Source organism: Martes martes, assembly GCF_963455335.1.
Source record: "Martes martes genome assembly, chromosome: 18".
NCBI classification, from domain to species: Eukaryota; Metazoa; Chordata; class Mammalia; order Carnivora; family Mustelidae; genus Martes; species Martes martes.
Genome location: NC_137906.1, coordinates 13,791,857 through 13,859,554, shown reverse-complemented (window position 1 = coordinate 13,859,554; position 67,698 = coordinate 13,791,857). Strand labels below are relative to the sequence as shown.

General features: G+C 63.2%; 2 protein-coding genes and 1 long non-coding RNA gene across 6 annotated transcripts; 2 read left to right on the top strand and 1 right to left on the bottom strand.

Annotated features, from left to right (window-relative positions):
• Nucleotides 1-11,644: 11,644 nt before the first annotated feature.
• On the top strand, nucleotides 11,645-20,586 carry LFNG (LFNG O-fucosylpeptide 3-beta-N-acetylglucosaminyltransferase; the record flags this gene model as incomplete). The annotated part of the gene is made up of 8 exons (XM_080830773.1): nucleotides 11,645-12,073; nucleotides 16,519-16,567; nucleotides 17,054-17,153; nucleotides 17,251-17,404; nucleotides 17,504-17,589; nucleotides 17,997-18,162; nucleotides 18,568-18,653; nucleotides 19,360-20,586. 8 exons carry the CDS (start codon nucleotides 11,645-11,647, stop codon nucleotides 19,424-19,426), a joined length of 1,137 nt encoding a protein of 378 aa, XP_080686899.1. The 3' UTR covers nucleotides 19,427-20,586.
• On the bottom strand, nucleotides 19,599-55,590 carry TTYH3 (tweety family member 3). Of its 3 annotated transcripts, XR_013968435.1 has the most exons (18): nucleotides 55,263-55,590; nucleotides 41,568-41,737; nucleotides 41,309-41,420; nucleotides 40,954-41,174; nucleotides 40,662-40,757; nucleotides 39,909-39,981; nucleotides 39,582-39,657; nucleotides 37,330-37,385; nucleotides 36,606-36,698; nucleotides 34,364-34,456; nucleotides 33,905-34,041; nucleotides 32,018-32,191; nucleotides 31,553-31,628; nucleotides 25,433-25,519; nucleotides 23,278-23,468; nucleotides 22,580-22,714; nucleotides 21,064-22,018; nucleotides 19,599-20,655 (listed from the first exon to the last, which is right to left on the bottom strand). XR_013968435.1 is itself a non-coding variant. In XM_080830758.1 (15 exons), the coding sequence occupies exons 1-15, from the start codon at nucleotides 55,383-55,385 to the stop codon at nucleotides 29,260-29,262; spliced, it is 1,617 nt and encodes a 538-aa protein (XP_080686884.1). In that variant the 5' UTR covers nucleotides 55,386-55,590; the 3' UTR covers nucleotides 26,260-29,259. The 3 variants fall into 3 exon arrangements, 2 of the variants coding, with proteins under 2 accessions (XP_080686884.1, XP_080686885.1); XM_080830758.1 differs by lacking the exons at nucleotides 19,599-20,655; nucleotides 21,064-22,018; nucleotides 22,580-22,714; nucleotides 23,278-23,468; nucleotides 25,433-25,519 and adding exons at nucleotides 26,260-29,275; nucleotides 30,814-30,914; XM_080830759.1 differs by lacking the exons at nucleotides 19,599-20,655; nucleotides 21,064-22,018; nucleotides 22,580-22,714; nucleotides 23,278-23,468; nucleotides 25,433-25,519 and adding an exon at nucleotides 26,260-29,275.
• Nucleotides 55,591-55,904: 314 nt separating this feature from the next.
• LOC308359693 lies at nucleotides 55,905-67,199 on the top strand. Of its 2 annotated transcripts, XR_013968436.1 has the most exons (8): nucleotides 55,905-56,255; nucleotides 57,605-57,772; nucleotides 58,192-58,737; nucleotides 65,047-65,198; nucleotides 65,411-65,588; nucleotides 65,701-65,764; nucleotides 65,858-66,071; nucleotides 66,355-67,199. It is a non-coding gene; the product is annotated as an uncharacterized lncRNA (long non-coding RNA). The 2 variants fall into 2 exon arrangements; XR_013968437.1 differs by having other exon boundaries at nucleotides 65,701-66,071.
• Nucleotides 67,200-67,698: the final 499 nt, after the last annotated feature.

Below are 67,698 nucleotides of genomic sequence, written 5' to 3'. Positions count from 1 at the left end.
GCCTTCCCCCAGCAACTTCTGGGGACACGAGCCCCACAGACCCCTGCCCCAACCTGGGTCCACAGCCCACTGGCAGGTGAGCTGACAGCAGACCAGGCCTCCTGGGCCCGCAGGACCAGCTGGGCTCTCCGCCCGCAGCCCAGCCAGGGTCCCTCCCCATGGCCACCGTTCCACAGACTGGTCCCCCGATAGGGAGCCTTCTTCCTTCTCCTCTCTCAAGTTCCAGCTCCTCCAGCACAGACATCCTCCTGTGGCTGGCCCAGCCCTCATCCATCCATCCCAGACAGGCCCTCCCCAGTGTGACCTCCCTCTGAGATCCCATCCGCTGCCCACACAGCTCTGGCTCATGGGGTATGTGTCATGAACACCCCTTGATGTATGGGGAAGTGGTCAGGGAACCCTGGTCGACCCCGGTGCCTTTGACCCTGCTCTGTCCTCTGGCGTCTGCCCACATGTCGCCTCCCCCATTCTCTCCTAGACTGTCCAGCCCAGGCATGTTCCCTGGTCAGCTCGATCTCCGTCCCTTCCTCTGTTTTTCCCTGCTGGTCCTGATGGGAGCTACATGTGTTTGCTAACAGTCTGTGCTGGTCCCCAGGGTACCATGAGCTCAGCGGGGAAGCCCGGGTCTGTCTTGCTCCCGTTCTGTCTCCAGGGTCCACCAGAGGGCCTGCGGCATCCATGTGCTGCCAGCTACGTGAAGGGGAGGGCTCGGGGGCTGCTCAGGAGGACCGTGAAGGTGGGGTGACCTGAGGATTCCCCAGCAGGAGCCCCCGGCCGCCCACCCAATGCCTGTCTCTTAGCAACCTCGGTATAGGCTCCCTCTGGGCCCCTCACTTCTCTCTCTGTATCTGGAGGGGTTGCCAGGCCTGGCCCAGCCTGGAGGATGCACCAGCCCCGAGTCCCAGATCCAGCCTCAGCAGGGCCCAGAGTGGCTGCCCAGATAGAAGGATGCTCTGGAATCAGTGGTCCAGGGAGGGTCTGTGGCCATGGAAGTCAGGAGGGCCCCAAACAGGAGAAAAGCTCCCAAGCGTCCAGCCCTCCCTCTCCAGGGCCGGCTGTGTGTCCCTAGGCACACCCTGCCGGCTCGCGGCCCCCAGCCCCTCCTGAGGGCAGTGAGAGCATGGGGACTGTCTCTCTCTCCACCCCAGGGGTCCCGGGGACACCGAGAGGGTCAGGGCGGGTGGAGGGAGGCCGCAGAGCTTCAGCCCACTCTGGGGACAGCAGGAGCAGCGGAGGTCAGGGCAGGCTTGGGAGAAAGAGGTGGGAGAGGACCGGGATACCTTCTGCGGGGAGCTGACTCAGCCTCCACAAGCCCCACTTCTCCGGCAGCGCCTTTTTGGTGGGGCCAACCTTCCATCCACGCTTCTGCCCCCGGCAGGACAGGAAGCACGTGGCGGGGCCGCGCCCTGGCCTCAGCCTCCCACCTTGGCCCGGCTGCCTCTCTGGGGAGCCCGGCTGAGGCCAGCCCAGCTGCCTCCCCGTTTCCAGGTCCGCAGCTGTGCTGGAGGGAAGGAGGCCGCTTGGACTGCGGGGGTGGGTGTGCACTCGTGTGCTCACCCGCATGTCCTCTGCATGCACTCACGTGTGCTCTCTGGCTTGTGCGTACAGCGTCTCACCCCTGCACGCAGGCTCCCTCACCCATAGCCTCACACTGGAGGATCTGTGTCTGGGGTGGCGAGAGAGTGCTTGGGACCCCTCTCTGCTGGGCGAGCCTCAGCCTTGCGACCTTGTACGGGGCCCAGATCGGCTCTGCAGATCCTCGCGCCCCGCAGGTGAGGAAGGGGAGGGTGAGGAGAGGCAGCACCCTCAGGGCTGGCCTCGAGGGTGTCCCACCCACCCTCCAACAGCCCTACTCCTCCCCACCCTTGATTCCTCAGGGAGGAAAGGCCCGCCCCGAGGTCAGCTCCTGAAGATGGCAGCCCGCTCCCCCCTCCCCCTGTCAAGAGCACAGCCTTCCAATCCGAGCTTGGCAAGAGGGACTAGAAGGGGTGGAAGAAAGCCTCCAGAGCAGGGGTGGGGGGGGCCTGCGGGCATGCAGGTGCGGCCCCGCTCAGCCCCTGCTCTGTGCCTTTCCACAAGCAGCGCATGAGGGGCCTGGCAGGGTCTGAGGACCCAGTGTGTGTGCATCCCAGCCCGCCAGGCCAGAGTCCCTGCTTCCCCGAGACCCCATGTGGACGCATGTCCACATGCCTGCACTGGCTCCGGCCAGCGCTCCTGTGGGCCAGGAGGCGCATCCCTGTCTGGCCCAGAATGCCTCCGTTCCCACGCCGAAGTCACAAAGGCCCCCCGGGGGTGGAACCTAATCTCGGGCTATTGAAGACCTGAAAGCCTCAGCCCCTGGCCCTGGCCCGCAGATGGCCCCGCCTGGGACATCTGATCCATCGCCGCCAAGGGGGACACGGTCTCCCCAGGGCCCCCCCGCCCCACTGGCACACACAAGGAGGGAAACTGGGTCACCGGGGTAGAGTGACAGCAGTGGCTGGCAGGGATGACACCAGAGTGGAGACGGCCACGACAGGCATGTCCAGGGATCTGCCCCAGGGCACTCAGCCCTCCCGGGGCCGGGAACTGCCAGAGGGCCTGAAGTTTGGGGGGGGGACAGCGGAGACAGAAACTGTCCGCCTAAGATCAGCACAAGGTGTTGGGGACAGAGCTGAGACTGGGGACCCTCCCTTCCCCCACCTGGAGAGGTGCCTGTAGGCCATCTTGCTCCCCCACCCCTCCAGGAGCAGGCCAGCTGGCCAGCCTCGCTTTCCCCTGAAGATGCCCAGCTCCTGCTTGGTTTCCCAGCCCTCGGAGAGCGCTTCCAGGGCAGCCAGGAGGAGTCAGGCCCGGCCAGGAGCTGCTTCTGGAAGGACAGAGCCAGCCCTTCCCTGGCTGCGGTCTGTTCGGCATCATGAACTACCTCTGAGCGGAGCCCCTCACCCTCCTGCAGACCCCGAGTGGGGGCCCTGGAGCTCAGCGCCACGGGATGGCAGGATTCCCTGTGGTGCTGGAGACCCACAGGAGGAGGTGAGCCTGCAGATTCTCGCTCTCCGTGGTGGCTGGAGACGCACTCTCACCCCTGCGTGGCCTTGGGCAGGACCCGGCCTCCTCCCTGTGAACTGGTCTTTGCCCTTATTGCCCCTTTGTGGGTCTAGCAAGCTCTTAGCTCTGTTCTGGATGGGAAGAGATAAAAAGGCGTGAACCTGGAAAGCTACTCCAAGGAAGTGGCGGCTGGCAGGGGGAGGCCGGGATGGAGGGGCTGAGCCTTCCAGGCAGAGGGGGCAGCAGAGGAAGTGGGGGCGGGTGGCTGGCAGGCAGGGCATGCAGGGGCCGGGGCTAGCCCTCCCAGGCGGGGAGCAGGGAGGCTGGGATGGCGTCAGACCAGGAGCCCATTTCTAGGATTTGGGGGCCAGCCCTCATGTCATCCAAGACCGCAGTGCCCAGTCCTCAGTGAGCCCGCACTTCCGGGCATGGACGGGGCCTGGAATTATGATCCACCTCCCACCTCGGGCAGCCACGGTCTCTGTGGCCTTCAAGATGGTCCAGAGGGCCTGCTGGCTTGAGCGCTGCCTGCTGGACCTTGGCCCCATGGAGTGAGCTGCCTGGGAGGAGAAAGGGGCCCACTGGGCTCTTGCAGGCCTGACATCCCTGTCAGGCCCAGAGACTGCCCGGAATGACCACAGAGCAGCCTGGGGCACTCGTGCCCTGCCCGTCCCTGCAGCTTCCTCTGGCAGTGGGGACATTTACAGCCTGGACAGCCCACGGCCAGGTCCTCCCCACCCTGGGTGCCCCAGGAGGGGGTGCCACACAGGAGGGCACTTGGGAGTCCACTTGGGCCCCTTACTTGTCAGCACCGCCTCTAGCCTGTTCCAGAACTGGGGTAGGGGCACCCGGGGTGGACAACCCCACCCAATGCTGGGTGACCCAGGCCAGCTCACTTCCCTCCCTGAGCCTCAACTTCCTCATTTGCAAAATGAGAGCGGGAGACACGCCCTGCTAAGGCTGTCACCCTGGGCCCCCCCTTCCCCTCCACTTTCCTGCCCCCCCAGCCACCCCTGCTGTTGGCGGAGCCTGGGGGGCGGGGGTGCCGTCTCTCCAAGGTCTGGTCCGCACAGGGTGGCTCAGCCTAGGGGCTGTGGGAGGAGGGGGGCCTGTGTGTTTGAGGGCAGGAGCTGCCGGGTGGCCCCCCAGCGTGGCGGCAGGAGGAGGGGGCCCGGGGAACTCAACCTGGCAGGCGCTCCGGTAGTTCCGTCTCTGCTTCTGTCAATACGAGCCTTCCTGTTTTGAAGATTAAACCTCGGCTGAGCAAACAGCGTTCAAGGAGGCCCCTCCCTGCCACCTTCCCAAACCCGGCCTGGCCTGGGCAAGAACCACCTGGAGGCGGGGGGGCGGGGGTGGGTGGGAGGGGGTGAGAGGGCGCCGCTCAGCCGCCCCTGCCCCTGTCAAGCCCGGGACCACAGCACGGGCGGCTCAGCCCCAGCCCCCACTGAGCTCCGCCAAGGCTACCGCACCCTTCACCCACTGTGTCATCCTTCCGCTCCCGACAGGACCTCTGTCCCAGCAGCCCTGCCCACAGCATCCTCTGCCCTCATGTAACCTCCTTCAGGAACTGGGGAGCTAGCTGTGCCTGGGGCCCGCCTGGTGGGGACCTGGCGTGTGGCCGGATTGCCCCACAGGGGCCTGTGGCTGGGGAGAGAGGCCAGTCACCTCACTGGGCATTCCTCCCCTCGGCTCCCCTGAGGGACGGGCTGCTCAGTTCCTTGTGTGGGGCCTGTCTTGTGCCGTCGGGGGGGTTTAGTAGCAACCCAGGCTCCTAGTGACTCCATGCACTCGTTCTGGCGTACCCCAAATGCCTCCCAGAGCCCCAAGTCACACCGAGGTGGAGAACCCCTGAGCCATTCCCGCAGACCCTACGTATCCAAGAAAACCAGGCTGCAGAGAATGGCCTGGCCTTCCTCAGGTGCAGGCCTCAGCCCCGTCTCTGTCCTTTCCCCCTAGCCTCCCTCATCCCTGCCCACTGGAGCCCACCTGCCTCCGAGGAGCCTGGCCCTGCTGTCCTCCAAAACCCTCCCCAGATGGAGCTTTCCTTCTGTGAGCCACACAAGGAAGGGAGGAGAGAGGGAAGGCCTGGACCCAAGGACACAAGGCCTGGAGGGAGGCTTGGGTGGACTCCTGTCTCAGCCGGGCCTTCTCGAATGCAGCTCGAACCACATCCCTTTGGTTCACAGACCTTTGGGGGCTCCCCATTGCTCCCCAGTCTGACCCTGAGCCAGGACTTGGATGCTCCCGCTCACCTCTCCGGCTTCACGTCTCATGGCTCGTGGAACCACACCCCCATCAAAGTGCACCAGGACTCCAGACCTGCCGCATGCCTTCCCTGCCTTCCCACCCACCTCTGCCTGCTGAGCCTTCGAGCTACTGGTCAGTGGTCACCATCTTTCCCTGGAAGCCTTGCCTGAAACCCTCTACTGCCAGCCCTGGCTGGGGAACAATGGGTTCCCCTTGCCCAGACCCCAGGCACCTTTGGGCTTGACCCACCTTCCAACCCTGACCATGCTCTCTACCTGTTTGGAGGACAGCTGGGAGCCTGAGGAAGACTGTGAGCTCCCCGGGGCCAGGGGCTGTGTCTGAGTCACCCCCTCAACTACGCCAGAGCCAGGCAGACCCGGGGGTGGAGAAAGTGCCCAGGGATACTGTTGAACGCCTGGATGATGTGGACAGATGAATGGACAGACAGGTGGATGGATGGGTCCCATGGTGGTGGCTTATCTCTTTTGGGTGTGATGGCCGCTCCTGGGCACATAACCTCGCCCAGCCCTCACTTCCAGGGCGGCTGGAAATAGGTATCAAGGCCACGTCCTTCTCCATGCCTGTAAGTGAGGGGACTTACTCCTTACCCAATTCCACTCCCGTGGCTGAGAAGGAGCCTGAGGTCAGGGAATTATGGAGATGATGCCAGTGAGCAGGGCGCCCTCGGAGCCAAGACCCTGATCCCCACTACCTCCATCCGGCCAGGGGGCCCTCCTTCCACAGCCCCCAGAGCCTGGTCCCACGGACATGGGCATGGGGTCATGACTGGGGCGAGGGGTTGTGCCTGGGGCCTGGCAGGCACCAGGACAGCCACGCCCCACACTGTGGCCACAGCACAAGCTAGCCATTCTTGGCAAGACAAAAGCTGCCTGGGGTAAAGTGGCTCTGGTGTCTCCCCGGTGGGTGTCTGGCCGCTGTAGGACGTCCGTAATGTGTTCTCATGGCCAGGGTTCCGTTTCCGGGGGCTGCAAATCAGATTAGCGCAGTCCGGCCCCTGCGCGGAGCCACCAGGGAGAGATGCAGCTGCCAACCCTCGGCCTGTCTCCCTCCTCCTGCCCACGGCTCAGAGACTCCCCCTCCCTGACTGGCTGTGGGGTCAGAGGTGCACCTCTTCGCCTCTCTGGACCCCCACGTCCAGTCTGCAGGACCAGCAGTTTGAACGAGACCTTTAGAAGCCTTCAGGCGGTGGTGTTTGGAAACCCTCCCAGTGCAGGGTGGGCACACAGTATGTGGTCACTGAGAACTTCTAGGGACGTCAGCCCCTGCCACCCGCCACAGCTCTGCCCGCAGGCCTCCCTCCTGTGCCAGCCCAGAATGCAGTGGGCAGTCATGCCTCCTTACCCTGAAATCCACACTCCCCGAGGCTGGGTATTTGTGGGAAAGAGGCAGGGGTGCTCCCTTGAGCCTCTGTATGTCTGTGTATCTCCATCTCTCCATCCACCTGGCCATCTGTCCATCCATCCACCCACCCAATCTGTTCATCCATCCACCCACCCACCCACCCATCCATCCATCCATCCACCCATCCCCTCACTGATGGATCCATCGATCCATCCATCCATCCGTCCATCCATCCAACCACCCAGTCTCTTCATCCATCCATCCGTCTATCCATCCATCTATGATCTAACAAATATTTCTCAAGTTCCTAATATATGCCACGTACTGTTCTAAGCACTGGGGCCCAGCCCCAAATGACAGTGTCTCTGCCCTCATGTAGCCAGCATCTAGCAGCTTCCCAGCTATCCACAGACATCTCTATCTTTTTGTCTTTCCATCCATCTATCTGTCCATTCCCTTACTCATCTGTCAGCCAGTGTTCACCGAGCACCTACTTTGGGGCAGGCACTGACGGGAATCCCAACGTGGGCCCTGCCCTCACGGAGCTCCCAGGCTAGCTGGGGAGGCAGGCAGGGAAATGGGAAGTTACAGTCTCACGTGGTCAGTACCAAGATGGGGGCAGATATCACACGGAATGGAGGAGGACTTCCTGGAAGAGGTAGCACTTAGCTGGCTTTGAAGGGTATCCCCTGAAGCCTTCCTCGGCCACCTAGGCCAGGTCCCCTGGCCACTCTGAGCCTGCCAGGCCCTGGGTTCAGGCCAGAGGGCCAGGCCACTGGTGGTCATTGCCGCTCCACACCTGTGGAGAACCAGCCCGGGGTGGGTAGGGCAGGGAGGGCGGCAGCTACACCCTTTTACAAAGTCAAGTAGGATCCTGAGCTCCACAGAGAGAGGGAACTGGCCCAAGACCACACAGTGTGGCCTGGGGATGAGGGGCTCTGGGCAGAGCGGGTGTGCAGGCGGGCCAGCCGGGGGAGGGGGGGGGGGCTCTGCTCACAGCTGTAGTCTGTCTATTCTTCTGGTGGGGACAGCGCCCGCCCCAGCAGCAGTAATGGGAATCAGCTGCCACCACCGGCTGTGCCCTCTCCTCCCCGCCACGGAGCCCACTGCACCCAGCTTCGGAGCCAACCCCTCTTCCTTACGTTGCCTCCTGCCAGCAGGACTCTTTGTCCAGAAGCTTCTGGGCCCCTGTGGCCAGGCAACTCACTGCCTGTGGGGGGCCGGCGGGCACCCTGGCATCTAGAAGCCTCCCTTACTGCTAGGTACTCTCTCTCGTGCCCTCATGGCAGCATGGGGGGCAGCCACCGTCAGTCCCGTGGGGCTGCGCGAGGCCCAGCTCTTCCTGCCGCCAGCTCCCAGAGGCAGAGCCTTCAGCCTCCGGGCTCAGCTGCTGGGTTGGAGAAGGCTTGCTCGAGGGACATGGAACAGGCCCACCTCGGATGACGTCCTGGGAGTTCACGGTCACCCATTCTATCTCTTAGATCTTCCCAGGAAAGAGACAATCCGGACGGAGCCAGCCTCAACGTCCCCAGGAGCCTGTGGAGAAGCAGCTTCCAGAACCTGGTAGGACCGACTCCATCCACAGGAGGTCCCAGACAGCCCCAGCAGGGAAAGCAGACCTGGACTCAAGTTGGGGCACCATACTGCCTCCAAGCCTGATGGGGAGATGGGCAGAGTAGAGCCCCATGGGGCCTCGTGGTCGTGTGGGCCCCCTTCCCTTGGCCACTTCCCTATAACATCTTCAACCGGCAGGTCTGAAGCCATCCAGCCACCTGCTGCCCCAGAGCCCCATGCTGGGGCTGCTGGAGACGCTATGAGGTCGGCTGCCCAGGAGGCACATGGATCCACATCCCCAGGCAAGAGGGCCAGGCTGCCTGCTTCCTGATGTTTTGCCCACGAACACCTTATCAAGTGGACGATAGTGTTATCCTCATGCTATGGGAGGAAAACTTGGGTTCAGAGCGGGAACATCCCAGGTCCTAGGTCTTGGAGCAAAGAAGGGGCCCCTCTGATTTTGCAAGGCTAGCCAGCTGGCTCTAGAGGTGTCTCCATCCCTGGGCTGTGCTGCGCATCCCCCCCCACCCCAAGCCTCCACTCCCAAGGGGCTTCCTGGCAACCTGGTCAGCCCCCTCCCCATCCTCTCTCAGTTACCCCATTTCCTGTCCTGAGCCCAGCACCTCCCCTTCCCCCATGGCTGTTTGGCTCAGTGGGTCTCTGGTGGGAGCCTTTGCGCCTCGCCTCGAGCAAGGGCAGGGGAGGAGAGTGCCTAAGGCTGGGGCAGGGGGCGGGGGTAGCTAAGCCGGCCACCCCCTTACAGTTTTTAGACCTCAAGGAGTCACCATGAAATTCCATTCTCCTGACAGCAAAGAAACTGAATCATTCTTGCCAAAGCCCACGGCCCCCACAAGAATGCTGTAAGGCTTTGTCCTGCTGTTCCCAGACAGGCAGCCGCACCCGGGGCCGCCCCTGCCCCCCCCCCCCCCCCCCCCCGCGGAGCCTGGCTGCAGAGAGGCCCAGGAAAGCCCTGCCAGGCTGGGCCGGTCCCTCTCTGCACAGTTGCTCCCTCTCCTCGCTCCCGGCATGCAAGTCAGCAGTCCACGGAGCTTCACCTTGCATTCTGTACAATGGGCATGCTGCTCCCAAGGTCTGGTGTGCCAGAGGGCCCTGTAGCCAGGCTACAAGTCAGAGAAAGCCGGAGGGCCATCTCATGGGCAGGACCTTGTCAGGCAGGAGCGTGGGGTACCATGATGGCATGCTGCTCCCCTCAACCTCTTAGAGAACACTCAGCATCTAGAGGGTACTGAGCAGGCATGCACTGACCTGAATCCCAGGTATAGGCACACACAGCTCATGCAAAGATTTTGGGGCTCAGTGGTGCTTGGGCTGTTGGGGGATGGGGAGGATTGCAGGGTTCAGCAAGAAATGGGGCTGGGAATAAGTAGACACAAGGCCAGGATTTGAACTCAGAGCAATGGGGAGCCATGGAAGATCCTGATCTGTTTGTGTGTATGTATGTCGGAGGTAGGGGGAGGTATGATTTGAGCTGTCTGTTTGCTGAGTGCAGAATAAAATAGAGCAGGTAGACAGGGACAGGGAACCCAGGCTGGAAACTGCCAAGCCCTCTAGAGGAGCTATGAAGATGGGGGAGGGGACTCCTTCTCAAAATAGCCCAGATTTGAGATGGGAGTTGATGGTGGGGCAAGGGACATGGGGACTTTGGACTTGAGGCTGGGCTGGAGCTCAGCCCACTGGGGGCAGCCCATGCCCCCAGCTATAGGGTCCTTTTCTCCCCTGCCCACCCCACCCCTCCAGCAGCCACCAGGCTAGGAGGCTGGGCTCTGGCTGATGGGGGAGGGGTTTATGGCAGGAGGTGACACCACGGGAGACTTGTCACTTGGGGAAGGCCAGCACCATCTGCTCCAGCATCTGCCTGCCCGAGGTGGCGCCTGCTAATTACCTGGGGTGGGGGGGGGGCAGGAAGAGGCCTGGGAACCACTATCCCCCATCACACCCCATGCCAGAGGGGCTGGGATAGGGCCCAAGGACCCTAAGAGCAAATGGGCCACAGCCTCCCCCCTTCCTCGGTGGAGGGGGCGGCAGACATTTCCCCAGTAAATCCTTCCAGAGCACCTATTATGCTCCAGCCCTGACTTTGCGGGAAGGGAGACCCATTGCAGGCAGAGGGTTAAGCGCTGGGAGAATTGGCCAGTGGGCAGAGTGAGCGCTATATGGGCGCTGGGGCCCTGGTGGTCGCACAGGGCCTCCTGAGGAGGGGATGCCCGAGCCCACGCGGAGGGGAAGGAGGCGCAGCCAAGCGGAGAGCCGCCCCCAGCTGCGCTTCCGGAAGATGCTGAGGGCAGGGAGCTCGGACCCTGAGCCCGCGCCAGCCCCAGCCCCCGCCCCCCCCCGCCACTTCCGGGCCCCTCGCCCCTCACCCTCACCCCGGGTGGCTGGCGCGCATTCCTGCCGCCCCTGCTCGTGCGGTGGGCCGGCCCGGCCCGTGGGAAGGCCTGGGGGTGGGGGCCGCCGTGTGCCGGGAAGGCGGGGCGGGGGCACAGCTGGGCGACATCTGGCCTGAGCGTAGAGGGACCAAATGGGACAGAAAGCAGCCTTTCATCCCGCGAGGGGCGGGGCGACCTCAGTTTCTTCTCGCCACGGGGCGCCCGGAGGGTTTCGGGGACCAGCTCCGCACCGCCGCCGCTGGGCTGGGATTCGAGGAAATTAGCTCGGGGCGGGGCGGGGTGAGGGAGGGCGCTGAAGGTGGAATTTAATACAGGTGCTTTCTCGGTGGAAACACGTGTCCCTTCCCGCTGCTCGGGGGGCTCAACTCCTCCTCAATATTAATCACCGCTGCCTTAGACCGAGCGCTCGGGTCCACCCAGGCGCCGCCCCCTCTTCTTGGCACGTACAACCCCAAGGGGAGGACGCCGGGCACGGGGAGGGGCAGTGCCCGGCGAGGAAGTGAGGACGTCTCCTGCGGGACTGCGGAGCCCGAAGTCCCCGTGCCAGAACCCCGGTCACCGCGCCGAGGGCGCGCCCTTCCGCGTGCCAGACGCCCCGTGCGGCCCCCGCCGGCTCTGGCCAGCCTGGTTTCCCCTTCGGGGCCACCGGGGCGAGAGGGGCCGAAAGCCCCACGCCCCTCGGCCGCCTGCGGGGGACGACCTGGGCGGGGCGCGGCGTGCACGTGCTTACAGGGGGCGGGGGTGACGGCGCCCGCCGGGCCGTTCCCAGACCCCCGCGGCTGCCCCACGTGGGCGCTGCGAGTCGGGGGGGGGGCGGCCCGCTCAAGGCCCCGCCCTAGGGCCCGGTAGCCAGTGAGCGCGCGCCAGGGGCGGGGACTAGTGGAGGACCACGCCCACCAGGGGCGGAGTCCGGCGGGGGAGCTTTAAAGCGCCGGGCGCGGGCAGTGGAGAGCTGAACGTGCCGCGGGAGCCGAAGAAGTCGGCGCGGGTGTGCGGGGCTGGGCAGGGCGCACCGGGCAGGGCGCGCCGGGGGCCGCCGCCCCACCATGCTCAAGCGCTGCGGCCGACGCCTGCTGCTGGCGCTGGCGGGCGCGCTGCTCGCCTGCCTGCTGGTGCTCACCGCCGACCCGCCACCGCCCCCTGTGCCCGCCGAGCGTGGCCGGCGCGCGCTGCGCAGCCTGGCGGCCCCCGCGGGAGCGGCCCCGGCGCCCGGCCTGGAGGCGGCGGCGGCGCCCGCTGCACTCGCCCGCGAGGTGCATAGTCTGTCCGAGTACTTCAGCCTGCTGACCCGCGCGCGCAGAGACGCGGGCCCACCGCCCGGGGGCGCCCCCCGCCCCGCCGACGGCCAGCCGCAGGCCCCGGCCGAGTCGCTGGCGCCCCACGACGTCTTCATCGCGGTCAAGACCACTAGAAAGTTTCACCGCGCGCGCCTCGACCTGCTGCTGGAGACCTGGATCTCGCGCCACAAGGAGATGGTGAGCCCCCACAGCCTGGGCGGGGTAGGAGGGGTGCCGTCTTGTGCCGCGGGTGGCGGTATCCGATGGGCGCCGGGTTGCGCCTCTGCCCAGCTACGGGGAAAATCTAGGGGTAGCGACGCCAGTCCATCCCTTTCCAGCCGGGTCTGCCTGATGGGGCCACTCTTCCCATTAAGTTGTGGAAGTGTCAGAGGGGGACCCGACCCCATCCAACTTACAGAGCCCTGGATGGTGTGCGTTGATCCTACACCAGCTGCTGTTGCTTTGGTTGGTGTTCTGTGATGTTTCTTCCCCCCACCCCCAACTATTGGAGTGCATTAATAAGGAAGGTGCTGTTGTCCCCAAACCTCCCCAAGGCAGATTCTTGGCGGAGCATCCACCTGGGGCCCTGAGAAGGAAGACTCTTCCCTGAGCGTTGGAGTGGGGGGTTAGAACCCCCAGCATAGGGCTTGTCCCCTCCCTCATCTGAGTCTTTGCCATGGGATGGGGGACAAGTCATTGTCAAAGAATTTGGAGTTGGGGTGTGTGTTGGTGAGTCCTAGAGAATCCGTCTCTAAAGGGAGTGCTGGATTTTGGGGGTCTGTCCCCATAGCATGGGAGTCTTCGGAGTCTGGAACCTTGTGCTCACTGCAGCCTAGTTGAGCACTGGCTTCCTACACATAATGAAGACACACCCCACTTTGAAAATCTCCCTGGAGGCTGCAGCAGAACGGTTGGGTTGGGGCGGGACGGGGCAGTGTGCGCCCTGCCAGGGGAGGGGCAGTGGGGGAACAGCCCTGGGCTGGGAGATTCAAGGGACTAAGTGGGACTTTGGGGGGAAGCTGAGAGACCCTTGGCTAGGGTGAGGGCTCAGAGAGGACCCCACACCTCTTCCTCCCTGTCTAAACCTTAAGGCCTGGGATCTGGTGGCGTGGATGAGCCCTGTTTTGGGACAGGGTTCTGGTGAGGTCATGATGGGGGCTGGAGGGGTGTGGGGAAAGGTTCTCTCTGGTTCCTGTATGGGGAGGGGGCCCTGGGAGCCCCGTGGCAGCTTCCTGGGAAAGCAGCATCCCCTTTCCCAGGGGCTCAGCGGGCCAGCGGGAGGGGGCGGTGGGGGCCGTGGGTTTTGTTTGGCCGCGGGGCCGTTAGGATTCCCAGCGCCCGGCGGCTCTCACGCCGGCCGCTTGGGCAAGGTAACAAAGCCCCTTTCTCCAACGGAGAAAGGCGTCCGGCCTCTTGTGCGCAGCTATGCGCTCCATGGGAACCGCCACTGGCGTGCTGACCACTCAGGTTGCCTGGCGATGAGGGGGCCGACGGGCCCCCCCATCCCTGACTGACAGCCCTTGTGGGGCACCAGGCTGGAGCCCGGCACCCTGCCCCCCAGGACTCTGCCTCCCTGCCCGGTGACCTTTGGCAGCATTCAGCTCCTGCTGGGCCACCACCAGCTCTGAGCACCTCTCGTCTTGGATTTGGGGGGCATTCTCCAGCAGAAGGGATGTGGTCCAGGGGTCTTGGGTACCAGTCCCAGCCGAGGTGGATAATCCTGGGCAAGACCTGAGGACTTTCTGACCCCTGGTCTCAGCTCTGGCAGGGGACTGGCAAAACCTAGAGGTGGAGGGAATGAGCCCAGCAGTCACGCAGGGTTGGGGTGGGGTCTGTCACTACGCTGGGCCCCGAGGTCCTCGTTGAAGGGCCACTCAGATTTCCTTCTTGCCGGCTAAACCCACCCAGGAGAGGCTGTGTCTGCCCTGGGCATCAGCTCATGTGTCACAGCAAGCCAGAGCCCTGCACATTGTGTTGAGGGGAGGGAGTCTTTGAAACTATCCCGACCAAGGGCCCTCCTCTCCCAGTCCTGTGCGTGGTGATTCAGACCCAGTCTGATGGGGGAGATGCAGAGAAGTCAGGGCTTTGGTGGGGGAAATCCAGAGAGACTGTGCAAGCTGAGTGGGCATCTGATCCACGTGGAGGGTTGGGGGACTTCCTGGAGGAGGTGCCATTTGAGCTAGACTGACAGCACTGGCATGGAGCATGTGTAAGAAACTTCCAGCAATTAAGGTGATGGGGAGGAGGGAAGGCAGGGGCGGGGGTTGATCAGCAGGGTCCACAGTGACAGTCCTCAAAGTCCAGGATGAGGGGCTGGACCTTTGGCCTTCCCCCACCCCTCCCAGGAGCAGGCCAGGCTGCTGCGGCTGCCACCACAGTGGCCACAATTGCTGGGGGAGAGCTTGGCATCCTGTGTTTCTTTGAATCGCAGCTCCAGGAACAATGCCGCTTCCTGTGGGTGTCCCCCCACACCCCCGCCCGCTCTGGGCCAGCCCTGCCGCCCTTGCTGCCCTGCTCCTCCTCCTCCAGCCCCATCGGTGGGGAAGTGGGGAGGAGGCTGTGGGGGGAGGGGGCTGGGAGCGGGAGGGGTTTCAGTCCCCGGAAGGTGCTTGGGTCTAGACTAGCACCACGTCTGCCGCAGGGTATGACCCCAGGCTGGAGGCGGCCCCTCTCTGGTCCCCAGTGTCCTCATTGTCCACTCAGGTAGGAATGGGGCCCACCTCTCAGGGCTGTTAGGGAGACCAAAGAAGGGAGTGGGTCTCAGTGCTTCGCTCTGGGTACAGATGAGTTTTTGTTATGCCCATTTGACAGAGGGGGATACCGAGGCCGTGAACCGCCTGGCAGCCTGTCGCCTCCTACTGGTTGCTCTGATACGGGAGGCCAGGCACTCTGTACCCTCACAGCCCCACCCTGCCTGTACTCCTCTCCAGGCCGCCCGCCTTGCTCTTCCCCTAGCTGAACAAAGGTGACTTTAATCTCCATAGCCTTGGGCTGGGTTTTTAGGGCACCACCAAAGCGCGGGAGAACAGGCCTCGCTTGATCTCATTAAGAAAGCATTTTCCTTTTAATCCAGCGACGGCAGTGGCGCGTCTGCACTGGCCAGCCTCAGCCTCCCACAGCATTCCTGGGCTTCGAGGCTGGGGAGTGGGTGGGGGGCTGGGTGCGAGTCTGTGCGTGCGGGCTGCCCTGGGGTGCCTGCAGGGTTCTGGAAGGAGGGGGTGCGCGTGGAGAGGGTGTCCACGGAGCCTGTTCCTTCTCCAGTGCTAAGCCCGTGATCAGCAGCTTGTGATCTCACCTGCGTGTGTGCTCTGGTCTGGGGTCAGGATGGCCAAGGAGCCAGGGCCGCCCGAAGGAGGGTGGGGACCCCAGGTGGGTCGCCACCTGGTTGCAGGGTATGAACTGTGCTCTGGGTTTGCACGTGCTAGATCCTCCCTTGGACCCGTGAAAGGAAATTGAGGTCTGGTGGGCATGGAGGTGGGGGGGGGGTCTCCTGCTGCCTGTGCTCGGAGCACCTGCCCCCACCAGGCCCCAGGGTTTGCATTCAGCCTTGCCTGGGTGCGCTGGGTGGCACGCGCTGGGCGGGCCAGGCAGAGGAAGGAACATTCCTCCCCGTGTGCTGACGGGCCCAGGCGGGTGCCGGCAGCTCCTGGCCCCGCCCCGCGTCCCCCCCAACCACTTCCTCAGAGCGATCCTGGCAGGGGTGGCCCTGTGCTGGCACAGGTAGAGCCTTGATGTGGCCTTGGGCAAGGACTGTCTGCCCGCCTGGATTTCCTTGCCTGAGCAGTGGGGCGGGGGGTGCTGGGCCCAAGGGGGGCTGGGGCACCCGCAGTTTCCCGCCTCAACCCTCTTTCCTGTTGGAGCTTCCTGGGAACAGCAGTGCTTTCTTAGGCTCAGACAAGGTGACCTGGCCGACTGGTCACAGTGCGGGGGGCATGGGGGGCCCAGCTCTGAGGGCTGCAGTGCTATGGCCGCACCCCTGCCTGGCGGACCCTTCGCCCGGCCCGGCCCAGTTAACCAGGCCAGCTGTATGGTAATGGGCCGCAAGGCCACTCCTGCTTAACGCGGCCGAGTTAAGGCCAGCCCGGCGTCCCTCGCTGCGCGGCCTGAGACAAAGCCAGCGGACAATGCGTGGTGATTCATCCTCCCTCCGGCCCTTTGTCCGCCGGGGCTTGGCACCCGCCCAGCGGAGGCCTTTGTCCCTGACTGATTGAGACTTGGCTTCCCAAAGCCGACCTCCTCCGCCTGCCCCCCCCCTCCACGCCTTCTGCCCCCTCCCACAGGCTGCGTGCTGTGTCAATAAGGGTGTGTGCCCTGCCAGGTGTGCGGGGAGTCAGGAGCCGGTTACCTGGCTGGTGGGCGGGGCGCCCCACCTGGCTCGTGCCAGCACAGCCGCCAGGCGACCTTGGGCCCAGCTGTCGATGGCAGGGTAGGGCCTGCAGGAGCCCCGCCCACTTCTGCTTAGGCTGGGCACTTGAGACCCATTCTGTGCACCTGGGGAAATTGAGGCCCACAGAAGGGTGGAGAGTGGGCAAGACTGAGTTGGAGTTCCTGAAGCCCCGGGGTGCCCGGCCCTGCACCCCCTCGGTGGCCCCGGGACTGGCGGACAGAGAGCTGCCTGTTCAAGGCCACGTTTCTCCTTCCAGACGTTCATTTTCACCGACGGGGATGATGAAGCCCTGGCCAGGCGCACGGGTGAGCCCTGGACTTGGGGAGGCCGGGGTGGGGGGGGCTCCACTCCTGGGAGGAACCGTCCCCTCCCTAGTCCCCTGCAGAGAGGTCTTGAAGGCCACGGGCCAGAGAGGGCCCTTTACTCAACTGGTTTGCTCAATGCCCCGCCCCACCACGGGCAGGGGTGGGGGGGACCCAATTCTCATGCAAATGAGGTCCTTTCAGCTCCCAGGGCCCTTTGAGCTGATGTGGCGGCAACAGGTGGCCGGTGCTGGGAAAAAGCCGCCTGAATGGGCAGGGGCGGGTCAGGGTTGCCCTGGAGGGGGTTGGGCTGGGGGGGGCGCTGCTGTGATCACTAGGCCGTGCGCCCAGGGCCGGGGAGGGGGGCAGCGGGAGGCCGCTGCAGGGCACAGCTTGGACCCAGGGCGCCGTGGGACAGTGGTCCGCTCCATCCTGCTCTGCTCTCACGGGCCAGCTCAGACCCGCTTACAGCCCCTCCCTTGCTCCCAGGCCACGTGGTCAATACCAACTGCTCAGCTGCCCACAGCCGCCAGGCGCTGTCCTGCAAGATGGCCGTGGAGTTCGACCACTTCATCGAATCAGGGAGGAAGTGAGTGCGGCCAGAGGAGCGCGCCCCCTCCCCTGCGGGTCCCCTCCCCCCCAGCCTCCCACCCTTGACACTCTCTCTGCTGACCTCGGCTCTGCAGGTGGTTCTGCCACGTGGACGACGACAACTACGTCAACGTCAGGGCTCTGCTGCGGCTGCTGGCCAGCTACCCACACACACAGGACGTGTACATCGGCAAGCCCAGTCTGGACAGGCCCATCCAGGCCACGGAGAGGGTCAGCGAGAACAAGATGGTGCGTGCTCCGCCCTCAGGGGCCCGAGCCAGGTGGGCAGGGGGCCGAAGGGGTCCCCGGGACCTGGGGCGAGGGTCTCACCATGCTCCCCTCCCGCAGCGCCCTGTCCACTTCTGGTTTGCCACCGGCGGGGCTGGCTTCTGCATCAGCCGTGGGCTGGCCCTGAAGATGAGCCCATGGGCCAGGTGAGTGCCCTGGGGCCTCTGTTCAGCAACAGGTGTCCCCAGCCTCCCATGCCCAGGTGGGCTGAGTCACGGTCCCCCCCCACCTGTACCCCCACCTCTCCTGGCTTCCCACCTGCCAGGCACCAGACCCAGCTACCATCAGGCAGGGCCCGGATTCCTTTCTGTGCAGGCTTGGTAACCCCGGCTCTGAATTATCAGGCCAGTTCAGAAGAGGGCGCTGTGCAGGGGCTCTGGGAGGGTCGGAGCCGCTGGGGGCCGGCCTGTTGGTGTTCTGGTCCCCTCCTCTCCGAAGGTTGTGCTCCTTCATCCCGGGCAGGGTTCTGCCTGTCTGTGGTTGCGTCCCAATGAGCTCCCGGTGGGCTGCCTGCGCCACCCTTGCTCATTGGTCGGGCCCTCTCCCCCTGCAGCAGGGGCCACTTCATGAGCACAGCCGAGCGGATCCGCCTGCCCGATGACTGCACCATCGGCTACATCGTGGAGGCCCTGCTGGGCGTGCCGCTCATCCGCAGCAGGCTCTTCCACTCCCACCTGGAGAACCTGCAGCAGGTGCCCGCCTCCGAGCTCCACGAGCAGGTGCGCCTCCCGGGCCGCAGGAAAGCAAGTGGAGTGGGGGGAGGGGGAGAGTGGAGTCACTGTTTTAAACTGGGAAGTCAGGAAGGACCCCACTGTTGGCTGTCTCTCAGACACCCAACCCAACCAGCGGGACCCTGCTCCAATCCTGGGTGTCACACCTACTCTGTGCCATTTAGGGCCTCTCTTGGCCCTAGCTGGTGACTCCACTAGACTTCATTCCTGGGTTGTGCAGAACAGGTGGGTTGTACCACACCCAGCCCCATGAAGCCCGGGACTGAGGCCTCCCTTCCTGGTCCGGGGAGGGCGGAAGGCAAGGCTGTCCCCTTGCACAGAGCCCCATGGAAAGCCGTGGACAGAGCTGGGGGTATGGGGGCCTCTCCTGGTCTCACCTGCCCAACCCCCCAGGTGACCCTCAGCTATGGCATGTTTGAGAGTAAGCGGAATGCCATCCACATGAAGGGGCCGTTCTCGGTGGAGGCCGACCCATCCAGGTGAGGGAGCAGGCCCAGAGAGAGGCTGGGCCTGACATCGGGTTCCCCAGGGGTCTGCTGGGGCCAGAGGGGTGGTGTGGAGAGGGGTCTGCTGGGGCCGGAGGGGGTGTGGTAGGGGTTGTGTTGGGGCCAGAGGGGTACCCTGGGGGGTCTGCTGGGGTCAGGGGGGTGCCCTGGGTTTGGGGTTCTGCTGGGGCCAGTCTTCTGGGTCCGATCTTTTGGGGCTGGTCTGCTTGGGCCGGAGGGAGTGCCCGGGTGGGGTCTCTTGTGGCCAGTTGGCAGGGGATGGGGGTACCCTGGGTGGGGGTGGTCTCCTGGGGCGCCCTGTGTTGGGAGGTTCTGCTGGGGCTTGTTTGCTGGAGCCGGGGGGGGGGTTGCTGTGGGTTGGGGGTTGTGCTAGGGCCTGAGGAGGGGTGCCCTGAGTTGGGGGTTCTGCTGGGTCCGGTCTGCTGGGGCCTGAGGAGAGGGGTACCCTAAGTTGGGGGTTCTGCTGGGGGTGGTCTGCTTGGGCTAGGGGGATGCCCTGGGTTGGGGTCTCTGGTGGGCCTGCTGGGGCCAGAGGGGGCCCTGGGGGGTCTGCTGGGGTCGGGGGATGCCCTGGGTGGGGGCATCTCGTGGGGCCAAGGTGGGGGTGTCGTGGGGGTCTGAAGATGGGGACTCCACACCTCCTCCCCACACAGACCCACCCCCTCCTCTGTCCCCACAGGTTCCGATCCATCCACTGCCACCTGTACCCAGACACACCCTGGTGTCCCCACACTGCCGTCTTCTAGCAGCCATGGTTGAAACCCCGTCCTCGGGCGCCCCTGGTATCCAAAGGGCCCGGGGACCTGTGTAGAGCCGCCCTGGCCTTGGCATTCGAGACTCCCCCAGGGCTGTGCCTGCGTGTGCGCACCGCATGCAGTCCGCAGAGCAGGCTGCTGGGCAGTTCCGCTCTGCTAAGGAGCAGGAGATCGTGCCACTTGTCTGCTCCGAGGGCCGCCGCCTCCTGAGCCCCATCCCAGCAGGATGGGCAGCAGAGGTCACCCTGCAGGCAGTTTTATTATCGCGGGGTCTCTGGGCAGCATGGGTTCAGGGGCTGCTCTGCCGGGATAGGCAGGTGCCTTTCCCTTCCTGTCAGGTGCAGGCCAGGGGCTGGGGGACCCTGTCTCTGGAGATCCCGGCCCCCCCCCACCTCCAAACCCCCAGCGCAGCTGAGCCACGCTCAGTGCACAGAAAGAAGCTGGGTTTGGGAGGAGTGGCCCGAGTCCCCTGCTCCCGCTGGCTCTGGACTCAGAGGGACAGCAGACAGCACCTGCGTCCTGCGAGTACCATCTCCAGCCCCCATTAAGTCCCTAGTGGCCGTGGGGTGAGGGGAGTAGGGGCTCCCCTCCCGACCATCCTGGGTGGGTAGTCTTCCCAGCCCTCATGGTCTCTTTGTCTCCCGGTGCTGGGAAGGCAGAGCTGAACATTTTTTCTCCTCTCGAAGCAGAGAGAATGTCGCCCATAGTGGGCGTGTCTGTAAATATTTGTGACAGTATTTTTTTACTGTGGTTTTTTTTCATAAGGGGGTGGGTAAAAGGTAGGGTGTTTTTGTCTGTTTTTGGGCGGGGGTGGGGTGGGGGGGGTGTTATTTTATCTTTTCTGTGGATCAGAAAAAGCAGAAGCCAAACTTGAGATAATCTTTGTTGTTCAAAGCGGTGGAAAGGCCTAGCCCCCCCGGCGTATTTATGTGTCCCTGCGAGCGGACTGCCCGTGCCCCGTCCTGCACGTTACCTGTTTCCCGCAGGCCCAGCGTGGCCCACCGGGCCGTGGCGTGTGTTTTGTTTTCTGTTTTTCTTTCTGCAAAGACAGAGCTTGGAAAGCGACGGATAATGGAAAAGTTCTCAGGGAATTGAAGTGTGGTTGCCATGGTGACGTCCTTTGCTGTGAATAAAGGTGCTCTTTGGGGCAACCCCCTGGGGTCCTGATCTTGCAGGTCTGCCCGAGGGGCTCCTAGGGACCCGGAGGCGTGTGCGTGCTCCTGTCGGTGAAGGGAGGGAGGGGATCAGGGGGTGGCTGGACCCACAGGTCTCCCCCAGAGGAGCAGTCCGCTTGTGCAGACCCAGCCTTCGCTGCAGGAGGGACAGGGGCTCCCAGTGGCCCAGCCTGATCTGGCTTCAGCCCCATCACAACCCCGCAAGAGGCCATATTCTTGTCCCATTGTGCAGATGGCAAAACTAAGGCTCAAGAGCCAGTGACAGCCAAGGTCAGGCCCCTGGGCTGGGGCAGGGGGTGATCAAGAGCTTGAACTCCGGCCTGGTGGTCTTGGATCTTGGCCTCCCCTTGTGCCGGGGACCCCACACTTGCCCTCGCCTCCACGACGGGGCTGCATGGCTGGACCGGTCCCAGAGCTGGGCCTCCAGGAGGCTGGGCAAGGATTCACACTGACCTTGTCTGACCTTGTCTTCTGCCTGCTCCTCAATGCTGCTTCCTCCTCGAATGCAGCCTTGGTGGGCGGCAGGGGTGGGCAGGAGCTTGCTGCAGCCTCAGCTGGGGACGTCCCTCGCCGCCACCATCTGGGGTGGGGGCAGCTGTGTTCCCTCTTCCTCACGCGGAGCCCCCACTGTCCCCTGCGGTGCCCGCTCTGCTCCTGGCCTCCAGGCTCCCGGGGCCATGCACGCTGGTGGCTCTGAGAGCCTCCTCAGCATGTGGGAATAAAGACGGGCGTTCGCCAAGGGCCTCCTTTCCCCACCCTGACCTGCCGGGGACGTGATGCCAGTTCCATGCCCACGAGCTCCGTGCTCACATACTCAGCACCCCCAGATGCAGCATGGAGTCAGGGATGCCCCCCACCCCTTGCTGGTAGCTCCTTGGGCCTGGGGCAACTGGCTGGGGCCTGACCCCACACCTTGGCCTTGTGCGGCCCTGAGTCAGCAGAGTGTGGTTTGCAGAAGGGCTGGGAGGGAGCAGCTGCCCGGGGGGTGTGGGCAGTGACTGGGACGGGGTTGGGGGGCAGTGAAGGAGGAGCCCTCAGCATCACAGCCCGATCCCTGTCCGGAGGGACAGCGCCACATCTCAGCTGACGGGGCAGAGGTCATCCTCGCTGACATGCTGGGGAAAGGGAGCTGCTGGGGAGGGGGTAGGGGAGACAGCCACCTGCGGGCAGAGACCAGGGTCACCCGGGGGTGGGGGTCAGAGGAGCCTTCTGGCCTGGCTCCAGGGTAGACCCAGGGCCCCAGCCTCCCGGCAGAGCTGGTGGTCCTTGGCACACACGTGGCTTGGCAGCCCTCACGGGGACAGGTGGAGTCTGCCCCAGAGCTGGGGATATACATACATGGTCATCAACGCTGGTCCAGACTGTCCCCTGTGGGGAGGAGTCACTGGGCCCTCGGAGTTGTCATGACCTACATCAGAGAACGGCATAAATGAGCCCCCAGGGCTCCGGGCCTGGGAGGTGTCCCAGAGCAGCACAAGCACCCGGGGCCGTTCCCCTTCCCAAGGAGAAGGCGAGGGAGGTCAGTTCCTCCTCAGAAGGGGAAGCAGGTCCAGGAGGGGCCTTCCGGGAACTGGGCAGCCTGATTCCTCCTAACTGCTGCCCTCAGCGGGGTGAGGAAGGGGCCCTCCCCTAAGATGAGTCACAGCAGAAGCACTGACCTCACTTTGCCCCCAGGGCAGGACTGAGGGATGTCCTGCCCGCCCCCCCACCGCCCTCCCCCTGGGCTAGTGGCTTGCCCAAAGGGCTGCCCGGCCCCTCCCAAACTGCCCGTTGTTTGTGGGCTTTCCAGAGAAGGAGTAACACAGCAACATGGGGGCTGCTGGGAGCCCCCCACCCCGTGCTGCCTGGTGGCTGAGTGCAGAGCCAGGTCCAGGAGGGGCTGAGGGGGGCGGGGGGTGTGTGTGTGCCCTCCCTGCTCAGTTTAAACACACCTCCCTCCACCTGGGGCCATGCCAGCCGTCTGACTTACCCCAGATCCTAGATGGGCTTCTCAGCCGCAGCCGGAAGGGAAGGCTTGACAGAGGGGGTGGGAGAGGCTGCAGTCTGGGTCCCAGCACAGCCCAGGCAAACTGCGGTGGTGGGACGGCTCAGGACGCCTGGAAGCCTGGGAGGGAGGAAGACAGCAGGGGACTGGGTCACCACAACCCTTCTGTGACCTGGCCCAACCTACCTGCAGGCAACCTGGGCTTGCCCTAGGGCTCCCTTCGCTCTGGGGGTTTCAGCCCGTCCTGCCCCAGCGGGGCCTAGGCTGATGGGGTAGGGGGATGACCAGGGCCTGCCCCATCTTTTTGTCAGACCAACTGGACTGTACTGCTGCCACCCCAGGCCCAGAATGTTCTTAGAGGTGACCCCCCTGCCCAAGCCCCTTCTGAGCCCAGCCCCAGTCCATCACTGGGAGGAATCTAGAGTCCTGGGGGGCTCCCGTCTGAGCTCCCTCGAGGTGCTTGAGGTCATGTCGGTAGAGTTGGGAGCTTAGGGCTGGGGCTGCTCTGCCCCCACATTCCCCCTACGGGCCCTGCGCGGGCTTCTGCAATCCAGCTGGGCCCTGGTGAGAGCTGGTGGTTTCTTGCCCTGCCCAAACTGACCTTCCCCAGGACCCACCCACACTCCGGGGCAAGCCCCGTTCCTGCCCTCCAACGTTCACGTCAGGAACCTGAAAATTCTTACCAGTATGTGGTTCACGTAACATGTAACGTCAAGAGGCAAACTCTTGCCATGGGCAGCAAGGCTGCCATCCCTCGCCCTGATGCGGGGCTGGCCGGTGCATGTCCTCGTGGCCCGTCCTGGTGGGATCGTTGGGTCCGCCACTCAGCAGAGCCACAGTGAGCCCCAGACCAGCAGCACTGCGGTCAGGGGAACTGCTGGGAAGGCAGAATGTTCTGAGCTGGCCAGGTTCCCGCGCCACCTCCCACATCTCCCGTCCTCTGAGGACCCAGCGCCCCCTGCTGGACATCTGTCTGCCTCGCTCCTGGAAATGCTCTTTCCACCACTGGAAGCACCCTCCTCCTCCCTGACCTCCCAGGGTTGGGATCACAGCACCTGCTTCCCCTCCCCTCGCGGGGTTATCGCGGGCCCCTCCTTCCGGGATCTGTTGGCTCCTGGCTCACAGGCTCTTGCATCCACTTCTGGTCTTTACTGTCCGTGATCCTTCCCACACCTTTGGCCTCCTTGCCCCCAGCCCTGTCTCCTTGGTCCCCACTGCATGGTCAGTCCCCAGACCTTGCCTTCCCTGTGACCCCACTCTGCCTCCACCTCCCTCCCTCCCATTTCCTGACCCCGCTGGACCCCCAGCCCCCTCGCACCTCACGGGCTCGCCCTCCCCTGCTTGAAGTCCCAGGGCAGGGGGCTGCACCTTCTCTGCCCCCAGCCCCCATCACTTCCTCAGGTCTCCATACTTACTGAGACAACCCCCACCCACGGCTGCCCAAATGCTCTGACCACTAGGCCAGCAGGGGGGGGTCACACTCCTGTCTGGCAGCCCCACTGTGACCTGGGTCCCACCCCTCTTGGTCTCAGGAACACCACTCTTGGTCCTAGACACTCTTGTCCAAAGACATCTTAGGCTCAACATGTCCAAAAGTGGACCACTGACCCCCTGATCCCAAACCTGCTCCCTCCCCAGCTGCCCATCTCCGTTTATGACAACAACCCCCCTACCTGCCAAGGCCCCAGCCAAACCCTACATCCCCACACAGGGTGCCAGGGCATTCCTTCCAGAACCCGGGGCTCACCACTTGTCGGCTGGCCAGCACCATGCCTGAGCTGCCCTCAGCTCTAGCCTGCATCATGGCCCAGGCCCCCTATCTGCTCTCCTGCTTCTGCCCTGGCTCCCTTCCCGACTCGCCAGCTAGGGCCATCCTGCTAAAATGAAGGTGAGGTGCTGTCAGTCCGCTCAGAGGCCCCATGGCTCCCGCCTCTCACAGAGCCAGTCTCCCAGTCCTTACGAGACCCACAGGCCCTTTGGGATCCTTAGACCTCTGCTTCCTCTCAGACCACTCTTCTCCGCTGTCCATTCCAGCGACCCTTGCTTCCTTGTGTGAACACACCAGGCATGTATCTGCCTCAGGACCTTTGCACTGGCTGTTTTCTCTACCCAGATATCAAGACCTGCTTCCTTCGTGGGCCAAAAGACTAACCCCTGAAGATGTTCACATCTTCACCTCCCCAACCGATGAATAGGTCACTTTCATGGCAAAGGGGACTTGTAGATGTGAGTAAATGAAAAACCTTGAGACAGGAAGATTATTACCCTGGACTATCCAGGTGGGTCCAGTGCAATCACAGAGGTCCTTGGGAGAGTGAGGTGGGAAAGTCAGGAAGATGGAGGGGCTGTGAACCAAGGAATGGGGCCACTTTTAGAACTAGGATGTCACATACAGACAGGGAAATTGAGGTCCAAGAAGGGTGGGGAGTGCCTGGGTTCTTTCCCTCCTGGGGCTCTCCTGCCTTTTGGGTTCCTTGGCCTCACGTCCCCAGTTCACTCTCCTTACTACCCGGCACCCTAGAAGCCTCCGATGTCTCCACCCCTCGGCACTCAGCGTCCGCTCTTCAGGGCTGACCAGTTCTGGGACCCCTGCCCCCGGAGCCGGTCAGGTCAGGGGCTGGGGACCCGGGGCCACAGGTGTGCGCTCTAGCCCGGCGCGCCCCTGCCCACACCCCGCGCTCACAGCCACGCCGCCGGAGCCTCGTGCCTTCCACGGGGCCCTGCAGGGGCCTCGGCCACCTGGGCCCGGGGCGTGGGAGACCCAGGCTTTCCTGGTCAAAGGGCGCGTCCTCCCAGTTCCACGGGGCTCCGCGCCCCCTGTGAGGGAAGTGAGCTCACCAGCAACCCTCCTCCAGAGCTCCGCGCGGGATCATGTGGCGCCTTCCAGAGTCCATTCCTCAGCCGAGGGCAAGAATGACTGCTAACCTTAAAAAAAAAAGCAGCCGGTTTTCCCAGCGGCGAAGCGAGCTCGCTGGGGTGGACGCCGCAACGAGGACCCACACCTGCGCCCGAACCGCGAACTCGCCGAGAGCCAAGGGGCGGAGCCTGCTTATATAGGGCAGGAGTGGGGGGGGGGGGAAGCTGTCCCCGACGGGAGCCCATTGGAGGACACCCAAGAGGCGGCTTCTCATTGGCTAGGCTGCTGCAGGGTCCTCGCTTTGGGTGGGCAACTGGGTGCGAGGTTGGTTGCGGGCGGGGCCCTGCCAGCCTCCCAGCGCACGCCGGGGCTCCTTCCCTCCTTTCCCCGCCACCATCCCGCCTGGGGAGGCCAGTGACTGGAGGTGCACCCACAGCGGGGACCCAGGACACGCTCCTCTCCGGCACCGGCCGTTGCTCCCACCTGGCCGCCTCCAACACCCCTGCCCAAGGGCCAGGCCTGTCCCCTCCCCAGGCGACCGAAGGGCACTCCGAACGGGCATCCCGGGCCGCTCCAGGGCATGTCCGAACCGCAAAGAGGCCTTTAGAATGTGAAGACGACCGCTCTGGCCCATCCAGCCACCCAGCCACCCCCATCCCGGGACTCTCTAGTCGGTTCCCCCCTTCTAACCCCACCCCCTCCGGCGAACTGGGCCTCCCGCCACCTCGGGGGGTCTCTCAGCTACCCAGCACACGAGCACGCTGCCCACACGCCCTGGCAGGCCCAGATCAAGGCAGGAAAAGAGCCCTGTTTTTTAAAATTTGTTTATTTTAAAACATGAAACCCAAGCTGAATAGAAACCACAGAAATTACATTAACGAGATTTTTAGTTATCTGCCAAGAAAATAAAGCCCCAAAGAAATAAAAATCAAACCCCAAACCCAGTTAAAAAACAAAAATAAACAAAAACAAAAATAAAAATAAAAAACACAGCGACAGCACATACGGCCATGGCCCTAGGGAGGTTGGAGGAAGATGCCGGAGGAAGATGTCGAGTGGTTCAGACCTCAGTTCCCCCTTCCCGCTTAAGGCCCTAAATCACACTGTGGGGGTGGGGTGCAAGGGCCAGGAGGGGGACTGGGAGGGTCGGAGTCTGAACAAAATTATATCGAGTGGCATGTTGTGTATAAGGAAGTGGTACAGCGCACAACCATTTCGGTCAAAAAAGCCCCAGAGAAGGCGCCGGCCCCTGCCCGCCACCCCCCCAGCTGGAGCCCAGGGAGGCTACCTGCCGGCCTCCCATGGGGGGTTGGGCAGGGGTCCGGGCTAGGGAGAGAATGGTGCTTGGACTGGAATTGCATAGTGAGATGGGGTGGGTGGACACAGTACGGGGTCCTGGGGGCCAGATGTCCCAGTCGGACCCCGCCTGTTTGCCCAGCCTGTGGGGGGCGCGGGAGCCATCTGGACCGTGTGGGGCTTCAAGAGCCCGGGGGTGCCTCCCTCCCACCTTCCACCCACTTTGTCGAGCCCCCCACCCCCCCGGCAGGTGCTGCAGGGCCTGTGGGGACCAAGGCCGGGAAGGGATGTGGAGAGGTCACTGGGATGGGGACTGGTTGGGAAGGGGACCCTGAAAACTCAGAACAGAAAGAAAACCAACGGCCAAGACCTGCTCCCTCCACAGACTGAGGCCGGGGTCTGAACCCCTTTTGATGATTCTCCTTTTCCTTTATTCAACCTCGGTGAGGAGAAGGAAGTGGATGAAGTCACAGACGGGGCAGGCACATACGCACACGACGCACGGGGGAGCTCCCCGGACAGCCGAGGTCCACAGCCTGTCCGGGCAGCGCCCGCCTCCATGCTATGTACATTCACATTGTGGGCGGCCTCCCAGGGCCGCGGTTAGCCGTTGTGCTTCTGAGCAGGGGCCGAGCACACAGCAGGCACCCAGGCAGGACGGCCGGGGCCTCCCTCCTGACGCTGGGCCGGCAACGCTCTCGCCGCTGGAGGAGCCCAGAGGAAAAACTGGGCCAGTCTGCAGTGGAGGCCTGGAGCGACGGCCAGGTGGGGCCTGGAGCACAGCGGCCCTGCAGTGAGGTTTGGGCCGGGCCCATGGGCTCAGATGCAAGGCTCAGGGCCCCAGACCCACCTGGGGCACCCTGTGTTTGCCTGCTCACTCCCCTCCTCTCCCGGGGCAGAGGCAGCCTGGCCCCCAGTCCACCTGCCCTTTTGGTCCCAGACACCAGCACAGAGAAAGGATTGTGGAGGAAAGGCAGGTGGCATGTCCCCAGACCTGTCCCAGGGAGGGACACTGCCCCCCCTGCTCTGGAAGGGAGAGCCCACATGCCAGTAAGCAGCTTGGCCAGCTGCCCGCCTCCCCCTGCAGGACCCTGGCCCGGGCCGGACACACAGGCCAGAGCCTCTCTGTCTCAGGTTGGCTAGGCCAGGGCTGAGACTGGCAGGGGAGGGGGAGGCTTCCCATCCTGAGTGGGGGGAGGCACACCCTCCACGGCAGGAAACACAGCACACATTGTACACTAAAGCCAAAGCACCTTAGGGGAAGCCTTGTTCCCACTTCACAGGTAGGGAGACTGAGGCTGCACAGACCTCAGTCCTACAGCCCAAGGGACACTCGTTCCCGAGGACACAGTTGTCCTGGGGCAGCACCTGCCCAGGGACGGCTTTCCAGGCTCTCAGGCTGCCTGTCCATCTACAGCCCTTCCCCAGCAGCACCCCAAGAAGAAACGGCTACTCCAGCCCAACTCCCAGCCGGCTATCCTAGGCCTCATCTCTGGCCTGGACTCGGGCTGACACTTGCTGGCTCTAGGTTGACCAGAGGTGCCCACGGAGGCTGGGTGAGGTTAGTGGTTAGTCCCAAGGGGGGCGACAGGGGCCGAGGGCACATTCACAGCCACAGCTCGGGTCCAGCCCCAAGGCCGGGCTTGGGACGCTGCGCCTGGACAGAGAGGGAACCGAGAAGGGAGTGTGCTGCTCGGCCGGCAGCCCCGCCTGCCCTAGGATGACAAATGTGGTTAGTGCAAAAATGAACCAGACGAGCTGCCAAGTCTTGGGGCAGGGGAGGGGGTTTGGCACCAAGAAGGTGGCCAGGACTGGGCGAGCAGCCTGGGCTCGGTGTGGCACCTGCCATCCTCTGGCCGCTGCAGAGGGCTGGGCTCCCCGGGCAGGGTGGGTGCTGGGGGAGAGAGCGGGGCTGGGCGGGAGGCTTCTGGCAACTGGCAGGAGGGGCCTATGGTCGGGTGGAGAGGAGGAGGAACTGCCCGGGAGAACACGCCGAAGCCCCTCCAGCCGCCGGCCCAGAGGGAGCCCAGAGTGGGCACCGCATGGCCTGTGAACGCAAGAAGGGACACACGGAAGCCTGGAGGGCGTGGCAGAAGCATCAGAGCTGCAGGAGGGAAAGAGCAGGCTGGGACGCGAGCCGAGGAGAAGATGGGGGTCCACGGGTTGGCCTGGTGCAGAGTAAGCGTCAGGACACAGCACCGAGTCCGGCCCAGAGCCGGGCTCCGTGAAACCCCCTCCTCAGAGGCAGAGGGGCATGGGGGGGGGCTGGAGGACCCCATGTCGGTGGCGCTGCTCCCGTGTCCAGGTGTGTCTCCGTGCCCCTGCGGGAAGGGGAGGGGAGGGGCGAGCGGCCGTGCGGCGGGTCCGGCGGGTAGTTGCGGGTGGACGCAGCAGTGCTGGCACGGGGAGGAGCAGGGTGATTGGCACGTGTGCGGCGGGCCGGCCGGGGCTGTCTAGTGGCCGCTGCCGCTGGAGTCGGGGCGAGGCTGGCTGGTGGCGAGGTATTTGGCTCTCATGCTGGAGGTGTACTGGAGGGAGACAAGGTGGGGAGAGGGGTCAGCGGGGCGCTGGGCACAGCGGCGTGGGCCTTGGCGAGCTGAGCGAGAAGCACTGTTGCGGGCAGGACGGGACGGTGGTGGCGCGGCTGGCAGGGCCCTGGCAGAGGGGCTCCAGAGTGGCCGGCGGGCTCCACGAGCAGAGGGCCAACCCCCGCGCCCCAGGCTCAGGACGGGGACCAGCCGGCCTCCTCTTCCGGTGAAGGGAGTGTGCTCAGGCATTTGGGCACCCAGCCAGGCAGAGCCCTGCCCCACAAAGGGCCAGCGTTGTGAGGCCGCCTAGCTGCACCCCACATGCCCAGGACCTCCATGCCACACGCAGGCTGCCCTCAAGGGCCTGGCTTGGGGGACTTGGGGAGGCCTCCTCCCCCAGCGGGATCCTGATCGAGGAGCCAGGAGGAGAGCATCGTGCAAAGGTAGAGTCAGGCTGGGTTCCAGAAAGGGTCAGGGGGTTCCCCAGTGGCCCACAGCCCCAGGAACCAGGAGACCCCACAGCCACTCTGCCCCATCACCTCGGGGAAAGGGGGACCCCCAAAGTTACACAGGCCCCTTGAGCTGGGGGATGCTGTTGCCTGCTTGGGTTGGGAACAAAGCGTGGGCTCCTCCCAGCTCCCGGACACTGGAACGGAAGCAGCTGGGGGCACGGTGAGAGGGGCATGGACGGCATATCCTCTCTACCCTCATCCAACCCGAAGCATGAGGTGCTCAGTGCACGCGTGGGCGTCCTCGCGATGCACACATGTGGAGGAGGCGTGTGCTACAGCCACAGGTCTGAGGGGGTGTGGGCAAAGACCCAGGCATATGTCAAGTGTCACCAGAGGTGGGGAGAGCGGCAGGCTGACCCCACACCTGAGGCCCCACACCAGTGTCCCCAGACGAGGAGGGTCACTGTTCCCGGGCCCTGATAGCCCTCCTGGAGCTCCTGGGGGGAAAGAAGGTTGTGAGCGCCCGGGTTAGCCACTACACTGGGAGGTAGGCGCCGTGGGCACCCGGGAGCCATGTCATTGCCCGGACATGCAGCAGGGGGCAGGGCAGCACCCCAGACCCTGAAGGAGCCCAAGCACGCACACAAGGACGTGGGGGGACGGCTCGTCTGCGTGCACCTGTGTGTGCTTCCGAACATGCGGGGAGATGCCTCCAGGGCTGGGCCCGCTGGCCAGGATGGCGCGAGTGCACAGAGCCAGGCACCAGGGGCTGGCGCACCCTCGGGCCTGCGGAGATGGTCTCCTTGCTGGAAGGGGACAAGATGGGATCGCCTGCAGCTGGGCCAGGGGTGGGGGGGGCACTGCCCTGGATGGGAGCGTCATGGGCCCAAGGCCAGCACGAGGTCTCCGGCTGGGCCAGGGACGGACAAGCTCGTCATGGCTCAGAGCTGGCCCAGCAAGGGCCAAGGGCTGAGCAGAGACACAGGCCCGAGGCCGGCCCTGGCAAGGGGGCAGCCGTGAGCAGAGAGCATGAGGCACAGAGGCGTGACAGGCAGGCGGTGCGGGCCACCTGGGGCAGGTCAGTACCTGTCACTCTGAGGGCACGGCCACCACAGCGTTCGGCCACTATCCATGGGCTTAAACTGCCAGCCTGCGTGGCTGCCAGAGTCCAGGGCCGCCAGATAGCGCTAGGAGGGCCCAGGGTGGGAGGGGTGCAGGAGAGAGAGAGAGAGAGAAAGGGCGGCCTGAATGCCAGGCTGTGGGGGGGCCGGAGCGGAGGGCCACTGGAAAGGGCTGCTGGGGCATGACAGGTGGCTTGTGCGCCACACAGACTCTGGTCCGGGCCATGGGCACCCCAGGGCCACTACACAGGCACGCTTCTCAAGGCAGGTGGCCTTCAGCTTCTCTGGCCCTGTTCTTTGCAGGCCACCACCTCCAGGAAGGCCACCAGGGCCCCTTTCAGTTGGTAAGCTCCTTCTCTTTGGCACCAAACTGCCCTGTCCCCTCTCTTTTCTGTCTCATCCCTGAGCACAGAGGGGACACCGGCTGGAAGAGCCAGAGACTGGGTCCTATTCTGAGCTCAGGAAGTCAATGAAAAAAATGAAAGTGGACCAGACCAGGAAAAGAGAAGCCAGGGCCCCTTGAAGCCAAGCTTACCCACCAGGCAGGTGGCCCCAGCCCACTCGGGCCCCAACATACCTCTAGGCCAGCCTGGGGGCCCACTCGGCACTGTCTCCTCAGGCCAGACGCCCACCGGAGAGCCCTCCCCCCAGCACTGGAGGCGCACAGCCCTCCCCGGCAACCCCCCCGTACCCCGGAGACTTACTGAGGGCGGGGGGGACTCGCGCCCGATGAGGGGGGTGTTCTCACAGCGGGGGTTCTGGAAGTTGGCATTCTGGCTCCTGCAGTGTGAGGAGAGGGGGCCGTGAGCGACGTCCTCGGCAGGCCCAGGCCGCCCCGGGGCAGACCCCGTGCCCACCCTGCTCGACCCTGGGCCTTCTTATCACCAGCCTGCATGCGGTCCACTGGCAAAGTAGCCGAGAGCTCTGGGCGGCCCTAGGGGGCCCACCCCCGCCCGCAGGAGCCCTCACCACGAGGCTGGCCCCTGGCCTCACCCCGGGCATCCCCACATCCTCCCTACAGCATCGCTCTGAGCGAGGGGCCTCACCGCGGCCACCACACAGGCTTGCCGGGGCCACCCCGCCAGAAGCCAGGGCAGCTCCTGCTCCAGCCCCCCGCCCCTCCCGCCTGCCCCCCCCCCACCCCCCGCCCCAGCTCCAGCACGGCTCACATGTACTCGGTGACGGGGGCGTTGCTGACGGTGTGCGCCGCAGCCGGGAGGCTGGTCTCGCTGCCGTAGCTGCTCCCGCAGCTGTACAGGCTGGGCATGTGCACGCGGTACAGGCTGTCGTGTGTCTGCCTTGGCCCGGGGGCCGCCTCCTCCTCCCCATCCTCGTCGGGGCCCCTGCAGGGAGGGACACCCAGTGCTCGTCACACCCTGGCCCAGGGCAGCCAGCCAGGGGCCCCAGGCAGGTCCGCTCAGAGGCAGACACTCGTCCTGCGGATCCTGGCGGGCTCGCCGACAGCCCACGGCACCGTGACGTGCCACCCTGGTCGCGTCCTCCGTGAGATGGGGGAGCCGAGGATGCCGACCCTCAGCCTGTACACAGGGATGTTGTCTGCCTTCAGGGGAAGGGGGCAGGGTCCCTCCTCTCGGGGCAGAGAGGGCTGAGGCCTGGAAGTACGGGTGCCCTCTCCTGGCCCTGCAGGTCCCAGCCTGCACCTTTGGGTGGCCTGAGCCCAATCCTCCCGCTCTGCTGTGCTCTGGCCTTCTGTCCGCTCTGTTCTGGCTGCTGCGGGGTGAGGCAACGGAGCCGGGGGCCAGGCCTTGGGCACGCGTAGCTCTCCTCACGTCCTGCCTGCTCTGGGTCAGACTTGGGGCCAGGCTACCCAGTGGTAATGGGACAGGTCTGCCAAGCTGGGGCTCCCGTCGCACCTCCCGAGTGCCAGCTCTGTGACTCTGCGCAGAGGGCCTCCCCTCTGGGCCCCTTGCAGTGAGATAAGCAGGACAGGGGTAGCAGCCGGCTGGGTGGCAATGACCAGCCAAGCCCCGGGCTAAGCCCTTACACGCAGCGGTTCACCGAGGGCCTACCGACCCCAAGACGGGTGTCTCTCACGACCCCCATTTCACAGTTAGGGAGACAGAAACCCAGAGTGGTTAAGTGACTTGCTCACAATCACCTAATAAACAATAATCTGAAACCCAGGCCATGTGGCTCCAGGTCTATTCTCTTAGCCACTTCCCTAGGGCTGCCACCTTTATTACCACTGCCACCATCCCTGCCAAATTCCTCACTGCCACCACCACTGTCACCGTCCTCAGGACCGTCATCATCACCGTCATCATCATCACCAATACCACCCTCACCGCCACCGGCAGCATCACCAGTGCAGAACCCCAGACAGAGGGAAGAGATCTGAGCTGAGGTCCTCGTCATCTGATCTGGGCCACCAAGAAGCAGCCACAGCCCAGTGGGAGGGGAGGTGGTGAGTGTGGGAGATGAAGTGCAGGCCCCAAGCAAGGGAAGGGGCCCGGCTCCTCCCTGTACCACTCAACGCAGTACTGACCAGGGAGACTGAGGCAGGAGCTGCCAGGACCCCCACTTCAAAGACAAGGACATAATAGCCCCACAGGAAGTAGCTGCCGTCCTGGTCATCCAGCTGAAGAGGCCACGGAAGCCACAGCTGCCCAGGGCCCTCCCTGCGGAAGCTCCGTGTCCCCACAGCTGGACAGCTGCCGTCTCCATGCGTGAGCCCTGCACACATGCCCTGAGGGGCGGGGAGACGGACCGGACATCCCGAGACCAGCCGGTCAGAGGTGCGGAGGGACGTGGGACACGGAGCCGGCGCCGGCGGGCAGGACAGCTGGCTCCGCCTGCCTGCCCCGGACTTGCATGCGCCCTGGGCCGGGAGCTCCTCTAGACCCGGTTTGCCATCTGGAAATGGGGCCGCTCGCCGCGGACATGCTAGCCTGCGAGCACCGCAGTGGCTTACAGAGAGTCAGCCGGGGAGGAGGCCGTCCGCTGCTGTCTCAGGGGGAGGACAGCGGTGTCCGGAAGGCACATCCCGACAACATCCCGCCAGCGGCGTGGCTGGGGGCGAGCGCTGAGCCCCTCACCTTTTCTGCTGCCAGGTGTGGGGGACGCTGCAGACGATGGAGCTGAACATGAGAGCCGTGACAAAGGAGAAGAGCGCCAGGTAGATGAGGCCCTCCACGCCGTCATAGCAGAAGCCCGTCAGGGCCTGCACGTAGTCCTGGGGCCAGACAGCATGGGGACAGCACGGCCCACAGAGACCCAGGAGAGACAGGGAAGGCAGGGTGAGATGGGACGCGCAGAGCCGCGGCCCAGCCCACGGCTCGCCGCCTGACAGCCCCGGCTCCAGCCTTGGCTTCGGGCCCCCCACCCATGGGTGCGTGCCCATTCTCTGAGTCCCCACCCCCACCCAGCAGCACCCTCTGCCCCCCAGCTGCACTTCCACGTGCACTCTCTGCCCCCCCAGCTGTACCCTCTGCCAGCCCCCCAGGGGCACCCCTGCCCCCAGCTGCCGCGGCCCGGCTCGGGAGGCCGGTCCTCACCAGATGCAGGCTGCGGCAGTCCACCAGGGCGGTGAGGTGCTGTAGGTTCACCTCTGTGCCGTTCAGCACCTCCTGGACACGGAGCAAGGGGTCCTGGGTGGGGACACATAGCACACAAGGTCAGTACCACGGTCAGGAGGGGGGGCCCGAGCCAGGCATAGGTCCTCTGGGAGCCCTCCAGGTTCCCATCCACCCACACCCTGAGATGGCCCTGGTCTTGGCCCAGGCCCTGAGGACCTTGGGCTTCTAGAAATGAGGGCCAGAGTCTGTGTCTTGGCCCCAGAGGGACTGCTGAGGACAGAAGCATACGGGGGGAAGTGGCACCTGTAAGGGCCTATTTAGCCAGAGCAGCTCCACCCTGACCCTGCCCCCTCCCCCCTTCAGGGAACGGACTTAAAAACAAGTCCCAGAAACCAGTCCCAGGTAACAAAGCCCAAATACAAGGGTGGGTCAGGCCAGGTGGAGATATCTAATCGGTGGGGGGCGCATACTGTCTCCTAGCTACCAAGGAGTACGGGCCCGCCCTTTGGGCGCCAATTCTGACCAAGGTGATAGGCTGGTTCAAATGTCTACTATAGGGTAAATTGTAATTCAATTGGTCACTTATGTGTGACCTAGCAGGACTGTGCAGCTTTCTCTGTGTTACAATCTCATTGGTCACCTGTGCGTGGCCAGGCCCAACCACATGGCCTTTGCCCTTAAAAGCTAGTCTGTAAAGAAGAGAGGGGTCGCCTCTTTGCAAGAGACGGCCCTGGCCGGTCAGTTTGATTCTCGACGCTTGGCACGAAATAAAGCTTTGCTTGACCTTCGCTTTGTATCAGTCTCGTTCCTTTGACCATGGACCCAACAGGACCCATGAAAGCCTGTCAACACAGGAGAGACAGCAAATGCCCACGCAGCTCCTGACAGGGGCCTGGTTCTCTGAAAGAATCTGACTTTCAGGAACAGTTAAGGAGAAAATTTTCATGCTATTTTAAGTGACAAAACATTATTCGAACACTCTGTATAGAGCGAGCCTGGTCCCGTCGTGTGTGTCTGTCCCTCTGTGTGTACGCGGGCATGGGCATCACTGCCCGCATCCTGTCCATGGGCAGACGACCCCACAGAAACCCTCCAGGGTGGACGGGATGCCTCTAGACCAACCACAGGGCCGGACACGGCTTCCGTGGCGCACGTGCCAAGTACGCCCAGCGATTCTGAAGCGGATCCCCAGTCAACAAGACTTGCCATTCGGGGCTGAATAGTCACCCCCTGCCCCAAATTCCTATGCTGCACTCCTGACCCGAAACACCTCGGAACGGGGCTGTATTTGTCCGTGGGGTCTTTCAAGAGGTAATTAAGGCAAGCGGAGGTCACGAGAGACGGGGGCTCCAATCCCATGGGACTGGGGTCCTGTAAGAGGAGGGGGTCGGGGCACACACAGGCAGAAGGGGACGACTGCATGAGGACACGGGGAGAACACGGGGTCTACACGCCACATAGAGAGGCCTCCGGAGATGCCTGCCCAGCCCATGCTTGGTGTTGATGACCTTGACTTCTAGCATCTGGTGCCAGAGAGAGCGCATCTTGGCTATTTCAGGCCCCCCGGGATGCGGAGCTCCCCAGTGGGGCCCCAGCCACCTACCCACTCGCTCGCAAAATACCCAAAGGATGCCTTGACCGGAACAAAAGTAAGAAGCAACTGCTGTGTCTCTATGTGCATCTTTTCCTTAAGTTTTGCAGCTTGTTACAGAAGATCCAGCTGGCCGCAGATGTCTGAGCCCAGCCGTGTGCACACATGTGCCCCAGCCCCCGCCACGCTCTGCAGTGGGGCGCACACGGGCAGGACCCCCGTGGGCTGACCCCTCTCCGCCGCCCCCAGGCTGAACCCCGGGGAGGCTAGACTTTGTCAGGAGCGCGGTAACAGACATGTGGACAGAATGCTCAGGACCCAGAACACTGCCAGGGAAAACCCGCCACCCCCCAACCCCGCCCCCGAGTTCCCAGAACACCTCCAAGGCCCGGGGGCGGACCTTCCTTTGTTCCCACATCTGTCCCCGTTTTCCCTTTTCGTTTTTTTTTTTTTAAATTCAAAGAGTTGGTATTACTTTTAAGATAAAGAGCTACATTATTTTTAAAAACCTAGCCCAAACCCCCGGGGCAATGACAGGCGGGTGAAGGGGAGGAGGGGAAGCCTCTCTGAGGAAGGGTGGGGGAGAGGGGGTGGCGGCAGCCGGAGCTGGGGGCGCGGCGCCCTGCTCACCTTGGTGGCCGGGTACTCCCGGGGGACGGTCTTCAGAAGCTCAGCCACCAGGTCCTGCATCTCCACCAGCGCCTTGTGGCTGCCAGACAGCTTCTGCTCCACAGAGAGGCCCGCTGACTCCGGCAGGGGTAGGGCAGCCCGGCTCGCCTCCCCCAGTCCCACCCACACCCAGGTCAGGCAGGGCCGGGGCCCTGGGGGAGCCCTTGGGGAAGCTGCTCCTATCCCCGGGAGGCTGCCTACACACGCAGAGAGTAAAATCACCGAAACCATGGTGACTTCAAAGTGGGGAGCATTTCACGAGCGCCCCGGGGCCGCACAATCACGGGCAGTGACAGCCAATGGGCCAAAGCATTTCCCTCCAAACTCCACCGTGACTCTGGCTCAGGTGTTCCACAGCGGGCCCAGGACCCCTCCCCCAGTGAGGCATCCCTGGGCCCCTCTGCACCTGCCCTGCCTGAGGTTGGCTTTGCCCTGCAGGGTGGCCCCAGGGTGACCCAGGAACTGACAGGAATCCCCAGTCCCTGGGAGGCATTAAGCAGTCCACCCCAAAGGGCTTGTGCCGAGGGCATCAGGGCGCTAACCATGGGGGCAGTTAGCGACGCCAAAGTGGCATTCGTCCAGCGGCCCCCTGCCCCCCAACTCCTGGGGTCCCAGGGACTCAAGGCCTCTGAGACGGGCTGAGGGCTGCAGGGCCGCCCAGGGGCAGGAGCAGCCGAGCACTCACCTGCTGGAAGGGGTTGGTGGCCCGGGCCGAGCAGGCCAGGTAGTACTGCAGAATGTCTGCGGACAGAAGTCAAGGCGGGGGCGTGAGGGCAGCTGTGTGCATGAGCCGTGTGCGCACCTGTGTGTGCTTACGTGCACCTGTGTGCACCTGCATGGATACTGTGTGCACGTGTGTATGTGCATTTCTGCACGAGTGTGTGAACAGACACACACGCCCACACATCTGTATGCACACACGTCTGTATGTATGTACGTGTGTGCACGTGTCCACGTGTGCATATGTCTGCACACATGCGTGTGTACGTGTCTGTATGTTGTGCCTGTGTGTGCTCAAGCACATGTGTGAGGAGCTGTGGCCTGCAGGGAGCCGAGGGCCAGGGCCCAGACCCTTCTGCTCCAAGCAGGGTCCTTACAGCACGCACACGTGCCCCGTGGAGCGCAGCCCTCTTCCTCTCTTCCCTCTGGGGCAGCAGATAGGCACTGGGGATGGGCAAGGGGTCAGAAGAGACGCAGGGATGCATGGGCTCCTGGCTGGCAGAGGAGGGGACAGGGCCTGGACATGGCTGTCGGGGAGCCCAGGACTCAGGTGGTGTGTCTACTCCCCATTAAAATGTGTCGATTCTGTGTCCAACATTTGAAGACAGGATTCACTTACAATTGTGATTCTGGAAACCCCAGGAGGCCCGAGCCTGGCTGGAGATGAAGGAGGAGCGGGGAGCCCGTCTGCCTGCCCCACGCCCATAAGGCTCTCAGAGCCGCAGACTCGGGGGGGCTTAGCGCCCATCCCTGCAGCAGCGACACTGTGGCTTTGGAGTCCCAGGTGCCTTCCTCCTGGGGCCCTGAGGCCCAGGACAAGAGCAGGTGCACGGGGCTGGCTGCAGCCTGGCCCCCTTCCTGCCCTGATCCCACCTCGGCCCCTTGGGCCTGGGCTCCCACCCAGCTCACTTTGGCCGCTTATAGAGGGGCCAGCACTCTGGCCTTGGCTCTGCCTGGCCCTGGGAGGGCCAGGGCCTCCTGGCCCTGCAGGCAGGATCTTACACTCCCTTGGGCCGGGGGCTGCTCGCGCTTGCTAAAGACCCGGGAGTCCTCAGCAGTGAGGACCTGGAGAGGCCGGGGACAGTGGTGGGCACAGCAGGGCCACTCCTCCCCCACAGTGGGGGGGAGGGCAGACAACCCTCCTTCCTGGGGGCTCCTCGGGCTTAGGTGGAAGCTGTTCCTCCAACCAGATAAGCCAAAAACCAGCCCCCTGCTCATCCCTGTGGCTTTCTGAGGCAAAGAGGGAAGATGGTCCCCTGAAGGCCAGCATTTTAAGGCCACTTAGAACCCCTGTCCCTGAGGGGACAATGCCTCCACCCTTCTCTCGAGGAACACGCAGCACCTACAGCAGGGCACACCCACGAGCTTAGCACCTTCCAGCTCTGGCTGCACCTGAGCCCCAGAGCCCCACATGCAGCTGCCTCTTGGGATGGCCAACTGGCATCACACTGTAGGCCCCCACCCCCGGACCCGCTCCCTGCCCCCACCTCAGTCCACAGTTCCGGTGACCACGGCAGCTCAGGCAGAGAGCAGGTCCTTGACGCCTCCCTCCCTACACCCCGCTTCTCCAGGAGCCCCGTCCTGCTGCCTCACAGCACGTCCCCATCCACGCTCTGCCCTGCTGGCTCAAGGCACCCCATCTCCTGACTGGAGGAGCTTGTCGCTCCAGCAGCCCAAAGAGGCTTTGATAAGGCAATCCCATCTTGGACCATGTCTCTTCTGGGCTTCCCACCCTCCAATGGACCCCCCAGAATTAAGCCCAAATTCCTATCCCTGACCTGGCCTGCTAGGCTCCCCACCCTTTCCTCTCCCAACTGGTCTATTTTCTGCCTCACAAACATATCAAGTTTGTCTCTGCCTCAGAGCCCTTGCACAAGACACACAGCCTTCTCTGGTTCAATTTTAATGCTACCTCTTTGGCAAGCCACACTGCTACCTGCTCTGAAGCGGCGTGTCATCACTCACCTTGCCCTCTTGTCACCTGGCCCCCACCCTCACCCCACCCCCCATCACTGGCTCAACACAACCCCTGTCCTCATCCTCAGCACCCCCCGTTCACAGAAGGTGTTCCTGTTCACTTACTAACTTCCTGATCGACATAGGTCCTGCCTCCCCCAGACTGAGGGCCCAGGAGGGAGAGGATGCCTTGGCCTAGCTCAGCGGGGTCTCCCTAGCCTGGCCGCTGGGGTCCTGGCTCAGACACGGCTGCAGACTCACCCCCACTCAGCACCGAGTGCTCCTCCACCATCCTGGTCACGTAGGTGTCGGGGTCCACACAGAAGTCACTGGAGCCCTGGGGGGGTACAGGCAAGGAAGATGGGGTGACCAAGCTAGGTCCCCCACTCTTCAGCTCTCACAGATAGAGCCTGTGGCCCAGGTCTGCTCTCAGGCCCAGAAGGTAACATGTGAATGCTGTGTGCCCGCGGAAAGGTCTCCACTCCTCGTGGAACCTTGGTGTCCCAGGCGAGAGGCATGTGACGTTCCCCACCCCCTTCCCATGCTTAGGCCCAGCAGACTAGGATCACATATACCCCTGCCACTTACCACAGACACGGCCAGCTCCAAGCCCAGTGAGCCCCAGCTGATGACCAGGGCCAGCACCCCCAGGAGGCAGACCCTTGGGGCAAAGAAAGCCAATCAGCATCCCCCAGGCTGGGGTGCCTGCAGGCCAGAGGGCCAGGGCCCCGAGGAACATTGGGGGAGGTCTCCCCACACAAGGGCTGTGGCTTCTTAGCTAGAGCCACCCAAAAGCCACGCACAGATGGACTTCTCTCCCACCTGGCGTGGGCTGCGGTGGGGCTCGGAGCTCAGGAAGCGGCTGCTCTTCCTGCTCCCCCTCCCCTGGGTACACAACAGGTCTTGGCCTTCACCCGGCTCTCCCTGTCCCCCAAGCACTGTCACCTGCAGCGCCTGGCCCAGGCGGGGGCAGGACACAGCTGTTCAGCTGTCCTGGGGGAAAGGAGGCCAACATCTCACAACTACCCTATGGACAAGCCATTCCCACCTCCGTCTTTGAGATGAGGACACGGAGCATCCGTGTCCGGGGGCCACCCGCCCCACGTGGCCGGCTGAGTAAGCCGCACAGCGGGGATCTGAACCCACGAGGCCTCCAGGCCAAGGACAGAGCCTCCGGTGTGACCTCCTGGCATCCCCATGAGCTGGTGGGGCCCCACCCCTTGGGCAGACCTACGGCTAGACCCACAGATGGGTGAGGGGGAGGGGCAGGGCTGATTCAGAAGGTGGTGCTGTGGGCGCTGCTCCCCTGCTCCCCATCGGCCCTCAGGCCCACAGACTCACCCAACAAGAATGCCCTTGGAGCTGCGGATGAGGCCCACCAGCACCAGCAGGCAGATGGCCACGTCGAGCAGCAGGAGGCCGAGGTAGCCCAGCCACCTGTGGGCACACAGAGGGTATGGGTGGGGCCCAGAGGGGCACCCACGGGCAATTCTGGAACATGGGGGGTCTAGGGGGCTGCCATTGGCTCTTGTAAGAGGTCCTGGGGAACTTAGCCCCTCCTACCCACCAAACCTCAGACCCGGGGCTCTAGGGGCCAGTAGGGGCAGGGGGCAGAAAAGAGGGCCAGCCGCACCTGTACCAGTCGTAGAGGTCCACTTGCTCCGCCAGCACCTCGAGCGACACGGCGGGGTTCCTCCAGAACGGGATGGCCGCTGTGTAGCCCAGCAGCGTCCCAAGAAGGCCCCGCAGCCGCTGCACTGCACGCAGGGGCTCCGGCCGAGCCGCCAGCTGCCGCTCCAGGCTCTGCAGACTGGGATCCGCTGAGCGGTTCAGGGCGGCCGCAGTGTCCCACACCTGCGCCGGGCCGGGGGCCGGTGAGCCCGGGCACAGACCCGCTCCCAGCACATGCCCACCCCTGGGGCACACACGCAGACACAGGGTTCAGGGGCAGGAACAGAGCCCCCCCTTCCCATCGGACGGCCACTCACGCGGTCCTGGACCCCTGCCACTGTGCGGTTGGCGTGGCGGAGCGAGTAGGTGGCCCGATGGATGCCGTCACTGGTCTCCCCGTTGCCATAGAACCCCACGGCGATGCCGGCGCTGGGACGGGGCAGGGGCGGGGGTGGGGGTGGCGCGTGAGGGCGCATCGCCGGCAGGCGGGGAGCCCTACTGGAGGGGGGGGATATCCGGCCCGGCCCGCCCCCTCCGGCGCCGCCCCCACCTGGCTAGGCCTGGCCTGGCGCTCACCTGCAGACCAGCGTGGCGATGATCACGCACCAGGCGGTGCAGCAGCAGTCGGCATCCAGATGCTCCTCGCTCTTGCGCCGCCGGCAGCACAGCCAGAAAGAGTAGAAGAGCAGGAAGAGGAGGTCCAGGGCGAGGCAGGCCAGCGCGGTGGCCCCCAGCAGCAGCAGCGCCTGTGGGAGGTGGGGAGGCGGCGCTGGAGCGGCGGTTGCGTGGCAGATGCACCTCTAACATGCTGTGTGGGGGCGCACTGGAACCCAGCCGCCCTCCAGCCCTGGGGGCAGAGGCTCCCCACACTTGGGTGCTTGCCTATGAGCCCCCAGACTCCCATCCTTAACCCTGCACTAGCCACCAGGACCGGCCCAAGCCACACTCCCAGGGGCCAGGTGAGCATGGCCATGGGGTCCTCCCAGGTCCAGGGCCCCCGAGCCCAAGGCAAGGTGTGTCTAAACAGGGGTCCCTGACCAAGCCCAGGAAGAAGGTGCCGGGTGGGCAGGACCAGCACTGCTGATGATGGCCACGTGGCCAAGGAATGCCCCTAATCTCCTGGAGCCCATTTTCTCTTCTGTAAAAAGGGAGGGAATGCTCTCCCCAGAAGAGGCCAGTGGGAGTCTCCAGGCCATGCACCGTGGAACCACCATGGAACCAGACACACAGCAGGGCCCTCCCTCTCGGCATGGACACTGCTCTGGACCTGACTGCTTTTGTGAACCCCCGGGCCCTGGGCAGCCAGAAGGGCCCTGAATTCTCCAGCCACATCCAGGAGTCACCAGGGAGGAGGAAGCGCCCCCGATGGGAAGTGGTTGAGTTGGTCCAGCAGGGACACCCACTGTGGGCTCAGCCCGGGGCTGGGCCTCCACCTGTTGGAGCACATGGCTCTCCCTTTCGCCTGGCCCGTTCCACTGGTCCGTTCCACTGGTAAAGAAACTGGCTTCAGAGCAGTTATGGAGGAAGGACCCAAGTCCCACATCATGGCCCCTCTGGGACCTCTGCCCATGTCCTGTGTTGGGGTGGGGGTGGTGGCCTGATGGAGCCGCAGGCTGGGCCTGACCATGTTCATCTCCTGGGCGGGGTGGGGCAGTAAGTACCAGGCAGAAGGTCCAACACACGGTGGCACCCACCCCATGGGGACCATCAGATTTGTGGTGTGGCCACTGGGCCCCCCATAGCTGCCCTCACTGGCACCGCCGCAGAGATGCTGGGCCTCAGGGAGACCTGGAAACACCCTCCCTCCCCCATGTCTGAACACTCAGCAACAGTGGCTGTCCCTGGAGTGCTGGGGGGGAGGGGTGTGTGGAACACCCACTTGCCCCTCCCCCACACCCCACAGGGCCCCCCCCTTGGGAAGAGAGGCTCAGCCACATTGGCCCTGGCCCCCAGCAGCTGTCTCCCAGGAGATGGTTGCCAGGCAGCGGAGGCAGGATGGCACTCCCTGCCCTCCCAGGGGCCCGCTGGTCCCAGAGGTCTCCCCTGAGGCCCAATGCTCCCGGCCAGCACCCCCCACACCTGAGGCAGGGCTCCCCCACTTCCCACCAGACCAGGGCCTGCCCCTCCAGCCATGCTTCAGAGCAACACGGGCGCCCTGGGGGCTGAGGTGCTGTCTGGAGGCACCACGAGGCACGGGGTGGGGAGGACCAGGGTGACACCGTGAGGCTGTGGTCACAGGCCACCGCCGTGCAGTGTGGGCTGCCCCACACTACCATCAGGCCACAAGGGGTATCAGCAGCTGGTGCCCTCCCTTCCTCCTTCAGGCTGGGGGTGTAGCCGCCCACCGCCCCCGCACTGGCAAGAGGCCTGATGGGGGCCCGGATGCCCTGCTCATGCGCTGGCGGGGAGAGGGGAGCTGGCCTCAGTGCCACCTCATGGGCCCAAGGCTCCTGGAGGGCAGGGGCGCTCATGTCTCGGAGGGTACTCCCAGCATCCAGGCCCGCAGGCACCCAGGCCCGCAGCCAGGAGCCTCCAGGCCACAATCAGGGACGTGTCAGGGGGCCAAGGGCCAGTCACGGAGGGGGCTTGCCTTGCGGGTCCTGGTATCAGGCACTGCCCTCATCCTGCCCAGCCCCGGATGTCAATAAACATCAGAGTGCTTGCAACAGCACCGTCCTACGGGCTCCCTGGGTCTGCCTCACGCACAGCCCGGACGTTGACCCGAGGGCTGCAGGCCCTGTCCACCCGCTCCTCGCTGGGCAGAGGCCAAGGGCGGAACACAGCACGGCCCCTGGGGCCATGGCTCGCTGGGGACAGCTGCACTTTCCTAGCCCAGGCTGCCTCCCAGTCACCAGTCCTGACACAGCCACCTCTTCTCCACCCTGCCCCTGGGCCCTCCAAGACCACAGCACACCCAGACCCAGCCCCCTTTCCCTGCCCTGCTGACCCTGGCTCCCATGCTTCCCTGTCCCCGCCCTGTGCTCACAGTCCCCCTGAAGGTCACCTTTTCTCCAACAGCTGTCCCTTGGTCCCGGCCCTGCCCCGCCACCATGCCACCTCCTGTCCTGTCCGTAACCCCTCGCCCCACACACGCGGAGAACACAGTGGGCATGGAGCGGGTGTTCAAACACGCACACAGACACATATCCTCTGGAGGATGGGGAGCCGGGCCCAGAGGCCCAGGGCCCCGAGAGCCCACCCAGTCCAGCGCTCACTGTCATCAGGACTCTGAGCACTGACGGGCCCAGTCACTGCCTCAGAGGTGTCAGGACCGTCCACTCCCATTTGCCAGGCAGGAAAACTGAGGCCAGCCAAGCAGGCCCCTCACACCTGGAGGGAGGCGGGGCTCAGAGTGCCTCTGGGAGCCAAGGCAGGCGCCAGCCTGGTAGGTCCCCGGTGGGTACTGCCCGAGGGCCCCAGAACTGCCGGGCTGGTGGAGGGAGCCGGGGGCGCCGCCTGCTGGACACGAGCTGGGCCACGCAAACCAGAGAGAGCAGGCCAGGGCGGTGCACCGGGCCCCGTCCGTGAGTGGACCATGGCCGGGCACCTCCCTGAGCCGGCCTGTCCATGTCCGGAAGGTCCCTGCGGCCGGGAGTCACGCTTGTACCTTTCCTGGGTCCTCTCCTACCGCTTTGATTTGGTTTGTTTTGTTGTTGGTGGGTCTTTTGGGGTTTTCTTTTTTTTAAAAACCACACACTTGTACTAACTTCGTAATTACAGTGCAGAGCCAGAAATCTGTCAGTAGCTCTTTCCAGCCCAGCGCGGGAGGCCCCTGGTCGGAGCCCAGCTCTGCCACGTGAGCTTCCCGTGCAGTCTGGCCCTGCCTCTCTCTGCACCCCGTTTTCACCTCTGTGAGTTGATGGGAATGTTCCCCGTTCCTCTGGGCTATCCTTGGGGAGAAGGCCCCCGGGACCCCAAATTGGGCCCCTCTCAGTCCATGGCGTGGTCCCACAGGCCCTGCTGGTGCCCAGTCCCCCAGGAACCACGACAGACGGGGGGGGGGGGACATCCTGGCTGGCTACCAGGAGGCCCAGAACTACCTGCCGCTAGACAGAGGAGCGAGGGACAGGGGTTCTGCCCTGCCCCCCCAGCCACCCTAAATCTCAGGCCCACGTGGGGCAGTCCAGCCTGCTGGGAACCAAAGCACCAGTGCTGCTCAGCCTGGCTCAAAGACATGACTGTGAGTCAACCTCGTGCCTCAGTTTCCCCACCTATAGAGGAGAGACAGGAACATCACTCTCCTGGCCCGGGACTGTGAGGATGGCAGGAGCTAGTCCCTCGAACACGCAGAACAGCACCTCCACAGGGGTCCCCCAGGAAAGGTCAGGGTCCTGAGGGCGGCTGCTCCCAGGGCCAGCTCTGCCACTGTGCAGCCCGGTGGGCTGGGGGCAGAGAGAGCGCACCCTGACTGCTGGGGGGGGGGGGGTGGTCCAGGGCCACTCAAGGACAAGCTGAGCATGCCTACATCTATACCCACACGGGCACTCCCGCACATGCGTGTCCACACTCACACGCACACACACACGTCTACACCCATGTGTTCCCAGACGTTCACACCTGTATTCACACTCACACATGCACGCGAAGGTGTCACCCTGTGATCTCCCCAGCAGGGGCACAAACAGCAGCCTGTGGCTGGAACTCCTGGGGATGAGGGGGTCCCAAGAACCTGGGTGTTGGGACACCTGCTGGGACTGGGAAGTGGGGAAGGCCGCCTCACACACGGCCACCTGGCTGGGGGGCATAACCGCCACGGCCACGGAGCGGAGGATGCTCCCATCCCAGCCCTGCCTTATGGAGCCAGTCAAGGACCAGGGACTTGGGGAGGACCACTGCCCAGGGAGCCCCGGGCCAGGCTTGATGGGGGTCAGCTCTGGGGCTCAGAGCTGGGTACCTTGGAGGTAAGTTACTTTCCAGAGGCCTCCCTGGAGGCAATGACAGGCAGAAGCCCAGGTGCCCCGTCACCCCCACATACCCCTGGAACCCTGCCCACTGGGAGCCAGGCGTCCACCTCGCCCCCTGCTGGTCTGTCTCCCTGGCTCCAGGAAGCCCCCCTACTAGGAGAACAGGGTCTGTCTGCATAAACCTTCCCCGGGGGGTGCTGGAAAGGCCTTACTGAGCTCATCGATCTAGAGGAGGTGGTGCCCCCTCTGGCACTTGGCCCCAGCCCCTGGCTCTCCACCCCAAGGTCTGACAGGACAGTGGCTCTGGGACCTGGGCCACCACGAATTCCCTCTGCCCCCAGGGAGGGTGCTGGCACCTCCGGTTCACATGGGGGGCACGGGGGCGCAGTAGTGGTTGGGGGTCTGGCCCAACACGGCGAAGCTGCAGAGTCCGTCGCCGGCTGGGTGCATGAGCCGGGCACGAGGGCGCCCAGCGTGACCTGTGCCCGTCTCCTCTTCCGCTGGCGTTGCCGCGGCAGCCCCGCCTCCCCTGGCCAGGAGCCGGCGTCCCCTTCACTTCCCCTGGGCCCATTCAGAAAGAGAATGGGAAATGTCTGATCAGCATCTGGGCTCTGACCAAATGGAATTTTCCGTCTGTGATGGAAGTGATGTCAGCACTCGGTCAGGCGAGGCGAGATGCTCGGGCCCGTGTCCCGACCGCTGGCCACAGCGCTGGCTGCCAGCCACAAGCAGCACTAAGCACACACTGGGCTCTGTGAGGGCGCCTGCAGCGGGGACTCGGTGTGGTCCTCCCGCCCACCCCCCCCCCCCCAGCCCTCCAGCTCATTTCTCAGCCCTGGACCACCCCCTCCTCCCAAGGTCCCTGCAGCCCCTGCTGGAGCACAACCCCCTGCCCCGGCCTGTGGCCAGACACTCTCCTGCAAGCCCCAAATCCCCCCAAAGCCCCCCTCCACTCTGGAAACACCCCAGGAACCAGAGCTCAGGGTCAAGAGCCACCCCCTGGCCCAGCTCTGAGGCCTGGGGCCCAAGACCCCAGACTCGGCGGGGGAGCCAAGGACAAGAAGGGGCCCAGGGAAGCAGCTGTGTTCCGAGTGAGCCTAAGCTGGTTCCCTGCACGGGGTGGGGGACCCCTGGCTCAGCCCCAGGCTTGCTGGCAGGCGGGGTACTGGGGGTCCCAAGCTGGGGAGGGTCCACAGCGTGCCACCAAACCTTCCTAGAGCTTTGCAGCAGGCAGGAGGCTTGGCCCCATCCACGGACAGAGACCACAGTGTCAGGGGCTCCAGGCTGGGAGCCCATCCCTTCAACACCCCATCACTGGCCTGGACACCGCATGTTGGCTCTGTGGCGCAATGGACAGCGCGCTGGAATTCTTCTGGACATGGTGTATTGGTGCCTGGGCATCTGCACCCTGCCCCTGCACAACACTAGGCTCAGCTTCAGGGCAGGCTGCTCCGATGTGCCTGAGGCCACCAGGCCATGAGAGCCACGCAGTACCCCGGCTGTGGCCGCGAGTGTGCCTGCGTGGGAGCACGCCACATGTGGTCCACACATCGGAACCCCCAGCAAACCGCTTCCCCACACACCCCTCTCTCTGGAGAGGATCCTCTGTGCCTGAGGTCCCACCCCCTGCCTGAGGTCCCCCCCACCCCGCCCATGGCATGAGAGGGGCCAGCAAGGCCCTGAAGCCCGTGGAGGTGGGGGCCCCTGCAGGAGGCCATGGCTGGCAGGGCTGCCACTCGGCTCACCCCCACCTCTCCGTGCACCAGCCCTCCCTTCAAGAGGGCTCCCCCAGCAGTAAAGGGCAAGACTCTGAAGACCAGGCAAGTCCACATTCCTCCAGGGCCCCGGGACCCCACTGCCTCACACCCCAACATCCTCCTGTTGGCCCTCTGCCTCCCTGGAGTGGGGAGGCCCTCAGCCCAGGGCCGGCCTGAGATGGAGACACATCAGCACAGGCGGCGTCCGGATTCAGCCCCAGGCCCGACACAGGGATACAGGACACAACAGACACAGCCCCTGCGGGGCACACAACTCCCGGGACCCCAGCAATGCAGGCCGTGCACTGTCTCAGAGGCTGGGGCGGGGGGGGGGGGGTGGCAAAAATGTGTCTGAGAGCGCCAACAGGGCACCATGGAGGAAGGGTGTGCTCCCAGAGGGGGACGGCCTAGGCATAGGCCCGGCATGAGACCCAGGCTGCACGCCTGGGTCCCAAAGGGCTCTGGTGGCTAGAGCTGGGGCAGGCAGGTGTGTGTGTGTGGGCGGGGGCGTACATCAGACCCTTCCACTGTTCCCCAGCAGGGGACATCCTACCTCAGCCCCAGAACGGCCAAGGGCCCTTCTCCAGAGGAAGAGACCAGGTTAGGGTATCCAGGAGGCTGGCGGGATCCCAAACCCCAAGGCACCATCTAGGAATCCACAGTGTCTCAGCTGGAGCCCTGGGCCCAGGCTGGACTGCTGCCCTAGCTCCTGGGTCTGGGATCCCTTGCCAGGAAGGGCTCCCACTGCACACGGTCGCCCGCTCCCCTAGGGCTGGCTCTTTGCCTCAGCACCCACTGTCGCCCAGCCACGCACATACCCTTGCTGGTCCCTAGACCACCTGGGGAGGGGGCGGCACCCACCTTCCAAAGCCAGCGGCCTGAGGCCAGAAGGGACGCCGGAGGCCCATTCACGTAAGTGGTGCAGGAAGCAGGGTCTGAGCCCACAGAGGCCTGTTGAGGAAGGCTCCAGAAAAGGTGCCCCCTTCACCTCCCCGGCCAGGCGGTGGAGTGGAGCTGGGCGCCGGGCTGGCTGTTCGGCCCGCAGCCCCCCACCCCTCTAACACACTTGGCTGTGGCTCCCAGATGCCGGCAAGAAATTAAAAACAGATTTTCCACTGAGCTGGACTTGGGTTTCCCGAATTCCATGACGGTGAGCTCGTGGCCATCCCGGAGAATGCACAGCCAGCGGCCAGGCAAGCAGGAGCCCAGAAGGGGCCCAGCTGTCCGCCCAAGTCCCCTCACGCTGAGGTCTGAGACTCAGAGCGCCAGGTCGCTCTGGATGTGCAGCAGCTGAGGCCTGATGTCCCCACGGGGTATACACCACACTTGCCCTTAACCTCCGGGAACCGTGGGGACAGAGGCGTAGCAAGGCCGGAGGTGGGCCGAGAGGAGTACTGGCGGGTCCCCCAACCCAGCCCCCGCCTGCCACCCTCCAGGTGTGGGGGGCCAGCCTGCTCTCCTGCTGCCTGTGCGACACAGGCTCACGGCATGAACAGTCACAGGGGCTGCCCTCCTCATGGCAAGGGTGTCTGTTTTGGTCCCAGTGCTCTCACACATTTCCCAGCATGACACCCAGAAAAGCCCTCCGCTCTCCAGGCCTGTCTGCAAGCGCCTCGCCCCTGGCCAGCCCTAGAGACCCAGGCCATAGGCCTCAGCATAGCCCGGGGCCACCAGACGGGCCCAGTCCCAGGACACGCATCGACCAAGGAGATGTGGTTTAGGGGGTGCAGCCTCCTGTGAGGACCCCGGCCTCAGCCAGCTTCCTCTGGGGAAGGGTCCTGCTAGCTGAGGCCCGAGGGCGGCCCCCATGTGCAGGCCCGTGTGTGCACACGAGCCCATCTGGGCACCTAACAACAGTGGAAAGGGAGTCTCACGAGGGGTCCCGCACAACCCCTCTCCAACAACCCGCCCCGTCACCTGTCACCTGCAGACCCTCGCCCAGCCTGGGCCCTCTGCCTGCTCCCGCTGCTGGGGGCACTCCCCCCACCCAGGCGCCTTCTCGGAGGCCCTCCTCCTGCCCCTGGTATTAGCCTGGAGGCCTGGCCTTGACCCAGGCCCACCGAAGCCCTCCCAGCCTAACCACAGCGTGAGGCAAGCTTGCCGCCTGGTCTCATGTCTCCCGTGCTATGGACACCACCACCCTCCCCGGCCCCGGAGTCCCGCCGGGCAGACGGCAGACCCGATTCGGGAGGCATGAGCCATCCCATCTCTGGCGGAGACCCCAGGGCGGACCCAGCATCTGTGGGCCCCTCCTTAGGACCTTAACTCAGGGGTACCCTCTGGATGGAGGTCCCCACCACCGGGTAGTCACATGTCCCAATGCTGGTGGGGTCACATGGGGGCACTTCCTGTATCTGGGACCCAGTCCCTGGGCTGCAGATTCGGTTCCTCTTCTCCAGGCAAAGACTCAGCAGAGCTGCCGGTGGGGGAGGGGGCCCACTCCCAACACCTGCTGCGCTCCCCAGAAACAGCCCCTGCCGGGGGACCCAGGGAGTCTCTGCATGGGGGCCGCGTCCACGGAAAGCAGGCCGGACAGGAGCCTGCACACATCTCCCAGCCCACCGATGCTGGCTGGCCAATGGCCGTGACTCTGCTCCCACAGAGGCCACAACGCCGACCCCAAGGGCCACTGTGGGTCTGCCCCGAGGAACACTTAGAGAAAGGACAGCAGGGGCCCCTCTGGGGGAGCGGCCATGACCTGGGCTAAGAGCCACAGTGCAGCCTGCCTGAAGCCTGCCCAGCCCCTGCCCGGGGCCAGCAGCTGACGTCCCTCCCTGCATGTCCCCTGCACAGACCAGTACGGTGCTGGCAACACGGCTTCCCAGCACATCCCCAGACCCTTGGAAACCAGGAGCCACCAAAGGCAGAAGGATGGGGCCCGATGAGGCAGACCCCACACTGAAGCCAAGTGGGGGATGTGCCAAGTTTCCCATGACACCCCCCACCCACACACTGGCACCCAGGTGGAGACCTGGGACTTGGCTGCAGAGGTCACCAAAGGCCACGCCCTGCCTCACCCCCCACCCCCAACCAAAAAGGAAACAGCCAGGCTATCTGTTCTGGCAGGGGCTACCCAGTCCCCTCACCACTGCATCCCCAATGGCCAGCCCCTCAGTGCTGTCCGTGCACGGGGTGCTCTAGAAGCTTCTGCCCTCTCCTCAGTGAGGTCCGTCCCATTTGGTGTGTTTCTGTCGCTTGCAGCCTCAGCACCCTGACAGTGACCACAGGACGCTGGTCAAGCATTAAGAACCAAGGGCCAACAATCAGGCCCAAGAGGCGGTGACAGCAAGGGCACATGGATTGACTGTGGTTTAAGTGACACCCACCGCATAGGTAGACTTGCACGGACCGAATCCAGCCAGAGGGGCTTTCTGGTGTTTCCTCATGCTTTTTCCTATTTCCCAAACGTTCCATGAGTGTTTAACACTTTTGTAAATGAGAAGACAGGCGACACACACTTTTCGGGACCTCCAGATCAGTGAGGAAGGTGAGAGTGGGGCAGCCCATCCACAGCCTGCAGCCAGGTACGTACCTCACCTTGCCTGAGTCTCAGCTTTTGACCAAGATGCTGTGGTCTTAGCTAGGAGAACACTGGCCCCTGGCAGTCATACACCCCAGAGCTCAAAAATGCCCTCTAAGCAGCGCCCCCGATCTGGGTTCGCACACTTCCGGGCACAGAGCGCTCACTCTCTCCCAAGGCAGACTTCAGACTCCCTTATTTGGGCCTGAGGCTCAGGCTCCTCTCTGCCCCAGGGCCTTTGCATGTGCTCTTCCTGGTGCCAGGAACCGTTTCCCCCAAGGACTCTGGAGTCCTTGGGGAAGGCTACTTCAGTCTTATCTTTAGGGTCTCAATGGAAAACACCCCAGCACTCGGGGTTCTAACAGGAAACCATGTGCTGAGTCCTACGTGCTGAGCAAACATGAGGGGAATGCTACCATAAGACCTGGACAGGGAGCCAGTGTACCCACTTATGCCAGGCTCCACGCAAGTCCCAGCCTTCTGGGTGTTCGCAGCCTGACTGATACCCTCCACGGCAGGCCAGGTAGCACCTCCTCCAAGAAGCCTTCCCTGACCACTGGGCTCCTGCAGGCCCTGTCCTGACACCTCCAGCCCCTCACAGCTTCCAGCCTACCCCCACCAACCCTGAACTGGCAGAGCAAGGGGGAGTCGTGAGGGCTGGTGGGGACTGATGGTGGTGGGGCAGACTCCTTGACGGAAGGGAAGCCCAGACAGGTGGCTGGTCCCACCCAAGGTCCCACAAATGGGAAGCCACAGAGCTAGGGCCCAGGCCCCCACTCTCCAGCTGGAAGAGAAGGCTCTGGGACCCCTGCCCAAAGCCAGGACAGGCCCTACCATCACCATAAAGCAGGCTGGCCACAGGCCACATCAGGCCCCCAGACATGGGGCCCAGCTGGCTCCGCTCGGCCGTGCAGCCACCCGGGGGTCTCTTCCTTCCTCTGGGCCTGCAATCTTCCCCGCTGCCCACCCCCCCAAATGAGAGTCCCCACCCATTGAGCTGTCCCTGGTGCAAGGAGCTCTAGGCCCAGCCCCAGGGGCACCAGACCGACAGCCCCTCCTGGAAGGCAGCGGAGGGTGGGGTAGCACTGAGCAAACTCCAGAAGCTTCTCTGCTTCCTTCCAGTACCTGCCTACCCACAGATCCCATCAGCCCCCACAGAAACCATGGTGCACCCTCCCTGTAATCTGTCCATTCAGCAAACATCACGGGCCCCCAAGAGGTGGATGCAAAAGGCTCCCCTCCTCATGGGAGCCTGAGACCTTCAGCCCCAAGAGAAATGCCATCCTCGCTCCTGCTGAGGCTCCAAAGCGCCCAGTGTAGAACCAGCCAATGCTCTGGGGGCCCCCCCATCGGCTCCTAACCCCTGCAGGAGGCCGGCAGAGGGGGACCCAGGAGGTCCCCCACCCTCCCAGGACGGACTCTGCCTCCTACCACCTAATCATTATGGGATTCTCAGCCAATCCCCTCTCCGAGCCTCAGTTTGCTAATCTGTACGATGGAGACAATCATTTTCATCTCCCAGGCTTGGAAGAGATAGGGCTAGTGAGAGACAGGCCCACACAGGTTCTCAAACCAGAGCCTAGCTCATGGGGTTTTCCAGTGGGTTTTACCAGGGCTCCCAGCAGTGCATGGTGGGGGCAGGAAATAGCGAAGAAGGGCCAAGGCTGGTCTCCTCATGCCACACACATCCTCTCTTCCCTGAACCCAGGCCCCACTTTCCCCCTGGGTAGTCCAGAAGGCAGAAGCCCTCCTCCCCAGCTGGACCCAGGCCACACGGAGGGTGGGGGACTGCCAGACCCTTCAGCCCAGGTGGCGGCCAGCCTAACAGGCTCCCAGGCCAGGGAGGGTGCCTGAGTTAGGAGGATGAGGGCTCCACCACCCACCAGCAGGAAATGGGATGGGAACAGCTGCCCCCCCCAGCTCCAGTGAGGAACACGCCAAGGGAGGCACGAAGAGGCTCCAGGCCATGGCCCCCACTGACCCACTGCCCAGCCACCCAGGAAAGGAGCTCTGTCTGTTGCAACCAAAAATGGAGCTGGAGTACAGGGCCCCTGCATCCCCCACTGTGACCCCACAAAATCCGCCAGCCCAGATTTCAGGGTGTGACAATGAAGGATCGGAGAGGTCAAGCGCTTGCCCCAAAGCACCAGCATGGGAGGCAGGGGCAGGATGTATGTCCGGGCCTGGCTCACGCTACAGCCCCCAGCCAGGAGCGGAGGCGGCGGGGGATGGAGACGGGCTGGTTTCCACGCCGTGAATTATTCAGTGGCTAATTCGGCTCCACAGAGAGGAGGCAGGAGAGTGAGTCAGAGCCCTCCCACAGCGGAGGAGGGAACAGTGCTCACAGAAGCTGAGGGCAGACATCGGGGACCTCTCAGGGGCACAGGGCCCTGCAGGGCGTCAGGCTGAGCTGCGGGGGCCCACCACCATTCTGGAGGCTTCCACAGGCTGAAGGTGTCGGCCCCTCACTCACTCCCCACGTGTCCCAGGATCTCCAGAGGGCAGGAGGGGCTCCAGCTGGTCCAACCGAGGCGGGCAGGCAGCATAGCACAGCAAGCCTCAGGCCAGCAGGCCAGCTCTGTGTGAGTCCCAGACACCCCAGGTGGCCCCAGGGGCAGCCCCAGAACTTCCAACTGATAACCGGCGGAGAACTTCCGCCAGCACAGACCCTGGCCTGCAGGAGCCAGGGGCCAGACATGGCAGAGCCAGGACATATGGGAGGCCCCAGGGGGCACAGAAAGGTGCTGCTCCCACACCGGTCAGCACCCCAGGGCTGGGCTCCTAGGACGTGGGCGTCAAGTTTTCTAAAAATCTTGCCATCTCTGGGCATGCCTGGGCCAATCCCTGGCCCCCTTTCTAGTCTGCTTGGAAACGGATCAGCAGGGCTGGGGGAGCAGACCTCAGGTGAGCACTGGGGCTGGGAGTGCTGGGTTCCCATGGTGTCCTCGCTCTCTGCTTCCGGTTCTTGCTCTCTAGATAAGGGCAACCAGGGAACACAGAGTCCTACATAGGTGAGGTGTGATCACGTCCACAAAATCCTGGATTCCCAGGCCATCTCCACCAGCAAGGCCATTCCACTCCACCCGGGGCTCTGCATCGACCCCTGGAGAGAAAGAACCCCAGGGGTGTTCCAGGTGACCAGGCATCCCAGTCATGGGGCTTCTGGAATCCGGATCCCCAGGCAGGAAGGAAATGCCCACAGCCTGGTCCCCTGCCCTGCACTCAAATGACAGCAGCTCAGTGCAGGGGTTGGTGCTTGGGCTCGGCATGACCCCAGGCCTACGGCTCTACTGGGAGAAACTGGCCCCTTGGGCAGAAGGCTGCAAAGGCTCCCACCGCCCCCCCCCCCCCAGCCCCTTTACAGCCTCCCAGAAGGAGGCCCATCTTGACTGCCTGTGGCCAGGCCTCCCATCCCCAGGGGCTCCTGGTAGCCACGGCTCCAGCCAGTCCAGGTGTCACCAGAGCACACACTGCACCCAGCAGGGAGTCACTGCCCGCCCGAGAGGGCTGGCATCTGCCCAACTCACTCACCCACCAAAATCTTGGCAGGGAGTGGGATTCCCCAGCCCGGGGCGGGGGGAGCAAGGAATCCCCTCCTGGCTGCACCCAGTGCTCTGAGGTGTCAGCTTGGTCTCAGAGCCCTGGGCTCCTCTGGGTTGGGGGCTCTGCAGGGCCCCAGGTCAGGGCTGCCCCAGGTGATGGGCAGGGGCCTGGGCTGGAGCTGACAGCTGGCAGAGGGGGCTCCATGGAGGGAAGCAAGGAGGCTCCACATGACTCCAGAAGGGAGGGCCTAAGTAACACCAGAGGAGAAGGCTAGAATCTGCAGGAGGGCCATGGACCCTCCATGCAGGATGGGGGTCTTTAGACGCTCACAGAGGGGAGCCCCAGGACGCAGGAGGCGACCCTGTAGAAGAAAGGGGCTCTGACTCACGAGAAGGCGGAGTCCGTGACCCTCCAGGAGGACAGGGGGCGACGGCGACCCTCGGAGAGGAGGACCCCCCAGACCCCCGACTGCGGGGGGTGGGGGGTTGGGAGTCTTCAGACCTTCGAACGGAGGGACCCTGACTCCCGACCCGGGGGGCCGCGTCACCTGCTGGTAGTCGGTGTCCTCGGGCCGGAACTGGCTGCTGGTGGTCTCCCAGCGCAGGTCGAAGTGGGGTAGCCGGTGCAGGAGGTTCACCCACCAGGGCGCCGCGTAGCTGACCCCGGCCATGGCGGGCTGGCCGCCTCGGGCGCGTGCCGCCGCGCGGCTCCTTCGCTGGCCCGGGGGCGAGGGGTTCAGGGGTCCGCCAACCCCCGCCTGGCCGCCCGCATCGCCCGCGCGCTCCTGGGCCCGGCCCGGCCCGGCTCGGCCCGGCTCGGCTGCGCTCGGCTCCGCTCGGCCGCCCGCGTCCGCCGCCTCTTTGTTCGCCGCCGCCGTGGCCGCCGCCGCCGCCTCCGCGCGCCCCCGCCCGCCGCCTGCCGCCCCGCCCCCGCGCCGCCATTGGCCCGCCGCCCGGCGGCCCCGCCCCGAAAGCCCGCCCCGCCCCCCGCCACCATTGGCCCGCGGCCCGCCGGCCCTGCCCCTCTGTCCGCCCGCCCTCTCCCCGCTGGCTCCGCCCCTCAGCGCGTGCCCGCCCACATGCCCCGCCCCCGTCCCGTCATTGGCTCGCTGGACTAGGCTCCGCCTACCAGGGCCCCGCCCCGGGGCCGAGGGGCGCCTGGCGGGGAAGGCGGGGTGGAAGCCGGGGACACTGTCCCTCCACCCGCAGGTTGGGGTGGGCGCTGGACCCGTGGCGGCACGTCCACTCGCCTGGACGCGCTCCCCCGGGCGCTTGTTCGTTGGCTCGACCACTGCACGTTCCGTGAGCTTCTGCGGGGGTCGGCGTGGTGGGGCCTGGGCGGCCTCCCGCGCACGCCGCCTGTGCAGCCCGCAGGCCTGTCAAATAATGGTGGTCTGGACTCCCAGCCGGCCTTGGTCGTCCATGGCTGCGTGATCTGGAACAAGTTAAGATGCTCTCTGTTCCTCAGTGCCCTTGTCTGTGAAAGGGAAGTACAATGAGTGGAAGGGCTCAGGACATCGAAGTGTGGCCGAGGAGAGTGTGTAAGTGGACGGGCGGGTGGATCCAGTCCCGGCCTGGCCACCCCTTTGGGGAAGGGCGTGTCTTCTGTTAAAACCCAAGAGAAACACAGTGCTCTGTCCTTGCCTCCTTGAGCCTGGAAGTTAAGGCAGCAGTCCCGGAGGGCCCAGCATGGACTTTGGAGCCACACAGTCACACTTCCTAATACGCAGCGTCATGCTTACTAAAGTCGAGTTGGGAGCCCCAAGGACAGAGGAGCCTGGAAATACTCTATGTGCATGGCTGTGGCTCGCCTCTCTCTCTGCACCCCAAGGCAGTGGGTGCATATCCTCTTGGCTCTGGTTTGTCACCACCCAGCAGCATTCTGTCTGGACCTCTTGCCTTCTGAGAAACAGGTCCTTCCCTACACCTGGGACTTTGCCACCCGCACACTCTGGCTCAGCCAGCTCTGTGGGCAGACAGACCCCTTCTGGCAGACTGGGCTGGGATCTTGCAGACGCTGGGCAGTGCTTCCCAAAAGACCTGTTCCTCTGCTCACCCGATTGCCCTGACTTGTCTGTCTTCCTGTGATAAAGCTGGTGGCCTCCCTCAGTGTCCTGCAAAGGCCCATGGGTATAGGAGAGGCCTTTGCAAAACTGCGGTTTCCTCCCTTGGGATAATTTGGATATCACCCTGCTGGGGAATAACAGCCTGGCAGGAAGAGAGAGGTCATATTCTCCATCCCTAAAGGGCATAGTTTCTGGTTGTTAACAGCTGGTCACACAGCCACACACCCCCTGCTTCACCCCTACTCCCATGCTCCCAACACCAGTGCGGCAGGCCTACCAGGGCCCCCTGGGGAGGCATGGGGTCTATGAGCTCTTTTCCGTGTTTCCAGAAGCCTCAAAATATTGTGCGCTTTCCTCTGATAAGGCCAGAAATCCTGACCCAAACACATGAAATGATAACCCAACTGTACTGAGTTGACTTGTATCCCCTGCCCCCAAAAAGGTATGTCCTTGTCTTACCTTCTGGTGCCTGCAACTATGATTTTATCCGGAAATAGGACTGTTGCAAATGTGATCAAGTTATGAGGTCCTACCAGATTATGGAGGGCCCCAATCCAATGACCCTGTCTTCATACGAAGAGGGAATTTGGACATGTCAGCTCAGAGATACAGAGACATAGGGGAGAACACCGTATAAAGACAGGGGCAGAGATGGGGGTGATGTGCAAAATGGGATTCCTACAGACCAGCACCTAGAAGGACAAAGGGTAAAAGGGGAATACTGGGTTGGAGGGGAAGGGCGCAAGGAAGGCCCGTCCCTACTCCACCCTCCTTTGGCCTGGTGGCATTGCCTGGACTGATAATGGTTTTCCTGCCTCCCCTAGGTGACTGTGGCCAGACTCTGGCCCCACTCTACAGATGGAGAAACTGAGGCCCAGGGCCCACCATTGCTCTGGAGGCATGAGAATCACCACCCAAACAGGGAACCAAGATTCAGCCTTGTGCTGTGGGCCATAAATGGAAGGACCTGAAGGAGGGCCCTAGTGGGAGAGGTCAGAGAGGACTCAGTCTGCTACACGGGCCACTGACCAGGGCGCCAAGGGACAAACTTTGAGTGACTCAGCAGTGACTCAGGAGAAGGCAGCAGATGGGGAAACAGCTAGTTGTCCCCCAGCTAGGGAAGCAGCTGGGGTGTCCCAGGGGGCGATAAGCTGCTGGGGCATTCCATCCCCTCTGCTATGGGGACCTGGAGCCGGGAGCCCCGAAGGCCTTAGCACGGCCGGTTGGTGAAGGCAGGAAGGACAACCGGCAGTCCCCAGCTGAGCAGCCCTGAGCCAGATGCCCCTGGAGCGTCTACACCCCTGGTGTCCTCTGGCCCCTGGCCAGGTGTCCATGTCACAGAGCGGGGGAGTGGGGGAGAGGGGGGGTTTCAAAGCTCAGCAATGAAGACACTTGTTCCTCGTCCACACAGGTGGGAGACAGGCGGGCCTCAGTGTCCTGTATTTGAAACGAGATTAAAACCTGTCCCATGTCCTGCGGAGGTGGCGTTGGGGAAGTCGTGTCTGGAGCCCGCAGCAGGAGCCGGGCTCCCCGGCGCTCTCCGTGTGCGTGCCCCATCCCGGGGCTCCCACAACCTCTTGGCCTCTGAGCCCCGAATCTCTTCTATCCTCTGTTCCTAAGTTAACTTTCCCACTTGCCTATCTCTGATCCCTCTGTGAGCCTTTGCCTTCTCGGGGCTGAAACGGGTAGAGTCAGGCCTCGCTCAGGGGCAGGTGAGAAGCCGGTGAGGTGACATCACACAGCAGCGCTGTTCTCCGCAGCCGAGAGGCGGAAACCACCCATGTGTCCACCCGTGGGCGGCAGACGTGGGGCAGCCTCCCAGCGGGGGTGCGCTATCCAGCCCTGGAAGGAACGGACTTCCAGCGTGGAAGGGTCTCGAAAACGTGACACCGAGTGACAGAAGCCAGTCCCCAAAGGGCCACGTCTCATGGGATTCCACCTCTAAGAAACGTCCAGAGTGAGTAAACCCACAGGAACAGAAAGCCCGGGGCTGGGGTTGGCGGGGGCGGGAGGAACGGGGAGTGACTTATTCCCCAGGCGTCGGGCTTTCTGCTCGGGTTGATGGGGGTATTTTGGGAAGAGAGGTGGTGGTTGCACAGCAGTGAGAATGCACCGAGCGCCACCGAAATGCTCACTTAAAAAGGGCTAGAATCATGACGTAGAACTTGACCGTGCACACACAAAAAACGATGACAACCCTCCCGCCCCCTCCCTCCCTCCCTTCCTTCCGCTGGAGTCGAGTTTGTAAGTGAAGGACAGAGACAAGAAAGCTGCTCAGAAGCATCTGGTAGAAGCATCTGGAAGGGAATGGGAGGGCAGGCCAGGCCAGGAACTCCCCAGGGCCTGTGTCCCAGGCCAGGAAGGTGGTCGCATTGAGGCTCCTGAATGGCTGCCCCAAGACCTGTGGGCGCCAGGAGAAAGGCCAGGCAGGGCGGGGTCCCCAAGTGCCAGGGCGGAAGCCAGAACAATGGCATCCCCTGCCTTTGGACCCCTTCCAGGGTTCACATTTTCCATGGAGATAGCACTCATGAGAACTGGCAGGGAGAAGAGAAAGCCAGTGGCTGGGTTTCCCCGGCGCCCGCCGTGATGTGGCTGGGTGATGCGCCGCTGCGTGGCCAGCCCCACGCCCACTCCCTGCACACACCTGGCTCCTGGGTCCCCGCCTACGGGAAAGCCTCGGGAGCACTGCTTTCAAGGTAACTGGTGGTCCGATGCCGGCCGGCGTGGTTCCTGAGGGGTCCAGAGAGAGAGCGGGACACGGACCCAGCCGCAGTGAGCTGCTGAGCCCCCCTCACTGTGAGGAGCACTGTGCCAAGAGTCACGGGAGGGACCTGGGGCTCATCCTGGGCTTTGTCTGCCAACTATGAGCCCTTTGGAAACCCGGGTCACCTTCAGGGGCTTAATGCTTGCTAAGCCCTGTGTTCCCATTCTGAAGCTGGGAAAACGGAGGCTCCCCACTGTAATCCTGGCTCATTAACAAAGTAGGAAGCTGCATTCAGTGGCTTTTCTCCTGTGAGGGGCGGGACTCCATACAGGACATGACACAGACATTCGCACAAACGTGCCGGACCGCAGCCGGACGGATCCTCTCTGCAGCCCACGAAGGAACCGCCACTCCCTCACATTGCAGACAAGGACACTAAGGCCCAGAACATGAAACCGCTCGCCGAGTCCCGGGCCAGGAAGCTGGAGACAGGGTCCCCATCGTGGTAGGCACCATGGGGCCACAGCTAGTCAACAACGTGTCCTCATCCACACTGAGGTTGGCCTTTGCCTTTGGCTTCAGGGAGATGCATGTCGTGTCTGGCGGCCGTGTCTTTGTTTTGGGCAAGGACTGGCCACATCAGAGAGACCGGCCGTGTGATTTAGAATGGGGGCTTCGGGTCACACAGTGTCAATCGACCTGGTGACCATGTGGGCCATGATCAATTGACTGATCAATCAATATTGCCTGCCTAATGGGAGCCACGCACAAAGTCTGGAGGCTGGGGCTGGGCTGGGCACCCCTGGCTGGCCACACTCCGTGCATTTGGTCGCACATCAGTGCTGGAGGCTCACACACCCTGAGGGCAGCAGGAACCGTGCCCGTGGACCTCTCCCGGAGCCCCATCTTGCGACACTTCCTCAGGCTGATTTTCACCCCTTGCTGTAATCAACTGTAACAGTGAGTCCATGAGTCCTTCTAGTGAGTTCTCGAACCTTTGTGTGGTTTGGGGAGCTCTCCAGGCTTGGGACAGCTGAAGTGAGAAATGGTGACCTCAGGACCCCGGCTGACGACCTGTCCCACTCGGGACCCACTCGGCCCCACATGAGACAGATGACCTCCATCCCCATGCCAGGAGGAGGAAATTGGGCTTAGAGAATTAGTTCCAGGTCCAGGATGGAAACCCCTGTCTCTTAACATTTCTGGTCTGACTTTGTCTGCCGTGCAGCCCTCTGGTGATGGATTTTTGGCAAGGCCAGCGTATGACTTATTTCTGGCTGCATAACCCCCAGATGTCGGTGGTGGTTTGTTTTTTTTTTTTTTTAGAGAATTTTTTTTTTTAAAATTCATTTATTTGACAGACAGAGATCACAAGTAGGCAGACAGGCAGGTAGAGAGAGGGGGGAAGCAGGTTCCCCACCGAGCAGAGAGCCCATGTGGGGCTCGATGCCAGAACCCTGGGATCATGACCTGAGCTGAAGGCAGAGGCTTTAACCCACTGAGCCACCCAGGCGGCCCAGATGTCAGTGTTTTAAAACAACCTTGGCCCTGTTTATTCGTGACTCCAGGGGTCAGCCGCTTGGGGTCAGCTGGGTCGTGCTTCAGCTGCCGTCACCCAGAGTCACGCATGTCCCCTTGGTCATGGGGCAGCCTGCCGGTGCTGGATGGTCTCAGGTGGCCTCGTTTGTGGCTGGGGGTTGGCGCTGACTCAGTTGGCCACACAGCTCCAGCCACAGCTTCATCCAGCTTCTTCCCTGGTGTCTCAGGGAGGCTGGGGAGGACGAGCCGTGAAGCATATTCACTGGTCTGTTCCTGTCCCATTTAAGAATGCTCTGTTGGCCACAGCCAGCCACGCCAAGCCCAGAAACCATGGGCAGGACGGAACCAGGCCTGGACACAGGGAGGTGTGGACACAGAGCCGTGGCCATGTCAGTCTTGACTGCTCAGACTTCCAGAGGAGGGCTGATTTCCTCACGACGTCCTGGTGCTCTCAAGGAATGGCTGTGGTCGGCCAGGATATGTTCTTCCTCCCCGGCAGGCACAGAGGACGGACGGGACGCGAGCCTCTGGGACGAGCGGTGTTGGAAGCTGCAGTCCTCGTGGTCTCCTCCCGGCAGCTCAGGAACCTCGCCTCTGTCTCCAGGAGCAGCGGGAAGGGGATCGCGCCTTCAAGCTGGTGACAAAGGCTGGCCAGGCAGCTGTTGGAAGGATGGACTGCCAATCACACCGTCCCTGTGCTCGGGAGAGAGGACGTCTTTCTCGGACCTTCGGAAGCAGGCCAACAGTGTGGGGAGGGATCGGGGCCTCTCGCCTGGGGCCGTGGGAGAGCTGGGCTCTCCCTTCCCTCTCCTGATCCCTGCCAGCTGCTCCCAGCCTTGAGCTCTGGTGACTGTTCCCCTTCCAAGAGCTGAGACCCTTGGGCTGGGCAGCCTTCCAAGCCTCGGTCCCCCCGTCTGCAAAAGAAGGACCCTCTTTTCTTCCCTCCCTGGGTGGAAGCCAGGATTGCACTGGAAACGGGATATTCGCAGCTGAAACCCAGCTTCTGTCCCTCACTGTGAGCTGTTCCCCCACATGATGTGCCCAAGTGCCCCCAGGGGCCTGTCACTCACCCCACAGCCACTACGGCTCTGCCTCGCCTGGGTGGAGGCCAGCCATCGCCTCCCCATGTGGGGGCCCTGGGTGCCCAGACTCCACGCAGGCTCTGACCAACCTCACTCCCTCACACATGGCCTCACTGGTCAGGGAGCTGGGCTGAGGGAGCCAGGGTCTCCCTCCCCAGGGTGTGCTGCCTTTTCTGGGAAGCCCCGGAGACCTCCTGCTCCCCTCAGCTCCAGAAGGAAATGTCAGCCCAACCAGGGCCAGCTGAGGGTCACTGGGGGCCAACAGGGCTGTGCTCCTCGCCTGAGCTTGTCCTCACCACCCCGTCTGCATGAGGGATGCAGACCGTGCCATTCTCTGGCCATCTCTCCTGGAGGGGCAGGGAGGCAGGGGTCAGGACAGGAGCAAGGCAGAGCCTTCTGGAACCAAGGCCACGATGATGACGTTACCAGACCTTGGTGGGTGCACCGTGCATGCTTCTGGAATGGATGTCATCACGCTTTCCAAGAGCTGCCCTGGCTGGCAAAAGCCTGCTCTGGTCACCTGCTCACTGCCTCCCAGAGAGGCAGTGAGGCCCCTGTCACTCCCTTCTTTACAGATGGGGAAGCTGATGTTCAGGTCACCCCAGGTCACTGGCCAGGGTGGTCTGGCCGGAAGTCTTGGCTTGCATTCTTGCCTGCAGGCCCAAGACACCTTTCCTCCCCAGATACCCCAGCTGGCTCTGCAGTATGAGCGGGGTGGGGGGGGGTACGTGGGCGAGCAGGAGGCTCCACGGGACTCACCTCCCTGACTTTCTGCTCCATCAGGGCCCTGGGAATGCCCCGAGATCCCCGAGGAGGGAATGTGCTAGAAATGTGCTCCCGGCCCTCTGGGCGTCCCCTAACCCCCCACCTCTCACCCCCCAGTGCTCTCCTCTCTCTCTGCAGGGGTGGCTGGGAGGGGCTGGCTTCACGAGGCTTCGGGGGGCACTGGGGAAGTACAGTATTCACAGGGTTCCTCACCAGCCCCTGAGCCAGTGTGCACCCTCCCAGTGGCCAGCGGCCAGCAGCCAGTGGGTCATTTACCTTCTGAAATACAAATCAGGGGCTGAGTTTTGCTGCTCGCTGCCCTTCCCTGCCCCCAGGTTCCCAGGGTGAGGGCCGAACCCCTCAGCAGAACGCACAATGTAGTCTTGCAGCCTCTGCTTCTGCCCCCTCGGAGCCCCCTCCATCTCCAGGGTGAGGACTGAGGGCTCCCGAGACAGGAAGACCCCTACCCACCTGGCCCCACCCCTCACTCCGTCCCCTGGACCCCTGGCCACTGTCCGCTCTGCACTCTGCGCCCTGGGCCTCTCACACCTGGACCCTCACTACCCTGGTGGGGAGGGCTCAGCCAGAGGTCCATCCGCCCGTGCGGGGCCTGGCACCTGGGCAGGTGGATGTTTGCTGGGTGCAGGAATTGGCCCTGGTCTGCGTGGAGCTCCGCCCAGTTGACAGACGTGCACACAGATGAAATAAATTCTGGCAACTGAAGGTATCCCGTCCCTTCCTCCCTCAGTGCCCGGCGCACTGCAACTGTGAGAACATGTAGAAGGGAGGAGCTGAGCCGGGAGAGTTTCCCGGCAAGACAGGGCCCCTCGGATGGCCTGGGGACTGGACACTGCTGGCAGGCAGCCAGAGGGGGAAGGGAGGGCCTGCATGTGCCTGCAGGGGAGGGCAGGGGTCAGGGCCACACACAGGGAGGCATGCCAAGCCCGGGCGTAGAGGGAATCCAAGCAGCCACGTGGAACCTCTGTGAGTCTGCTGGGGAGAGAAGGTATGTGTTTACCCTGGTTTTGAACCAAGGCCCGCAGGGCAGTGTGGGGAGGACAGACGGAAGGGCCTAACTCAAGAATCATGGCGCCAGGAGGGAAGTAAGGAACAGGGAGGAGAGTGCTGGCCATCTGGCTGGATCTATCCTTCCCTTCTTCCTTAGTAACAGAACCTCCTGTTTTTATTGCATCTACGGCCACCTAGAATAAAGACAACCTTTTCCAAGCTCCTCAGCAGCTGGATACACAAGTAGCTACCTTCTGACGAATGGGATACCAGTGGAAGTGTCCTCAAATGAGGGGACACCTAATTTCTCCTTCCTTCCTGCTGGCTGGAGTACAGGTTATGGCTGGAGCTCAAGCAGCCACTTTGGGCCATGAAGCCTTGTGTCTGGAAGTATGAAGCAATAAGAGTGTGGGTTTTTGAAACTCGTGCAGCCACCATATCTTACCCACACTGTTTCCCTGGGGGCCTTTGGAAACTTCTAATGTGTTTGGGTTACTGTTATTTTGGGTGTTCTCATTCTCTAGCTAGATCTAAACTTAATGGGTGTAAGGTGGGAGGGAAGGGCTCAGATTCTGAGGGCTCTACGAGACTTGATGGAGGATGGGGGAGTGAGAAGACAGAGCCAAGGCTGCCTTTGAGGTCCTGTTCAGAGGTGGTAGAATGTTTCTCTCAGCATACATTAAGCGTCTTCTGTATTTGCTGAGGGAGTATATAGGGGAATGGCAGGCCTGCTATCTTCAGGGAGCTCATGGTCAGACAGACAGACAGACACTCTCTGGGGGAACAGGCAGACACTGAAGGAGCTCTGCTGGAAGAAGGAGCTGCCAAGCTCCTCATGTGCTCGTTCTGCACAGTTATTGAGCACCTACTGTGTACCAGGTGCTGTATTAGGCCTTGAGACCAGCAATGAGCATCATAAACTCAGCGTGGAGCTTAGGGAGTCTGACGGGGAAGTGAGACAACAATGCAACGATCTCATCATTAAATGTCAGTGTAGAACTTGCTAAGTGCTACAAAGGGTGAATCCTGTGCCCTGAGCATGAGCGGTTATGATGGGGACCACAGGAAGCCCCGGGGGACTTTGTGACACTCTGCACCACGGGATGGATGTCTCCGGGGCTCTCTGAGAGCGAAGCCACTTCCTCAGCGAATCTCCTGCTTGTTCCAGGCCGCCCTGGACCTTGGTTGCGGTGGACGGCAGACAGGGCCTGGCCAAAGCAAGTCCGGGCCCACAGGACGAGGGGGCACGGCCGCGCAGCGAGGCCGTGGTGGCAGTTTGAGCTGTTGCACGCAGGGATGGACACGGAGAGGAGTGGACAGGTGTGGCCCATCTTTAGGAGTTTAAGGCGACAGGAGATTTTGTTGACACATTGGGGACGATGATGGGGAGAGGGGAGAGCCATGGATGGGGTAGAGGAGGGATCCCTGGGGGTGTGCCTGCACGGGAGGAGAGAATCTTGTCGTTTACAAGGATTTTGAAATTGGGGTAAAATACATATAACATCAAATTTACCATCTTCACCATTTTTCAGTGTCAGGGGCATGGAGCACATTCACATTTTGTGCAGACATGGCCTCTGTCCGGCTCCAGGACTTTTGTCCCTGCAACACAGAGACCCTGGCCCCGTGATACACTGACCCCCATGCCCGCCCCAGCCCGGGCACCACCATCTGCTCCATCTGTGGTTTGGAGGACTCCGGGGACCTCGTGTGAGTGGGATCAAGCTCGTTTGTATTTCTGCGACTGCCTCGTTCCAAAGATCATCGTGTCCTCCAGGTTCGTGCCTGGGGAGCACAAGCCCATGCTTCCTTCCTTCTTTAGGCTGAAGAATAACCCATCGATTCGTCGGACCGTGGACACTTGGGTCGCTTCCACTTCCTGACTGGTGAGCTCTGCTGCAGCGGACGCGCGTGTGCGACCGCCTCACCGAGGCCCTGGTGTGACTCCTTCGGGGTGTGTCCTTTGTTGGATCCCACAGTGATACTCTTTTGAGGAGCTGCCAGCCTGTCTTCCAGAGTGGCTGACCCACCTTCCATTCCCACCGACGGCGTGAGGGCTCCGATCCCCACCCCACCCCCCAGTCCTCGCCAGCACCCGTGACTGGGTTGTGATGTTTTGCGAGGCTGTGCGAGTCTATGTTAGGACTTTGGATGTGACTTACGACTCTAGCCATTCCAGTGGGCGTGAGGTTGGTGAGTGTAATTTTGGACCAGTTGAGGTGGAAGTCTTGGGACATCACCGAGGCAATTAGAAGTGGGTGGCTGGGCAGCCAGGGGTGGGGGTGCGGCGGGCCGTTGGCTGGAGGTACGGGAGTTATCATCCGTGCAGCAGGGATGGTGGAGGCCATGCACAGGTGAGCTTGTGGGAGTGGAGGAGAGGGTTTCTACCACCACCCCAGTGGTCTGGGGCGCAGGGTTGTGGGGTCTGGTGCAGCCAAGGGAAGGGGAGGTGGTCAGTGGTGTCATTTGTCTCTAGGAGGTCTAAACACCCGTGGGCTTTGGGGTGAAGACGGAGCACTGAGGCAGGAGCAGAGCCTCCTCTCAGTCCCCAACAGAAGGAAAGATTAGACGCAGGAGAGAGAGGTCAAAAGTCCATCAACAGTAACCATATAAGGACAGGGATGCAATCAGGCCACAAATGGAGAAGAAGATTCTGGAAGCGTATGCACAGCTAGCACCCCCACTCCTGGCCTCCAGAAGCAAAGAAGGAAGGAAGCAGAGTCCACAGAATTCTGAGAGACTGTCAGGACCTCTCCCGATTTTCAAAGAACTTGCTGCAGGGGTGAAGGGGTGAGCGAGAGACGTGCTCCTGAATGTTCTAGAATGCCCTGAGAACCCACACGGTGGCAGGATGCACTTTTTTGGAGCTCCACGTGCTCTGCTGGGGGGCAGTTGGAAGCCGTTCCAGTGGCTCTGGGCAGAGCAACTGTTTTTGGATGCGGGGCGAGCCTGAGGGCAGCCCCGGTCCCGTGCTGCAGCTCGTAGGAACTGCGCAGAGAAACTGGGGCTGGACCGAGCTCTTTGTCTGAGCAAGTGGGACAAGGAGTGTCCTAGGAAGCAGAAACCACACCACACCATGGCACCAAGGCAGAAGGGAGGGAGGAGACAACCCGCACAGCCTATGGAGGATGGGCGCCCCACGTTGTCAGCAAGCATTTGAAGACACCAGGAAATCCCGGCTTGGGTGTCTGGTGTGCGGACCCCGATGGGAGCATGGACCCCATCACGCACAATCAGTGTGAGCGTGGCGACCGGACGGTCCCTCAGACTCCCCTTCCTCTGTTGGAATTCAAGTAAAATTAAAGGTGGTATTTAAAAACCAAAATAGCGTGTATCTGTCTCTTTCTAGGCTACTGTAAACTTGTGTCTGCGTGGCATTTACCCATCTGCCCCTCCTTCCTCCCATCCCTCCGTCCGCCCTTCCCTCTGTATACAAATGTGGAGAGGCAGTGACGCAATGCTATTTACTGAACACCGACAGCGGTTCTCTCTCCGCAGAAGGACCCTGTGTGGCTGCTCTAAGCTTTTCTATTTTTTACAATAATGTGTTAGATGAGGGCAGGTGCTCAAGGCAGGTGGGAATGGGTGAGTTCATTCCGGGATGGTCCAAATATAAGAGGAGGATTACCCCCCAAAACACATCCTTGGGGAAAGAGGACACCCCCTTTCAGCCTAAGGGCCTACCAAGTATTTCATCCCAAGGGGCTCGCGGTGATGGCAGCCTGGACCCCTTTGGGAAAGCAGCCTGAGAGCCACAAGTTGGGGACCCCAACAGAGCTGACTAAAAACAGGTAAGAAATGGAACTCCAACTCGTCACCA

Coding starts and splice junctions, on each gene's coding strand:
- TTYH3 (XM_080830758.1), bottom strand. CDS start 55,385: ATGGCCGGGGTCAGCTACGCGGCGCCCTGGTGGGTGAACCTCCTGCAC. Junction 41,421..41,567: donor ATCGCCACGCTGGTCTGCAG/GTGAGCGCCAGG, acceptor GCCCCGTCCCAG/CGCCGGCATCGCCGTGGGGT. Junction 31,629..32,017: donor GCCCCCGTCACCGAGTACAT/GTGAGCCGTGCT, acceptor CTCACACTGCAG/GAGCCAGAATGCCAACTTCC.